This window comes from Chenopodium album, chromosome 26 (assembly GCF_948465745.1).
Source record: "Chenopodium album chromosome 26, dcCheAlbu1.1, whole genome shotgun sequence".
Taxonomy (NCBI): Eukaryota; Viridiplantae; Streptophyta; class Magnoliopsida; order Caryophyllales; family Amaranthaceae; genus Chenopodium; species Chenopodium album.
The window spans coordinates 8,912,065-8,965,563 of NC_137859.1; the positions used below are offsets into that span (position 1 = coordinate 8,912,065).

The 53,499-nt window shown below is 41.0% G+C and overlaps 4 protein-coding genes, 1 non-coding gene and 1 pseudogene across 6 annotated transcripts; 3 read left to right on the forward strand and 3 right to left on the reverse strand.

Moving 5' to 3' along the window:
- Positions 1 to 9,221: 9,221 nt before the first annotated feature.
- On the forward strand, positions 9,222 to 9,803 carry LOC145616759 (jasmonate-induced protein homolog pseudogene; annotated as a pseudogene).
- A 10,569-nt stretch (positions 9,804 to 20,372) lies between these two features.
- Positions 20,373 to 23,364, reverse strand: LOC145616760 (uncharacterized). The gene is made up of 3 exons (XM_081671491.1): positions 21,522 to 23,364; positions 20,841 to 21,377; positions 20,373 to 20,464 (listed from the first exon to the last, which is right to left on the reverse strand). Exons 1-3 carry the CDS (start codon positions 23,362 to 23,364, stop codon positions 20,373 to 20,375), a joined length of 2,472 nt encoding a protein of 823 aa, XP_081527617.1.
- Positions 22,643 to 22,749, forward strand: LOC145618712 (small nucleolar RNA R71). Its single transcript, XR_014107978.1, has one exon. It is a non-coding gene; the product is annotated as a small nucleolar RNA R71 (small nucleolar RNA).
- A 12,429-nt stretch (positions 23,365 to 35,793) lies between the features above and the next one.
- Positions 35,794 to 42,638, forward strand: LOC145616557 (putative xyloglucan glycosyltransferase 6). The gene is made up of 5 exons (XM_081671304.1): positions 35,794 to 36,792; positions 39,114 to 39,422; positions 39,705 to 39,995; positions 40,081 to 40,194; positions 41,342 to 42,638. The coding sequence occupies exons 1-5, from the start codon at positions 36,028 to 36,030 to the stop codon at positions 41,978 to 41,980; spliced, it is 2,118 nt and encodes a 705-aa protein (XP_081527430.1). The 5' UTR covers positions 35,794 to 36,027; the 3' UTR covers positions 41,981 to 42,638.
- Positions 42,639 to 43,639: 1,001 nt separating this feature from the next.
- LOC145616244 (peptidyl-prolyl cis-trans isomerase FKBP62-like) lies at positions 43,640 to 47,996 on the reverse strand. 2 transcript variants are annotated; one of them, XM_081670938.1, is made up of 13 exons: positions 47,665 to 47,996; positions 47,482 to 47,568; positions 46,270 to 46,530; positions 46,106 to 46,180; positions 45,941 to 46,021; positions 45,670 to 45,864; positions 45,494 to 45,586; positions 45,230 to 45,408; positions 45,022 to 45,144; positions 44,792 to 44,938; positions 44,581 to 44,708; positions 43,956 to 44,062; positions 43,640 to 43,868 (listed from the first exon to the last, which is right to left on the reverse strand). In XM_081670938.1, exons 1-12 carry the CDS (start codon positions 47,846 to 47,848, stop codon positions 43,963 to 43,965), a joined length of 1,653 nt encoding a protein of 550 aa, XP_081527064.1. In that variant the 5' UTR covers positions 47,849 to 47,996; the 3' UTR covers positions 43,640 to 43,868; positions 43,956 to 43,962. The 2 variants fall into 2 exon arrangements, with proteins under 2 accessions (XP_081527064.1, XP_081527065.1); XM_081670939.1 differs by having other exon boundaries at positions 45,230 to 45,405; positions 47,665 to 47,993.
- Positions 47,997 to 49,028: 1,032 nt separating this feature from the next.
- LOC145616437 (peptidyl-prolyl cis-trans isomerase FKBP15-1-like) lies at positions 49,029 to 52,574 on the reverse strand. Its single transcript, XM_081671151.1, has 6 exons — positions 52,433 to 52,574; positions 52,284 to 52,339; positions 51,359 to 51,421; positions 51,097 to 51,187; positions 49,698 to 49,802; positions 49,029 to 49,351 (listed from the first exon to the last, which is right to left on the reverse strand). The coding sequence occupies exons 1-6, from the start codon at positions 52,479 to 52,481 to the stop codon at positions 49,242 to 49,244; spliced, it is 474 nt and encodes a 157-aa protein (XP_081527277.1). The 5' UTR covers positions 52,482 to 52,574; the 3' UTR covers positions 49,029 to 49,241.
- Between the last annotated feature and the right edge of the window lie 925 nt (positions 52,575 to 53,499).

Genomic DNA, 53,499 nt, shown 5'->3' on the forward strand with positions numbered 1-53,499 from the left:
GGAGAGGACGTGAGGGAGGGAGAGGATGAGGAGGAGGAGGCGGACGGTGATGCCGCTCCGGTCGAAGACGCCAAGGTTGCGGAGGAGCCTGCCAAGGATGATACGGCTAAGTAGAGCTCAGGTCCTCCAGCAACCGTCTGCTCAGCTACCCAGCTTTTTCTTCTTTTTTCAGCTTTACTTTACTTAGCTTATTCTGTACTCTTTTTTTTGTTCTTATTTTGAGGCTGCCTATTTGAGCGGTTTTGTAAACATTTCGGCCGCCTTTTGCGTGGTCAGTTTAATGAAGATTTCGTCCGCCCGTTGAGCGGTTCTTTAATTCTGTTTTATACTTAGCAATTTTTTTGCAATGTTGTGCTTTTTGAATGTTTTTCGTACGTCTCAATATTATGCTTTTTTGTACGCTCCTAGGGGTATGCCCCTTTATTCGGTGTTCGCCTAGTCCATACTCTAAGATGTTTGATTAACTTGGTAGTTTTTATGCCTTAAAGGGTATGACGACTAGCAAGTTAATCAAATCATAGTAATGATTGCCCTTGGACTAGGTGAAGCACCGAATCAATTTAATTGGCCGTTCAGCTATCTTTGTACGAGTAGTCCGTTGAATCTATCGCTCGGACGTACCCTAGAAATCCCAAGTATTATCTCAACTTAGAGATTCCTGACTCGGCCGGGCTAAACGCCTAGGTATGCCCTTGCCCTATTTGTAGAGGACACTTGCTTTTTAAACAAGTTCAAAGTACCTTGCCTCAGCCGTCCGCCTTGAATTGGTGCGGACGCATTGTTCTCTGAATTGAATCAGTTTTTTTTTTTTTTTTTTCGTGGCCGAATTGCTCCATCGGAAGCAATCTTGCTTCCTTTTGGCTTCGGCCACTCAGTAAGACTGATAAGCCGTGTTGCTATATTGGAAGCAACTTAGTAAGTCATTTCACTCGGCCTTTAATTACAAATCATAATATGCAAATAAAGATAAGTAAAATAGCAAAATAGTTCAACAATGCTTGACTTTTCATTAATTTTGTCGAAAGTACATTTTACGGCCATATGACTTTGATTATATGGCTCAGTCAATAGACCTAGCTGTATACACAGCTTTTTGGCTAAGTACTTAGAGAAACTTAAACATGATATTTCTTCAGATTGTCAGTGTTCCATGTCCGTGGGATCTGACGGCCATCGATTGCTTCAAGGCGATATGTGCCGTCTCGGACTTCTTCCCTGATTCGGTACGGCCCCTCCTAGTTTGGGGTCAACTTGCCGTCCTCATTGGCACGGCCAACAGCTTCCATTTTCCTCAACACTAGATCCCCCATTTTGAGTGGCCGCTTAGACACTCGACGGTTATATGCCCTTGTCATCCTTAAGCGATAAATTTCATGTCTAAGCGCCGCATTGCCCCTAGCTTCTGGAAGAAAGTCTAGAGCGGTCTTCATGGCCTCCCAATTGGCCGATTCATCATAGAGCATTACCCGCAAAGTGGGCTCGTACATTTCAATTGGGAGTACAGCCTCAGCTCCATAGACCAAAAAGAATGGAGTCTCCCCTGTTGAGCTCTTTGTTGTTGTCCGTATGGACCATAGCACATTAACCAACTCATCTGCCCATAGGACGCCCGCCTTTTCAAGCTTGCGCTTGATCCCATTTGAAATCAACTTGTTATAGGCCTCAACTTGGCCATTGGCTTGTGGTCGGCCGACTGAGGCAAAACAATGAGTTATGCCCTGGTCCCCCAACCATTCCTTGAGTTGGCGCGTCTCAAACTGAGGTCCATTGTCGAACACCATTGACTGAGGTACCCCATACCGAGTGATTATGCTCTTCCAAATGAAGGCTGACACATCCGTCCATTTGATGCCCCGGACGACCTCAGCTTCAACCCATTTAGTAAAGTAGTCTACTGCCACTAGTACATATCGTCTCTGGTCGGATGCAGGAGTATACGGCCCCAAAATGTCCATGCCCCATTTAGCAAAAGGAAGCGGACTACTGATGGCTGATAGACTATTTGCTGGACGATGAATAAGGGTTGCAAACCTCTGGCACTTGTCACATTTTTTCACCATTTGCATGGCGTCCGTATTCAAGCTCGGCCAGTAATATCCCAAATGTGTCGCTTTTTCAGCTAAGGCTCGTCCTCCAATATGTGAGCCACAATGCCCCTGATGGAGGTTGTCCAACACATCATGCCCTCTTTCAGGAGTTATACATTTAAGATAAGGCTTCACAAAAGCTCTTTTGAATAGCTCCCCATCCTTCATCTCGAACCAGGCCGCTCTCCTCTTCATTAGCCAACTCTCTTTTAGGTCGTCCGGAAGTATTCCATCCCTTAGATAGGAAATAATTTCGTCCATCCAGGTTGAACTTCTATCTATTATCTGAACGGGCTCGGCATCAATACTCCTTTTCTCCTTTACCTCCCAAAACACTGATCTTGGAGTATCACATGATGCCGAGGAAGCCAATTTGGAGAGCGCGTCCGCTTGATGATTTTCTGATCGAGGAACTTGTCTGAGAGAGAAATGTTCTAGGCACTCGGCCTCATCCTTCACTAGCTGCATGTACTTCATCATGGCCGGCTCCCTAGCTTCGAAGCCACCATTGACTTGGTGGACTATTAGCCGGGAGTCCGAGCACACTTCAACTTTGGTTGCCCCGGCCGCTTTACACATCCTTAGGCCGGCCAACAATGCTTCGTACTCAGCTTCATTGTTTGACGCTTGGAACTGAAATCTCAACGCATACTCATATTTGTCTCCTTCAGGAGATTCACATATGACACCAGCACCACACCCGGTCGCTGTTGCACTACCATCCACAAACACTTTCCAGACTTGGTCCCCAGCCGGCTGAAGATCAGGCCGAGTCATTTTAGCCAAGAAATCCGCAAAAGCTTGCCCCTTGATTGCCTTCCTTGGTTCAAACACAAGGTCAAAGCCCCTGAGTTCCAAAGCCCACTTAAGCATGCGACCACTTGCTTCTAACGTTGAGAACGACCTCTTCAAAGGTTGGTCTGTGTAGACCACAATTGAATGTGCCAAAAAGTACGGCCGCAGCTTCTTTGATGCCATGTACAAGGCCAGGCCAAATTTTTCAATTGGGGGGGTACTTAAGCTCAGCATTGTGAAGTACATGGCTGATAAAATACACCGGGACCTGATGGCCGTCCCTCTCAGCAAGAAGGACGACACTTAGATAATGTTCAGAGATGGCAAGATAGATATATAGCTTCTCATTCTTGAGCGGACTGACGAGGCGAGGCAATGTATGCAAGTGACTTTTCAACTGTACGAATGCTTCCTCGACCTCCTCTGTCCACTCGAACATGGATTTCTTCTTAATGGTTTGAAAAAAGTAACGGCACTTATCCCCTGACCTTGACAAAAATCTTCCAAGGGCTGCTAAACAGCCGGTCAGTCTTTGCACCTCCCTAATTGTTCTTGGAGACTTCATATCAAGGACGGCTTGAATTTTTTCAGGGTTGGCCTCAATTCCACGTTGGTCAATCAAAAATCCGAGAAACTTGCCGGACTCAACACCAAATACACACTTCTTTGGATTTAACATCATCTTATGCCGCCTGAGTTCGGTGAACGTTTCTCGTAGATCCTTGAGATGGTCGGCCGACTCTTTTGACTTGACAATCATGTCATCAATGTACGCCTCCATGTTCCGGCCGAGCTGGTCTCTAAAGACTGTGTTAACAAGCCTCTGAAAGGTAGCAGGGGCCTTCTTGAGGCCGAATGGCATGACTTTGTAACAGTACAACCCCTGCTCAGTCACAAACGCTGTCTTTTCTTGATCTTCTTCCCACAAAGGAGTTTGGTGGAATCCGGAGTATGCGTCCATAAAACTCATTAGGGCGTGTCCGGCCGTAGAGTCAACCAAACGGTCAATCTTAGGCAAGGGGAAGCTATCCTTAGGACACGCCTTGTTCAAGTCCATGTAATCCACACACATCCTCCAAGTCCCATTCGGCTTTTTCACAAGAACTACATTGGCCACCCAATCTGGGTAGAAGCATTGCCGAATGAAACCGGCGTCCAGTAGCTTTTTCACCTCTACTGCGGCCGCCTGATTCCTCTCTTCTCCGTGATTCCTCTTCTTCTGGCGGACAGGTTTTATCAAAGGATTCACGGCCAACTTGTGCACGGCCAGGTCAGGACTTATCCCTGGCATTTCACCAACTTCAAATGCAAACACATCTTTGAATTCTCTTAAAAGCTGAACTAACTCATCCCCAAGCAATCCCAAAGCTATAGTGCCAACACTAACTGTCCGTTCTGGGTGGTTGGAGTCAAGCACTATATCCTGGTGGCTGCCGGCCGACTGGGGTCTCAACTCATCTGGCCGGCCGACAGTCATTAATTGCTAGGCTTCTTCTGCCCTGGCCGCCTTACGCTTCTGGCCGACCTGGTATGCTGGGAGTGAGGTTCCTTCTTCCTTTGGCTCGGACAGTTTTGGGCCGCGCGCTGTTGGCTTCACGGCCAGCTGATTACAATCCTTAGCCATTCTCTAACTTCCTTGAATTGTTCCAATTTTTCCGTCCGACCTTTCAAACTTCAACAACATTAAGTGAGGCACTATGACCGCCTTGGCTGCATTCAGAGTGGGGCGGCCAAGGATGACGTTGTAGCCGGTCAACTCTTTAACAACAAGGAAGCGGACGACCATGTCTCTCCCCTCTCCCTTCTGCCCGAAACGGATTGGGAAATCAATCCGTCCGACCGGATGAATGACATTCCCCCCAAATCCTACCAAGGGGTGAGTGATATCCTGGAGAGCATCTTCTGGGAAGCTTAAATTCCTTAGGGCAGACAGGCTGATGATATCGGCCGAACTGCCCGTATCAATCAATATTCGTCCCACCTTCAAATTTGCTATCTTCATGACAAAGATCATGGGATCATTGTGCAAAGCCCTGACCTCTCCACGGTCAGCCTCACTTATGATCACTTCAGGAAATGGCTCGGCCTTAACGGCGTCCGTTTGCATCACATTTGACAAATTTCGAGCATCCCGCTTGATTCCTTTCATGGTAGGGCCGCCTGAAACAAAGCCTCCTGATATCACGGCCACAAAACCTGAATCAGTGTTATTCCCATCATCTTCCTTGTCATTTTTCTTATCACTTTGTTGCTTTTTCTCGGACGTGTTGTCTGTCCGTTTGAAGGTGAATTTGGACTTGGTCACATAGGGTTTCAGCAGACCCTTATCGGCCAACTTATCCAACAGCCTCTTCAGATTGATACAATCGTTCGTGTCATGACCTACATCCTTGTGGTAATGACAATACTTGTTCTTGTTTCTGTACTGGGCCGAGCCTCTCAAAGGCTGAGGCTTCTCAAACTCAAACTTGTCCTTTATCTGCATCAAAATGGAGTAGCTATCCTTGTTGAACTCATACTGAGGCTCGTACGTCTTGCTTTTCTTTGACTTGGGTTGCTTGTCATCAGCTACCCAAATTTCTTTTCTTTTGCTTCCTTCTTTCTTTCGGCCGGCCGAGTCTTGCTGAGAAGATTGCTTCTTTTCAGCCCCCTTGGCCGGCTGTTCTGATTTGGTGAGCGAACAAAAGTCCGCGGCCTCAATATAGGCTTCGGCTTCCCGCAATACACCTGCGTATGACCGAATCTTTTTCCTTACCAAATCAAACTTAAAACCATTATGCCTTAATCCCCGGAGAAATTCTGAGTATGCCATTTCGTCCGAAAGATTATGAATTTGGGCTTTCTCTTGGTTAAATCTTTGGACGTATGAGCGTAGTCCTTCGTTCTTCCCTTGAACAATTGTTGCCAAGTTGAGACTTGTCTTTCTTGGTGGGATGTTGTATGAGAAATTTCCCACAAACAACAAACTGAGGGTAGTAAAGCAATTTATGCATCCGGACGGAAGGCTGTTAAACCAATCCTGGGCCACCCCCTTAAGAGTGGCCGGGAAGCATCTGCACCATGTAGCATCATCTACACTTTGCAAGTACATCAAATTCCTGTACGAGGTAATATGCTCCTCTGGGTTGCCCGTACCATCATAGGCACCCACTAATACACTCTTCACTTTTGCTGGTTGAGGGGACGCTAGTATGTCTTGCGAAAACGGAGGCGGCTTGTCTCCCAAATTCAACAAACGCATCTGCCAATCAATGGGCTAAGGCTGAGCGGACGTTCCAGTCAGGTAGGGAGCCTGGCCGAACACCTGGCCATACGGCCCATATTGCCCAAAGACCTGGGGAGTTGGTTGTATCAACCCATTGAATACTTGAGGGGGCTGATATTGTGATGGCTAAACTGGAATGGGAGTAATAGTGTGAGCGGCTTGACTTCTGCTGGAAACGGCCGTGTTGGTGTATTGTGAGAAAGATTGGTTGGAGGCTTCATCCGGCATGGTTGGAGTAGAGGCCGTGTCAGAATATGCGGCCCTCTCCCTTTGCCTGTGCCGAATGTAATTCCTTGCGTCTTTGAAATGCTGTGACGGCTCAGTTTCAACTCTTTTCGGCTGTCTGCCCCTCCCCCCAGCTGACTGTGTTTTCGTCAACAGGCTAGAGAAGTTGGTCCGTGGGACTCGGGGAGACCTTCCGTGCGGACGACGGAATGGGGTGTTACCAGCATCAGTTGCATTGGTCTTGTTGTTTGCTTTCTTGGAAGTACCTCCTCCCCCCTTTTGCTGGTTAGCGACCAACTCTTTGCGGAGCTTAGTCAGCTCGGCCATTAGGGTAGCTGGGGTAACAGGAGGTTGTTCGGCCTCTTCAAATGAGGCAGTCAAAGGATTGCTTGAATGTATGGTAGTACGTATGTCTTCTACATATCCGTCCTCGCCTGGACGAGGACCAGAATTAGGTGTCTGACCATCTATTGCCATAACGGACGAGTATCCCCACAGACGGCGCCAAATGTTTCGGGGTTTTTTGTGATCTCCTCGGATACTGGTCACGCTCTACTGACAATGAGACTCGGACACCTGCAAAACAACGAATATTCCGGTGATCGGAATATTCGCCTCCGACGATCAAGTTAGTGATCGGAAATCGGAAAAGCTAGAGAGAGAGAAAGTAGAGAGAAGTTGGAGCTCTTTAATGCTCTATGTTTATGTTATGTCACAATCCACCCCTCCCATCATAAATGATTGGGGTATTTATAGGGGTGGGAACGTGTGCCCCTCTAGGGTTTGTACCCTAGAATGTCGTGACGTGATTGGCTGCGCAATCAGGGGTCGCCACGTGTCATGGGGGGCGCCGTTTTATGGCTTTCAAGGGTTTCTCGGGATTTGGGCCTGATGTAACCAGGGCCTTTTTCTCTTTATGATGTTGTATTGTGTATTTAAAGATAGCTGACATGTGTCACCCTGTCAAGTGGACACGTGTCACACTCTTATAGTGCCACGTGTCGCCTTCTTATTGGGCCAAGTGTCACTATGAGATTGGGCCACGTACCTAGGGTATTTTTACCATAAACAACACGTATAAACTCCATTCATAATATTATTAGAGGTCACACAAGTTTTAAAAAGGTCACTATGTTAAAATTAGGGTCATTATGTTTAACTTCATGTTCGTTGTGCGCGTATAGACTTCACAATAATATTATTGTGAATCATGTCCCCTACAAATGTTTTTTAAAATAATAATACAGCAATAAACAAATGTGTTAGGTATATGGAACCCTTTTTTTGATTTAATATTAATAAAGGAAAGGAAGAGAATGGAAGAAAATTAAAAGGATTTTATTTGTAGATGTTTGGTAAATGTATGGAATTGAAGGGAAGAGAAAGTTTTTTTTTTTTTTTTTTTTTTTTTGATTTTTCTCTTTCCTCTCAAATTCCTTCAATGTTGGGAACAAGGAAAGTGAATTTTTTTTGTAAAGACTCTTTCCTTCCCCTTCCATTTCCTACTAATTCCCATATCATTTATTACATCAAACATGGGAAAATAATAAAACTCGCTCCATTTCTTTTCTTTTTTTGGCCAAATTCTTAACCAAACAAAGGCTAGGAGTCCGCAATTATAAAAATAACGATCTAAAAAACGAAGGAAGTAGTTAACAAACATGTGTCAGGGTTACATATTGAACTTTTATTTAGGGTGTGTTCTATTCACCTGATTTTCACTGATCTGAACTTATCTTAACTTACCTGAACTTATTTGAACTTACCTAAACTTAACTGAACTTATTAGACCTTATTAAAACTTATTTTAGATGTAATTTGTACTTGGTTAACCCTTATTAAAACTTATTAGACCTGATCTGAACTTATCTGAACTTAACAGAACTTATCTGAACTTATTACACCTGAAATAAGTGAAAATAAGGCGAACAGAACAGACCCTTATTTATTTTTTTAATTAGCAATAAGTATAAGAAATTTAGATATTTTCCATTAAAAAATATTTAGATTCAATTCTTTAATTTTGAATTTAGGTACCAAATGAATTTACACATTCATATGCATACTATTTTTTCATCTATTTTTTTTTTTGGTGAAAACTATTTTTTCATCTATCAATTGGCTTATATAATAGAGATTTATATATATCAACTATTTGATTTCCTTTTGTAATCTTTAATTTAGTTCCCTCTTGTCCAAAAAAAAAAAAAATAAATAAATAAATTTGGCTTATATCATAGAGATTTATATATATCAACAAAGTGTTGCCTCACTTAGTAAAACTTCTTATCTCAGAACTTAGAAGTGTGATGTTGAAATGAATCAAATCTTACCAAGTGAGGGTGCTTGGGGTAAGGATTCTTTTACTAATACCTCTACTCTCAAGTGCTTGGCACGTAAATATTGGACTAAAAAAATGGTGAGGGTTGATGTTGGGTCATAGTCTTTCTTACCAAAATAATATGATATGCGTAGAATGATAAAGTAGGAAATGATAAGACAGAATAAATGCAAAACAATTGTAACCTTTTATAGTGAAGCATATATGCAATTATGATCGGAAATTCTAAAGTATAGAATTTGATACTAATGTTACAATCGAAATCTACTAGTGATGATATAGGGTAAGAACCGTATATAAATAGGCGTGAATGGTGTTGCCCAAAATGGTGTAGTGTAAAGTTAAACAACAAAAAAACCTCTTTAGAGTATACATATCCGATCAAGGTAATGCCATATTAAGGGTTCTTAATTTTGATTTTTAAACAATATATATATATATATATATATATATTGTTTAATTATTGTAGGCACTTATTATATTGGTATGTGTTATGTAGGAGGGAAAAATGGCCTCAGCACAAGAAGCAATTGTTATGAACGACACGGAGAACGCGGTCGTGGAGAAGATGGTAGAGGTGGCTAAAAGCATTGGCACAACTGAAAAGGATATGGCCGCTGATGCTAAGAATATGAATCAATGTAGTGCGGTTGTTGCCATGAGAAACTCCACCTTTGCAAGTATTAATTTCTCAAAATTTCATAATTGGTTTGGGCAAATCTCGGGTAGTTATCCTACACTTATTACTAAAGGGTGTGAGGCAACCTTTATCCATAAGGCGGATGCTAAGAATGGCTCCAAGGGCGCGGTCGTGTATTTGGGCACTAACAAAGAAGGATTGCCTTGTGGATGGCTTTTGGCTTGGTGTGCACCCAATGATCCTTCTCCGTCGAAACGTAACAAGGTGTATGTTACTTGTGGCAAAGCTAGTGATTTTAACAATGTGAATTGGAATCAAGTCCAAACTAAGTTGGATGCGTCTGCTGATCTTGTTAATTACTATGACCCAACTACTAAGACCGCCATTCATGCCAATGTCCAACCAGGCGCCAAATTCGCAGCAGTTGGGGCTAGCTTTGGTGCTGTTTAAGCACCCCGAACAACTTCTATGGACTAGCTTTGGATGTGTTCTTCCTATATATGGACTAGGAATACTTCATCTTATATGATTATATTAAGTATGATGAGTACATATTTATGGGTCACTCATAATTATACATGCTTGCTAGCTAGCTAGTACGATCTTATTATGGCTTGCATGCTAAATATTGTAATATTGTAGTATTGTACTATAATAAAGGACCCAACTTGTATCCATCTGTATTACTCTATGTTATACATAGATAATAAAAACTATATATGATATATTATTATGTCCATGTTTATTTTACATATGTATATTTATCTTCAGCTCGTCTTGTGTGTGGCTGGCCACACCATATGACCACTTATGAAAAAACAAAGTAACTTCTAAAACATTGGTCGAGTAACCCTTATAATATTGACCGAGTAACCCCTAAAACACTGACCGAGTAACCCCTATAATATTGACCGAGTAACCCCTATTACACTAACAAATAGACCTTTTCAACACTGATCAAGTAACCCTTGTAATACTGACTAAGTAACCTTTATAATACTGACCGAGTAACCCCCACTACACTAACAAAGTAACCCCTTATACTGATCAAGTAACCCCTATTACACTAATGAAGTAACCCCTGTAATAGCTGGCCACACGGTGTGGCCAGCCACATATAAGACTTTGTGATTTGACTTATATGATACGAAGTACCTCTTTGTTGTAAGAACCATACTTAATGGCGGTGAACTGACGATAGTCCTCATGCTTGCTGGCTATTGATTAATTATTTAATTGATATTTTGGGCATTCATGTTTTGTATTCAATTCAAGTTTTCCCATCTTTAAGATGTTTTATTCTATTAGGCTTAATTTCTTTTTTTTGTTTGTTTATCGAAGATTGAAAATTCATGTAGAGTGAGTTTTGTGGTGGATGACCAAGAGGGGGTGGATTTCGTGGTGGAAGAGCTACCGGAGATGGTAAAGGAGGGCTGTCGGAGGTGGTGGGTAGGTGGTGCAAGGTTTTATCTGATTAATTAAGGTTTAAAAGGTATTAATTACAATTTAGACGAATAATGATGTCATTAAGAGTTTAAGCAGGATGATTAAGAAAAAAGGTAGTAGTTACTAGAATTAATCTGTTTTAGGGGTAGTAATTAACAACTTTTTTTTAGGGGTAGTAATTCACAAAGGCCTCCTTTTTGAGGTAGTAATTAACAAATTTTCCTAAATCTTTAAAAGTATTTAAAACACCATCTGAGTATTTTCAATCAAACAACTATTTATCAATGGATCTCAAGTCGAATTAATGCTATCTCACATATATTATATTACTTTGGATGAAGTTTTTTTTTTAAGGCGATCGTTGATCGAATCTACGATGTTACCAGTTCTAAAGTGATTTGTGTTTAGGGTAAAAATACCCCAGGTACGTGGCCCAATTTTATAGTGACACGTGGCCCAATAAACAGGCGACACGTGTCCCTATGAGATTGAGACACGTGTCCACTAGTCATGATGACACATGTCAGCCATCTCTAAATGCCCCAATGCTGAAATCAGAAAGAGAAAAGGGCCCTGATGACCTCAGGCCCAAATCCCGAGAAAACCTTGAAAGCCGTAAAACGGCGCCCCCTACGACACGTGGCGACTCCTGATTGCGCAGCCAATCATGTCACGAAATTCTAGGGCATAAACCCTAGAGGGGTACATGTTCCCACCCCTATAAATACCCCAATCATTTATGATGGGAGAAGGGGGGATTGTGACATAACATAAATATAGAGCATTAAAGAGCTCCAACTTCTCTCTACTTTCTCTCTCTAGCCTTTTCCGTTTCCGTTCACTAACTTGAGCGTCGGAGGCGAATATTCCGTACACCGGAATATTCGTTATTTTGCAGGTGTCCGAGTCTTTGTCAGCAGAGCGTGACCAGTATCCGAGGGAATCACAAAAAACCCCGAAACATTTGGCGCCGTCTGTGGGGATACTCGTCCGTTATGGCAATAGATGGTCAGACACCTAATCCTGGACCTCGTCCAGGCGAGGATGGATATGTAGAGGACATATGTACTACCATACACTCAAGCAATCCTTTGACTGCCTCATTTGAAGAGGCCGAACAACCTTCCCCAGCTGCCTTAATGGCCGAGCTGACTAAGCTTCGCAAGGAGTTAGCGGCTGTCCAGCAAAAAGGGGGAGGAAGCACCTCTAAGAAAGCCAACAACAAGACCAATGCAACCGATGCTGGTAATACCCCATTCCGTCGTCCGCACGGAAGGTCTCCCCGAGTCCCACGGACCAATTTCTCTGACCTGCTGGCGAAAACACAGTCGGCTGGGGGGAAGGGCAGACAGCCAAAAAGAGTAGAGGCTGAACCGTCCCAGCGTTTTAAGGATGCAAGGGACTACATTCGGCACAAACAAAGGGAGAGGGCCGCATACTCTGACACGGCCTCTACCCCAACCATGCCGGAGGGAGTCTCCAACCAATCTTTCTCTCAGTACACCAACACAGCTGCTTCCAGCAAGAGTCATACTATTACTCCCCGTCCAATTCAGCCATTGCCATATCAGCCCCCTCAAGTACTCAATGGGTTGATGCAACCAACTCCCCAAGTTTTTGGGCAATATGGGCCGTATGGTCAGATGTTCGGCCAGACTCCCTACCTGGCTGGAACGTCCGCTCAGCCTCAGCCCATTGATTGGCAGATGCGTTTGTTGAATTTGGGAGATAAGCCGCCTCCGTTTTCGCAAGACATATTAGCGTCTCCTCAACCAGCAAAAGTGAAGAGTGTACTAGTGGGTGCCTATGATGGTACGGGCAACCCAGAAGAGCATGTTACCTCGTACAGGAATCTGATGTACTTGCAAAGTGTAGATGATGCTACATGGTGTAGATGCTTCCCGGCCACTCTCAAAGGGGTAGCTCAGGATTGGTTTAACAGCCTTCCAGCCGGATGCATCAATTGCTTTACCACCCTCAGTTTGTTGTTTGTGGGAAACTTCTCATATAACATCCCACCAAGAAAAACAAGTCTCAACTTGGCTACAATTGTCCAAGAAAAGAATGAAGGACTACGCTCGTACGTCCAAAGGTTTAACCAAGAAAAAGCCCAAATTCATAATCTTCCGGATGAAATGGCTTACTCAGAATTTCTACGGGGATTAAGGCATAATGGTTTTAAGTTTGATTTGGTAAGAAAAAAGATTCGGTCATACGCAGGTGTATTGCGGGAAGCCGAAGCCTATATTGAGGCCGCGGATTTTTGTTCGCTCACCAAATCAGAACAGCCGGCCAAGGGGGCTGAGAAGAAACAATCTTCTCGGCAAGACTCGGCCGGCCGAAAGAAAGAAAGAATCAAAAGAAAAGAAATCTGGGTAGCTGATGACCAGCAACCCAAGTCAAAGAAAAGCAAGACATACGAGCCTCAGTATGAGTTCAACAAGGATGGGTACTCTATTTTGATGGAGATAAAAGACAAGTTTGAGTTTGAGAAGCCTCAGCCTTTGAGAGGCTCAGCCCAGTACAGAAACAAAAACAAGTATTGTCATTACCACAAGGATGTGGGTCATGACACGAATGAGTGTATCAACTTGAAGAGACTGTTGGATAAGTTGGCCGACAAGGGTCTGCTGAAACCCTATGTGACCAAGTCCAAATTCACCTTCAAGCGGACAGACAACACGTCCGAGAAAAAGCAACAAAGTGAAAAGAAGAATGACAAGGAAGATGATGGGAATAGCACTGATTCAGGTTTTGTGGCCGTCATATCAGGAGGCTTTGCTTCAGGCGGCCCGACCATGAAAGGAATCAAGCAGGACGCCCGAAACCTGTCAAATGTGATGCAAACGGACGTTGTTAAAGCCGAGCCATTTCCTGAAGTGATCATAAGTGAGGCTGACCGTGGTGAGGTCAGAGCTTTGCACAATGATCCCATGGTCTTTGTAATGAAAATAGCAAATTTGACGGTGGGACGGATATTGATTGATACGGGCAGTTCGGCCGATATCATAAGTCTCTCTGCCTTGAGGAATTTAAGCTTCCCAGAAGATGCCCTCCAAGATATAACTCACCCCTTAGTAGGATTTGGGGGGAATATCATTCATCCAGTCGGACGAATTGACCTTCCCATCCGTTTCGGGCAGAAGGGGGAAGGAAGAGACATGGTCGTCCGTTTCCTTGTGGTAAAAGAATTGACTGGGTACAACGTAATCCTTGGCCGCTCTACTCTCAATGCAGCCAAGGCGGTCATAGTGCCCCACTTGATGTTGCTAAAGTTTGAAAGGTCAGACGGAAAAATCGGAACAATTCAAGGAAGTCAGAAAATGGCCAAGGAATGTAATCAGCTGGCCGTGAAGCCAACAGCACGCGGCCCAAAGTTGTCCGAGGTAAAGGAGGAAGGAACCACACTCCCAGCATACCAGGTCGGCCAGAAGCGTAAGGCGACCAGGACAGAGGAAGCCTAGCAACTAATGACTGTCGGCCGGCCAGATGAGTTGAGGCCCCAGCCGGCCGGCAGCCACCAGGATATAGCGCTTGACTCCAACCACCCAGAACGGACGGTTAGTGTCGGCACTATAGCCTTGGAATTGCTTGGGGATGAGTTAGTGCGGCTGTTAAGAGAATTCAAAGATGTGTTTGCATTTGAAGTTGGTGAAATGCCAGGAATAAGTCCTGACCTGGCCGTGCACAAGTTGGCCGTGAATCCTTTGATAAAGCCTATCCGCCAGAAGAAGAGAAATCACGGAGAAGAGAGGAATCAGGCGGCCGCAGCAGAGGTAAAAAAGCTGCTGGACGCCGGTTTCATTCGGAAATGCTTTTACCCAGATTGGGTGGCCAATGTCGTTCTTGTGAAAAAGCCGAATGGGACTTGGAGGATGTGCGTGGATTACACGGACTTGAACAAGGCGTGTCCTAAGGATAGTTTCCCCTTGCCTAAGATCGACCGCTTGGTTGACTCTACGGCCGGACACGCCCTTATGAGCTTCATGGACGCATACTCCGGATTCCATCAAATTCCTTTGTGGGAAGAAGATCAAGAGAAAACAACGTTTGTGACCGAGCAGGGGTTGTACTGTTACAAGGTTATGCCATTCGGCCTCAAGAATGCTCCTGCTACATTTCAGAGGCTTGTTAATACAGTCTTCAGAGACCAGCTCGGCCGGAACATGGAGGCATATATTGACGACATGATTGTCAAGTCAAAAGAGCCGGCCGACCATCTCAAGGATCTACGAGAAACGTTCTCCGAACTCAGGCGGCATAAGATGATGTTAAATCCAAAGAAGTGTGTATTTGGTGTTGAGTCCGGCAAGTTTCTCGGATTTTTGATTGATCAACGTGGAATTGAGGCCAACCCTGAAAAAATTCAAGCCGTCCTTGACATGAAGTCTCCAAGAACAATCAAGGAAGTGCAAAGACTGACCGGCTGTTTAGCAGCCCTTGGAAGATTTTTGTCAAGGTCAGGGGATAAGTGCCGTTACTTTTTTCAAACCATAAAGAAGAAAGCCATGTTCGAGTGGACAGAGGAGGCCGAGGAAGCATTCGTACAGTTGAAGAGTCACTTGCATACATTGCCTCGCCTCGTCAGTCCGCTCAGGAATGAGAAGCTATACATCTATCTCGCCATCTCTGAACACTCTCTAAGTGCCGTCCTTCTTGCTGAAAGGGACGGCCATCAGGTCCCAGTGTATTTTATCAGCCATGTACTTCACAATGCTGAGCTGAAGTACCCCCCAATTGAAAAATTTGGCCTGGCCTTGTACATGGCATCAAAGAAGCTGCGGCCATACTTTTTAGCTCATTCAATCGTGGTCTATACAGACCAACCCTTGAAGAAGCCGTTCTCAACTTTGGAGGCAAGTGGCCGCATGCTCAAGTGGGCCTTAGAGCTCAGGGGTTTTGACCTTGTGTTTGAGCCAAGGAAGGCAATCAAGGGGCAAGCCTTTGCAGATTTTTTGGCTGAAATGACACGGCCTGATCTTCAGCCGGCCGGGGACCAAGTTTGGAAAGTGTTTGTGGATGGTAGTGCAACAGCGACCGGTTGTGGCGCTGGTATTATATGTGAATCTCCTGAGGGAGACAAGTATGAGTACGCGTTGAGGTTTCAGTTCCAAGCGTCAAACAATGAAGCTGAGTACGAAGCATTGTTGGCCGGCCTAAGGATGTGTAAAGCGGCCGGAGCAACCAAAATTGAAGTATGCTCGGACTCCCGGCTAATAGTCCATCAGGTCAATGGTGGCTTTGAGGCCAGGGAGCCGGCCATGATGAAGTACATGCAGCTAGTTAAAAATGAGGCCGAAGGCCTAAAGCTTTTCTCTCTCAAGCAAGTTCCCCGTTCAGAGAACCATCAAGCGGACGCCCTCTCCAAATTGGCTTCCTCGGCGTCATGTGATACTCCAAGATCAGTGTTTTGGGAAGTAAAGGAAAAAAGGAGCATTGATGCCGAGCCCGTTCATATAATAGATAGAAGTTCAACCTGGATGGACGGAATTATTTCCTACTTAAGGGATGGAATACTTCCGGACGATCCGAAAGAGAGTTGGCTATTGAAGAGAAAGGCGGCCTGGTTTGAGATGAAGGATGGGGAGCTATTCAAAAGAGCCTTTGTGAAGCCTTACCTTAAATGTATAACTCCTGAAAGAGGCCATCTCTTTAACAATCAATTATCAATCCAAAATGAACATGCAAGCACAAACATCAATCAACCCATGGCTTGGTTGGGTCTTCACCCAACCCCTAGCTAATTAACTACTCACTAAACATGGTGAGGGACATCAAAACAACAAGTTCTAATCCAAACATTAAGTTAACAAGTTAAGAGGAGTAGTAGGAAATAAGTAGATTGGACATGCAACAACAATTAAGCAAGATCAAGAGAGAAATTAACAATTCGAAGTAAATAAAAACTGAAATTAAAGAGTAAGAGATAGAGGAAAGAGATTACTTAAAATGCTTCAAAGTTGAGAAATTGTTGAATTCAAGAGGACAATCTTCAATTAATCTACTACAATGATTGAGTTGAGAAGTTCTAAGCTAATAAATGAGGGTTGAGAGAACTGAGGGCCTAAGAAAACTAAAAGGAAAAGAAGATCCAGAAAACTGAAGCCAAGGGTCGTATTTATATGCCCAAAAGTTACATCGTAAAATCCGTCAAAATCGAGCTTCAGAACAGAAGGAGCGCCCGCTCCTATAAGGAGGAGCGCCCGCTCCTGGGTGTGGAGCGCCATCTCCTGGGCTCTCTGCACGCCCTCTCCTCTTGCACCAGTTTGAGGCAGTTTGTAGGAAAACAGGGAGGAGCGCCCGCTCCTAAATAGGTGCACACCCGCTCCTAAAAGTGCAGGGGAGGCAGAATGTGGCAGTTCAGGCAGGAGCGCCCGCTCCTAAAAGGCTGCACGCCCGCTCCTGCTTTCCTTTGCTTCCAAAGAGTATTTCTTCATGCGTATGCTATTAGCCCATTTTTCATCGTACCTACAAGCACGAGCACACACATAAAAAGAAACGGGGAAGCCAAAAGATGCAAATTAGCACAAGAGGAGTTAGAAAAAGGGATTAAAGTAGGGGAAAGAGTACAAAATTGTGTTTTAAAAAGCCATGATAAGTGGACAAATAAAACACTTATCAAATTCCCCCAAGCTAGCCAATTGCTTGTCCCTAAGCAATTCACTTGGCGCAAAAGAAACCAATAGATTAGTCCGCTCAAAGAAAAGCACATGTAAAGATAAAAGAATCCTTAAGCTATAAAAACTCGAGTATGAGGTATATGCCTAAGATCAACCACGGTCATGACTAGCCAAGGCCTAGCTAACCTTCCCGAATGTACTCAACTTTGGTCCATTCAACCAATCTTACCGCGTCCCCAACACAAAGTTCAAATTCCCCTTAATGGTAGTGTCTCATGACTCCTCGAAGGAGCCGGAAGAAAAATAAACAAAAGAAGGCTTAGAACACTCGACATCTCAATGATAAGTACCCTCTCCATATGCTTGTGAACCAACTCCCTCCACCGACTATGGCTTCAACTACTCTACTAACATTACAAGACTCAAGGATTACGGCACAAAGTTAAGGCATAGAGAAAACTAGAAGTGCTTTGCAATTAAAGTCAAGCTAAGATATATAACACTAAGAGCAAACCTAAAGAGGCTTCTGACTTTGACCCGTTACAAACTATGAATAAACTTGAAACAAAAATGCACCCCCAAGCTTGTTTAATTGCTAGGGTGGTGGCTATTCATCACTTCTTTTTCTTTCTTTCTTTCTCTATTTTTTTTTCTTTTTTTTCCTTTTTTTTTTTTCTTTCTTTTTTTTTTTTTTTTTTTTCAAACTTGGCATTTACATCACAAACTATTATTTATAACAACTTAAAGATTGAACTAATGAAACAAGAATGACATGCCTTAACTTTGTGCGAATGAACAATACATAACAACCTTCATAATCACTAAGAGTAGTTTAGGCCGCGATCTTGGGAGTTAAGACTCAAGTTCTCGATCTAGGTACTAAATCAAAGAGGATCCTTGCCACTCATTCAAAATGTAGTAGGCTTGAAAAATATTACAACCTCACTTTTGGGAACAATGTGGGATCAACTACTACCTTTCGGGGTTCAAATTCCTTCGATATGGGCGACACCTTCTTACCACAATCCTAGACTTTTGGTTTCGTACATTCGGTAAGGTTATTCTCACACTAGCCTAAACTAGCCAATTCTATGTTCAACCAAGGGCATCTAAACCATACTCGAAATTTTATTACCAAAAGAAAGCAAATATCCATCACATGCAATCCAATATCATCATTGAGGACTATTCTAAAAGCAAAAATGTTTTTTTTTTTTTTTTTTTTTTTTTTTTTTTTTTTTTTTAAGGGGTAAAGGGACTAAAAGGAAAATATAAACAAGAAAAGAAGGGAAGGAGTTACCATTGATCTTGATGTAGTAGTGTCTCTTATATACAAGGTGATAAAAGAGTAGTGATTAGTAGCAAAGCAAACAAGGACTATTATGAGTGGATCATACACATACGAGTTAAACAATCATTCCACAATTCATAAATAAATCGTCATTTGCAAAACTAGGACAATTATATCACAAGCTCACTTGAATTCATTTTACCATCAAAGACACTAGTCGAATCATCAAGCCAAATGACTACAAGCAAAGATAATATATACAAAGTCTAAACTAATTAAAGGAAACACAATCTTTTTTCTCTCTTTTTTTTTTTTTTTTTTAGAGGAGGGGAAAGAGGTACTAGCTAAAGAATTTGGATTAAGGGAGGAGGAACTAGCTAAAGAAGATTAGGAGAGGGAAGGAGAAGAGGAAGGAAGGAGAAACTAACTAAAGAATTTGGATTAAGGGCTTTGGATTTTTGGGTTTTGGGTTTTCTCGTTGTGAAGGGGATGAGGATGTTTGAGGTTCACTTGTTTTTCTTTTCTTAATCCCTCCAATGAATTTCTTCATTTTTTTTTCTTTTAGTTTGGAAAAGGGGTAATTAGGAAAAACACTTAACAACAAACAACTCCACACACACCCTTAACTTCAAACCCCCTTTAAAAATCCAAAAGTACCTGTTCCACAACACAACCAACAATATATTCCAACACAAAAATTCCAACAACAATGCACTTCACTAATTTCACACAACCACATTCACAAAATCACAATGTTTATGTAATTTTCAATCACAATTTCAACTATTCTAAAAATCATTCACAATTTTCTCTAACAATTCTCCATAAACAACAATAATTGTTCAATTCCAACCAATCATGCAATCAACTACACAATTTGTATGAAATAAACAATAATTAAGAAAATTTGAAAAAGAAAGTTGAGTAGAGAAGTGGATTATACCAAATAGAGTATGAAAATACTCTAAAATCCTCCAAAACTACCCAAATTTGCTCCTCCTTCTTCAAGCTTTCACCTTCTTGCTCTTGTTCTTCAATGGAGATTTTGTGGGTTTTCGAATTTTTGACCAAATTTGTGAATTTTTGTGATTTTTAGAAAGAGAATTGGAAGGAGAGTAAGAATTTGTAAATTTTGAGTGAAAAAAAATGAAGGATTGATGATGATTTTGATGAGAGAAGGTAGAGAAGATGGGGTTTTTAGAGTGAGAAAGAGGTGGGTAAAGAGGAGAGAGAATATGAATGTGGTGAATGAGAGGTGGGAGATGAAAAGTGGGTAAAAAGGGATAAGAGGGAAATCCCTTTTTTTTTACACGGCAGGGGTGGAGCGCCCGCTCCTAAGAAGAGGAGCGCCCGCTCCTGCCTTTTGAAGAACCTTCTGGTTCCTTATCGTCAGTAGGAGCGGGCGTGCAGGGTGTTAGGAGCGCCCGCTCCTACAATTTCTGGAGTTTCTGCCAGTTTTTCCAAAACTCAATTTTTTTTTTTTTTTTTTTTTTTTTTTTTTTTTCTCGAGAGCTGAATATAGGAGCGGGCGTGCAGGTGGTAAGGAGCGCCCGCTCCCACATTTTCTAAAGTTTCTGCCCAGTTTTTGATATAGAAGAGCGGGCGTGCACTCCTTCAGGAGCGCCCGCTCCTCAATTTGCTGGAGTTCCTGCCTGTTTGCTGCTAGTAGGAGCGGGCGTGCACTCGGGTAGGAGCGCCCGCTCCTATCTGGAGTTTCCGAATCTGCCTCTTTTTCTTTTCTCCAAGCAAATTACCTATATCAAAACAAAACACTAAACAAAGCATTCAAAATGTTAAGTGTTAGTTTAAGCTCTTTCATCTCTCTCTCTCGTTTTTTTTTTTTTTTTTTTATAGTAAAAGCAAAAATACTCGGGTTGCCTCCCGGGAGCGCTTCTTTAACGTCACTAGCTTGACGCAAATTCGAAAAGTATCCTCAAGGTGGGATAAAGTTCGAAACCAAATTGTCACCATTGTTTTCATTGTTACAACTTGCCATCTTGGGCAAAACCAAATTGTTTTCTTGACTAATACCTACAACAAATTCATTTTCGTCATTTTTCTTTGAATCCTTCTTCTTCCTTTTTCTCTTTGACTTTCCCTTCCTCTTCTTCTTGGAAGCCTTGATGTCACCTCCTTCATCCTTATGAGCGTCGGACTCACCATCTTCAAGCATAGTCTTGAGGCAAGCAAGCATGGCAATCACCTCATCAAACCTATCCAAACCTTGCTTTGACTCATGAACATTGAAAAGTGGATTAGTAGCACAAAGAATTCTCAACATATGCAAATCATTATCACTAATAGCCTCTAAGGTCATGCAATTTTTCATGGGGGAAGGACATCCTCTCTTAGGGTCAATGGTAAGACAAAATTCATCATCACCCACATTTAATGTGAGTTTTCCTTCCCTAACATCAATGATTGCACCACCCGTTGCCAAGAAAGGCCAACCTAGGATAATAGGGGTGAGGGGATCTTCCGTCATTCCTAGCACAATAAAATCAACCGGAATGGTGAAATTACCTACCTTGAGAGGGACATCCTCAACCTTACCCTTAGGGAATTTGGTGGATCCATCGGCAAGTTGAAGAGTGACATTAGTGGGTACCAAACCACCTATACCAAGCTTCTCATAAACCGAAAAAGGCATCAAACTCACACTAGCTCCTAGATCACACAGGGCATTTTCAAAGGAAACGTTCTTGATAGAGCAAGGAATAGAGAAACTTCCGGGATCTTTTAGTTTAGTGGGAGAGTGGTTTTTGATAATTGCACTACAATTTTCGGTTAAGCTCACCGTGGTGGACTCACTCATGACAACCATCTCATCCTCACTTGACTTAGACTCCTCACATTGTTTTCCTTCTCTAACCTCCTCATTTTCACTCTCTTTTTGCAAGCTCATGGGTGGAGTTTCATCTATGCTAGTCCCACATCTAGTCATGATTGCCTTACAATGTTCTTCTTGACTAGGCGAAGAGGTGCTAGAATTGTTGCTTTTAAGTGCATTAACTAGTTGAGTTAATTGAGTTTCTAGCATCTTATTGTGAACTTGCACTTGCTTGATAGTCTCTTCTAAGTCATTGGTTTTCTTGGTTTGAGCATTAACAAATTTTTCCATTGTTGTTTCTAGACTTGACTTAGGAGGGGGAGCTTGAAGTTGGAGAGGAGGTTGAGGGATAGGAGCAAGGGTAGGTCTATTTCCTCCATTAAAACCGGGTGGGTTATGATTAGACGAAAATTGACCTCTTTGGTGATACCTATTGTCATTTTGTTGATTTACTTGGTTGTTTGACACATAGTTACCATTACCTTGGTTCCTATAGTTTCCTTGATTATTTTGAACATTCCTTTGGCCACTATATTGACCTTGACCATTTCCTTGGGTTTGGCCCCCTTTCCAACCAAAGTTTGGGTGATGTTTCCATCCCTCATTGTAGGTGTTGGAATAAGGGTCATACCTAGGATTGGTTTGACCATTGTTAATTGCATTTACTTGTTCCATGGAAGGGGAGGGGGAACATGCATCATTTAGCAAATAGCATTCCGAAGTCACATGATCATCACTTCCACAAGCATCACAAGACATCATTTGTATTGACATGTTTTCATTCAATGAACTAGACGCATGCGAATTTTGACGTGGGGAAGGGGATAGAGAAGAGGATTGCAATTGATCAAACTTAGAAGATAAAGCATCTAATTTTGAATTAATCATGTTTATAGCATTTACCTCATACTTTCCTCCTTTCTTGGAAGTTCTTCTCTCATCGGGGCTCCAATCGGTGTAGTTTTGAACTACATCCTCAATGATCTTTAGTGCCTCCGTGGGTGGCTTGTTCATGATAGGTCCTCCCGATGCTCCATCCAAGAGTATGCGGTCCGATCTCAAGAGTCCTCTATAAAACCCATGGAGCAAGAGCCAATTTTCCATGCCATGGTGGGGGCATTGTTGTTGGTAGCTCTTGAATCTCTCCCAAGCATCATAGAGGGATTCGTCGGGCTCTTGTTGGAAGTTAGATATCTTGGACCTCAACTCCGCCGTTTTCCCAAGAGGTATGAACCTCCCAAGGAATGCCGAAGTCACCTCATTCCAAGTATTCAATGAGTTTGAAGGCAATCTATCAAGCCAATCACTTGCCTTGCCCGTTAAAGAGAATTTGAACATGCTTAAGAGAATGTACTCCGGAGTCACCCCATTTGCCTTCACGGTGCTACAATACCGTGTGAATTTCTTGAGATGTGCAATGGGATCTTCATGCTTTGCCCCGGAGAATTGATGACCCTCAATCAAGGTGATAAGGGCGGGCCTTATCTCAAAGTTGTTTGCTTCAATAGCGGGAGTAGCAATCCCACTTGCTTCTTGATATGGAGGAGGAACACCAAACTCTCTTAAAGTCTTGTTCGGAGCGGCCATTTCAAATTGGTGAAGAGGTGGATAAGTTGGAGAATTTGTCCTTGGTGACTCTAATGGAATGGTGTCTCCACTAGACTCACTAGAACTAGAATGATCGGACTCAACTACCACTTGTGGCTCACTTGATGTAGCACCACTAGCTATCACCCTCTTTTCTCTTCGATTTGCCCTTACTACTTTTTCAAGCTCAAGATTCAACGACACTAGAGGAAGTGTCCTATTGCTGCGTTTGGGCATAAACAAAGAAGACTAGAAGAGAGATTAGTAGGTTAGTCAAAGAAAACAGAGAAAAATAAAACTATACAAATGAACTAGTCTCACATATCTCATAAGTAACTCAATGCTTAACGCCAGTCCCCGGCAACGGCGCCATTTTGGTAGAGGGGGGTATTCGGTCGTTGGACAATCACCCTCAAGCCAAACACTATTTCTACCTAAACTAACCTAAGACAAGTCTAGGGCAAGTAAAGGATCGTATCCACAGGGAATGGGTATGAGTACACCGAGAATATGAAACGGTTGTAATCTAGTTCGGTCACAAATGGGAGGTTTGATTAAATAACTACTATATGGAGACAAACACTAGGGGGAAATGGGAATCGACACCAACCAAACCAATGAATCAAAACAATAGGCAAGCATGTACACAAATTGGGTGATAGAAAGGGCACTCAACATTGTCTTCTTTCGAAGCCACCACACTAAGCATTCTTAAACCAAACTCAACTAGCAAGATAGGCCAACCAAGTCTTAACAATAGGAAGTAGACTACTAACTCGGGTTCGTCTTTCGATCGATTCGAGATAGTACTAAGGCACAAATAATTGGGATTTCTCACCTAATTATCGCAACTAAGACTACTACATCATCCAAACAAGGAACCGTAATCAAGATAGAAATTCGGTTTAATCATACAAGAAAAGGTTCACTTCTCTCGAAACTACAACACTAAGCATTCCTAAACTAAACTCGACTAACAAGATAGGCCAACCAAGTTTTAACGATGGGAAGTAGACTACTAACTCGGGTTTGTCTTTCGATCGGTTCGAGATAGTACTAAGGCACAAATAATTGGGATTTCTCTCCTAATTACCGCAACTAAGACTACTACATCATCCAAACAAGGAACCGTAATCAAGAGGAATTTAGCATAATCATACAAGAAATGGCTCACATCTAGACCTCATCTTTCAATGCAAGCATAGAAGTGAATACATGAGCAATAAGTGGCCATCCAATTACACATGCAATTAACCAATTCTTTAACAATCAATCATCAACCCAAAATGAACATGCAAACACAAACATCAATTAACCCATGGCTTGGTTGGGTCTCCACCCAACCCCTAGTTAAGAAACTACTCACTAAACATGGTGAAGAACATTCTAACAACAATATCTAAATTCAAAATTAATCTAACAAATTGAAGAGAGTAGTAAGAACAAAGTAGATTGAACATGCAACAACAATTAACCAAGATTAAGAGAGAAATCTACAATTCAAGGAATTAAAAACAGAAAATAATGAGTAAGGGATAGAGGAAAGAGATTACTAATGAAGCTTCAAGGTTGAGAAAATGTTGAAAGGAAGAATACAAACTTCAATTAATCTACTTCAATGATAGAGTTTGAGAGAAACTAAGCTAATTAATAAGAGTTTAGAGAGTTAAGGGCCTAAGAAGACTAAAGGGAAGAAGGTGATCTTCTCCAAGGAAGAAGATGCAGAAAACTGAAGCCAAGGGTCGTATTTATACACCCCGAAATAACATTGTAAAATCCGCCCAAAAAGTCGGGTCTGCATGTAGGAGCGCCCGCTCCTACATAGAGGAGCGCCCGCTCCTCAGGCTGGAGCGCCCTCTCCTGTCTCTTGCGCGCCCTCTCCTCCTGCAGCGATTTGAGGCAGTTTGTAGGAAAACAGGGAGGAGCGCCCGCTCCTAAATAGGTGCACGCCCGCTCCTAAAAGTGCAGGGGAGGCAGAATGTGGCAGTTCAGGCAGGAGCGCCCGCTCCTAAAAGGCTGCACGCCCGCTCCTGCTTTCCTTTGCTTCCAAAGAGTATTTCTTCATGCTTATGCTATTAGCCCATTTTTCATCGTACCTACAAGCACGAGCACACACATAAAAAGAAACGGGGAAGCCAAAAGATGCAAATTAGCACAAGAGGAGTTAGAAAAAGGGATTAAAGTAGGGGAAAGAGTACAAAATTGTGTTTTAAAAAGCCATGATAAGTGGACAAATAAAACACTTATCATACACCGAGAGTATGAAACGGTTGCAATCTAGTTCGGTCACAAATTGGGGGTTTTGATTAGATAACTACTATGGAGACAAACACTAGGGGGGAATAGGGATCGACTCCAACCAGACCAACGGATCAAATCAATAGGCAAGCACGAACACAAATTGGGTGATAGAGAGGGCACTCAACGTTACCTTCTTTCGAAGCCACAACACTAAGCATTCCTAAGCCAAACTCAACTAACAAGATAGGCCAACCAAGTCTTAACAATGAGAAGTAGACTACTAACTCGGGTTTGTCTTTCGATCGGTCCAAGAAAGCATTAAAGCACAAGCAATTGAGATTTCTCACCTAATTGTTGCAACTAAGACTACTACATCATTCAAACAAGGAACCATAATCAAGAGGAGATTAGCATAACCATATAAGAAAAGGCTCACAACTAGACTTCATCTCTCAATGCAAGCATAGAAGTGAATACATGAGCAATAAGTGGCCATCCAATTACACATGCAATTAACCATCTCTTTAACAATCAATTATCAATCCAAAATGAACATGCAAGCACAAACATCAATCAACCCATGGCTTGGTTGGGTCTTCACCCAACCCCTAGCTAATTAACTACTCACTAAACATGGTGAGGGACATCAAAACAACAAGTTCTAATCCAAACATTAAGTTAACAAGTTAAGAGGAGTAGTAGGAAATAAGTAGATTGGACATGCAACAACAATTAAGCAAGATCAAGAGAGAAATTAACAATTCGAAGTAAATAAAAACTGAAATTAAAGAGTAAGAGATAGAGGAAAGAGATTACTTAAAATGCTTCAAAGTTGAGAAATTGTTGAATTCAAGAGGACAATCTTCAATTAATCTACTACAATGATTGAGTTGAGAAGTTCTAAGCTAATAAATGAGGGTTGAGAGAACTGAGGGCCTAAGAAAACTAAAAGGAAAAGAAGATCCAGAAAACTGAAGCCAAGGGTCGTATTTATATGCCCAAAAGTTACATCGTAAAATCCGTCAAAATCGAGCTTCAGAACAGAAGGAGCGCCCGCTCCTATAAGGAGGAGCGCCCGCTCCTGGGTGTGGAGCGCCATCTCCTGGGCTCTCTGCACGCCCTCTCCTCTTGCACCAGTTTGAGGCAGTTTGTAGGAAAACAGGGAGGAGCGCCCGCTCCTAAATAGGTGCACACCCGCTCCTAAAAGTGCAGGGGAGGCAGAATGTGGCAGTTCAGGCAGGAGCGCCCGCTCCTAAAAGGCTGCACGCCCGCTCCTGCTTTCCTTTGCTTCCAAAGAGTATTTCTTCATGCGTATGCTATTAGCCCATTTTTCATCGTACCTACAAGCACGAGCACACACATAAAAAGAAACGGGGAAGCCAAAAGATGCAAATTAGCACAAGAGGAGTTAGAAAAAGGGATTAAAGTAGGGGAAAGAGTACAAAATTGTGTTTTAAAAAGCCATGATAAGTGGACAAATAAAACACTTATCAGGCATGATGTGTTGGATGACCTTCATCAGGGGCATTGTGGTTCGCATATAGGAGGCCGAGCCTTAGCTGAAAAGGCGACACAGTTGGGATATTACTGGCCGAGCCTAAAGACGGACGCCATGAAAATGGTGAAAAAATGTGACAAGTGCCAGAGATTTTCAACCCTTATTCATCGTCCAGCAAATAGTCTATCAGCCATCAGTAGTCCACTTCCCTTTGCCAAATGGGGCATGGACATTTTGGGACCGTATACTCCTGCATCCGGCTAGAGACGGTATGTATTAGTGGCAGTAGACTACTTCACTAAATGGGTTTAAGCTGAGGCCGTCCGGGGCATTAAATGGACGGATGTGTCAGCCTTCATTTGGAAAAGCATAATCACTCGGTATGGGGTGCCTCAGTCAATGGTGTTCGACAATGGACCCCAGTTTGAGACGCGTCAACTCAAAGAATGGTTGGGAGACCAAGGCATTATCCATTGCTTTGCCTCGGTCGGCCGACCACAAGCCAATGGTCAAGTTGAGGCCTATAACAAGTTGATTGCAAATGGGATCAAGCGCAAGCTTGAAAAGGCAGGCGGCCTATGGGCAGACGAGCTGGTCAATGTGCTATGGTCCATACGGACAACAGCAAAGAGTTCTACAGGGGAGACTCCATTCTTTTTGGTCTATGGAGCTGAGGCTGTACTCCCAATTGAAATGTACGAGCCCACTTTGCGGGTAATGCTTTATGATGAATTGGCCAATTGGGAGGCCATGAAGACCGCCCTAGATTTCCTTCCGGAAGCTAGGGGCAATGCGGCGCTTAGGCATGAGATTTATCGCTTAAGGATGACGAGGGCATATAACCGCCGAGTGTCTAAGCGGCCGCTCAAGATGGGGGATCTAGTGTTGAGAAAAATGGAAGCTGTTGGCCGTGCCAATGAGGACGGCAAGTTGACTCCAAACTGGGAGGGACCGTAAAGAATCAGGGAAGAAGTCCGAGACGGCACATATCGCCTTGAGGCAATTGATGGCCGTCAGATCCCACGGACATGGAACACTGATAACCTGAAAAAGTATCATGTTTGAGCTTAGTTTCTTCAAGTACTTAGCCAAAAAGCTGTTTATACAGCTAGGTCTACTGACCGAGCCTTGTAATTAAAGCCGTACGGCCACAACAATGTACTTTTGACAAAAATTAATGAAGTCAGGCATTGTTGAATTATTTGTTGTTTTTATAATTAATGGCCGAATGAAATGTTTCACTGAGTTGCTTCCAATATAGTAACACGGTCTACCATTCTTTTTGAATGGCCGAGTTAATAAGGAAGCAAGGTTGCTTCCAATATAGTAACACGGCTTATCATTCTTTTTGAATGGCCGAGTTAAAAAGGAAGCAAGGTTGCTCCCAATATAGCAACTCGGCCACACACAAAAAAAAAAAAAAAAAAAAAAAAAAAAAACTGATTTAATTCAGAGATCAATGCGTCCGCCCAATTCTAGGCGGACGATTAAGGCAAGGTATCCTGAACTTGTGCAGAGAACAAGTGTCCTTTACAAATAGGGCAAGGGCATACCTAGGCATTTAGCCCGGCCAATCAAGGAATCTCTGAGTTGAGATAATACTTGGGATTTCTAAGGTACGTCCGAGCGATAGATTCAACGGACTACTCGTACAATGATAGCCGAACGGCCAATTAAATTAATTCGGTGCTTCACCTAGCCCAAGGGCAATCATTACTATGATTTGATTAACTTGCTAGCCGTCATGCCCTTTTAAGGCATAAAAACTACCAAGTTAATCAAACCACTTAGAAAATGGACTAGGCGAACACCGAATAAAGGGGCATACCCCTAGGAACGTACGAAAAGGCATAATACTGAGACGTACGGAAAACTTGCAAAAAGCAGAAAATTTGCAAAAAACTGCTAAGTATGAAACAGAAGTAAGAACCGCCAACAAGGCGGACAAAATTCTCATTAATAAGACCGCACAAAGGCGGCCAAAATGTTTACATAACCGCTTATACAGGCGGCCTCAGAAGAAGAACAAAAAAAAAAGAGAGAGTAGTACAAAATAAACTAAGTACATAGTAAGCTGAAAGGAAAAGGAAAGCTGAGCAGACGGCTGCTGGAGGACCTGAGCTCTACTTAGCCGTATTATCTGTGGCAGGCTCCTTCGCTGTCTTCGCGTCCTTGGCCGGGACATCCTTTTCGTCCGCCTCCTCCTCCTCCTCATCCCCTTCCCCTCCAGACTCGGGGGAAGTAACTACTAGGTCTGGAGGAGGCATGCCGGCCTTCCTTGCCTCTTCTTTAAGGCAGACGTACTGAAGCCGCTTCTTGAAGCGTTCCTCGTAATAGGCGGCTTCACCTTCGTCCACCATCAAGTTGAAGGCATCAAAGAAGTATGCCTTAAGCCTGTCTTCAGCATTTTGCTCGATGCGGATGACTTCTTCAACGCTGATCGGCCGAGGAGTTTTAAGTTGCTCCTCATAGTCCGCAAGGGACTTCTTTAGGGTTTCCACCTCGGCCTTCAGCGCGTCCGCCTCATCTAGCGCAGACTTAAGGTTGGCTTGTGCCATCTTCAGCTCGCTCTTCAGGGCCTCGGACGCCTCGAAGCCCAACCTCCATTTTTCCTTTTCCAGGACGGCCTCGTCCCTTTCAACCCTCATGGCCTCCCTGGCCAAGGACTCCTGTTCGAGTGCCTGGCCCAGTTTGACCAGGTCCTCTGTTTGCCGCGCCGCTTTGTCAGACAGCGCGGTTATTTGGGTCTCAAAGTGTACCCTTTGGACGGCGGCCGTCCCAGTTACAGCGTCCTCGGCTTTCCTGATTTCAATCCAAGCGTTCTTCAACCGTTCGTTCTCCTTGTCCTTCCAATCTAGGAAGGCGTTCAAACGGAGGAAGAGCTGCGGACAGAAGGAAGAAACTTAGTCAAAAATATGGAAAAATTGGCTAAGTGTTGGAAAGCAAAAACATAAGGAGATAGAAGTATACCTCGGCGCTGCAGTTTAGCATGGGGCCGAGGAAGCCTTCGTTGATCCCCCGCAGCTTATCTCGCTGCGCTTGTGGGACCGCGCGAACCATGGCCTCGCGCATGGCCTTCCTGTCCGCGCCAGTCAGTGACTGGCCGGGTACCTTCAACTGCATCTCCTCTGATATATCTGCGGACGACCGTGTAAGAAAAGTTAGCTGAATTTTACAACAAGGACTTATAAAAAGTGAGAAAAAGATGGCTAACCAGTGGAGAAGGTTGGAGGAGAAAGATTGGCGGGAGGAGGCGGTAAAGGAGCTTCCTCCTCCTCCTCCAGACGGCTCCCTTCAGCGTCGCTGGACGGCGGGTTGACCAGCACCGTCCCGATCCAGCAACCGGTTATTTGTTCTGGGGTTAACCTATCCCCACCGTCCGAAGGGACGGACTCATCACGGACCTGACCAGCAACAGGTTCCATGGGCTTGGAGGCCCCGCTTTGTGTCAGCCGGGGTTGTTCTCCTTTAGACTGCGTTGTAGCAGTCTGCGACTTTGCCATTGCCGCTGCGTGAGAAGACGTCTTGGAAGCAACCGTCTTTCTCCTCTTGGATGCGTTCGCATCAGGAGTGGACGTGGCCGGCTGCTTCCGCCTGGCCTTCGGGGTGGAAGAGGAGGTCTGCAAAAACGCCAAGTTAGAAAAATTTGATGGCGTCCGTGCGATTTGGGAAAGGAGCTCCCTTCCAGCATGCGTGAACGGACATGAAGCGTCCGTGCGAACTCAGGAAGTAGGTTCCTTCCAATATAGCAGAACGGACGCATTAAGAGATGAGAAATTCAAAAAATAAGCTAAGTGTTTACCTCTTTGAGTTGCTCGTACATCTTGAAGCGAGCCTTGTATCTGGCCAAGTCCACTTCGGACATCTCAACCTCTGCTTTTTGGGCCGAGTCAAGCATAGCGTACGCCTCCGCTGCAAAAACAGAAAGCAAAAGTGTTAGAATATTTTTCTGAAGAATTCTATGTGCGTACAGAAAAGTTTATATATCTAGGTGCCCACCTTGGGGCATGTTCTGGTACAGGCCGTACGCAGACATGAAGATAGGGTCCCTAAGCCAATTGGCAAGTGGAACCCAATGGCTAGGGACCCGTTCAGTTTTGTTGCCCCGCCTGACTCGATTAACTTTGAAGTACTCGAGCTGGTGTTCGTGGCATGGGTGGATGGGCGGCTTGTCAGGCTTGAGGTCTCCGCGTCCGAGTTAAATAGGCTCTGGACGGCACCTGTTCATGCGGAGGTTGAACTCCGCGTCCTGAGTTTTGATACGGTAGAAGCGGTGCTTCCAGTCCCTCCACTTACTGACACGGTCGACCACGACCATGTAATCCCTGGTTGCACTCAAGACAAGCCAACCATCCACCTCCTTTTCCAGCCGGGTGAGTGAGTGCATCTCACAAAAGACCGCAAAGTCTGGTGTAAATTTCTTAGCGATGCACGTCACTAAGTACCCAAGATGTTCAACCAACTGTTTGGCGTCAGTTGGAAGAGGCCGATGTCGTACTCGTCCAGGACAGTCCGGACGAATGGGTGAAGAGGGAAGCGGAGCCCCACATCAAAGGCGGCCCTGTAAACGCAAAACGCTCGTTTGCGCGGCTTCTCCTCATCCCAGGTAGCCACAGCAATGGCCTTCCTGGGGACTTGGATTTCGAATCCCTCCCCCAAATGGAGGGACTCCTTATACTTCTCAAAATCCTTCTTTAAAAACTTTAGGGCTGTCTCCCCAACCGTACAGGCGTACGGGTCCCTAAAGTTATCAATGTTGGCGACGGTTTCTTCGGCCGCCTCCTCGCCCTCGGCCGTCTCACCCACGGCCTCTTTTTCAACTTCCTCCTCTTCCACTTGGTGAGAAGGGGCACTCCCAAACTCCGAAGACAGCACTCTATCCAAATCTGCTGCCTCGGCCGAGCTTCGGCCCCTTGAGCTTGGAACGCCCATTGAAGAAGGAACGTCCTCCTCGACCATTGGACGCTTGCCTTTATCCTCGGCAGGGTCCGCCCCATTTCCCGAAGGAGGGGCGTTGCGAATAGGCAGGGCGGACGGTTCGCGGATTGAGATTCCTGTTAAGGGTCTGTCCGCCCCACCCAGTTGAGGCCGAGGTTGAGAAGAAGAAGGGACGGACGAACCAGAAGCGTCCGCCCCAGGGTTGGAAGGGTTGTCCATACAGGCTACCAGTTCAGCCCCATCCATGACTGAATTGGCAAGTTGAGGGAACCTAAGTTCCGGAGCAAGTGCGGACGAGGCGCCTTCAGCTCGCAAGCGTGCCTCGAAGGAAGAAGTGACCTCCACGGTCAAGTGATGAGAGCCAGTGGAGGCGGTCGTTGTTTGGGTGGTGGAGTCAGTCTCCACCATTGTACTTGGATCACTAGGGTCATAAGGGACCCTAGGATGAACCAGACTTCCGTCTGGGTTCCTGGCCGCGTGAAGCTCACGCGTACGCATGGTTCTCGCCATTGCCTGTTGGGACAGAGAAGAATAAGTGGGGGTGAGTATGTACGCATCAGACATAGACTCACTCCAAGGAGGAGACAACTCTTCTCCGTCCACTCTAGATTCCTCAGTCCCAGGCGAACGGCCGGCCTCATGAGAAGAGTCGGACGAAGCCGAGTATGGATCCAGAATTGAAGTAAAACAAAAAGAAAACAAAAGAGAAAATGTAGACGGCCTACCTCTGTACGTTCTGAAAGTTCTGAAGGTGGTGGTGAAGTTCTTGAAGATTGCCCGGAAAACTCAAAAATTCCCGGAAAACTCAAACTCACGGCGGCGCTCTAGAAGATTAAGGGAAAAATAACTTTCTCTCACAAGAACGCTCTGACTTCTCTCTAGAATTCACAATTGGGTAAAGTGTGAAAATAAGAATTCACCTCCCATATTTATAGAGTGAATTCATGAGGGCAAAATGGTAAAACCGTCTTTACCGCCTAAACATTCAAACGGTAATTTCTTGAGAAATTACTCGAAGAAAGGGCCAGGACGACGTTAGGGTTCTGTTAACTTGTGAAAGAGACCAGACGAACAATTAACATCTTCAGCACTTAGTCTCCAAAAATTGAGAAAATCTAAGAGGAAAAGCGTCTGCCCAGTTCTCAGACGTACGAAGCATGATTAGAAAGCCAGGAAGTACGTCTGAAATCATGGAAGCACAGATTACCCCAAAGAAGATATGTGGCCGTTCTGGGCAGTTAGGAGATAGGCTCCTCCCAGAGTACCAGAACGTCCAGTCCCATTGATGTGGCCGTTCTGGGCAGTTAGGAGATAGGCTCCTCCCAGAGTACCAGAACGTCCAGTCCCATTGAAGTGGCCGTTCTGGTCAGTTAGGAGATCAACTCCTCCCAGAGTACCAGAACGTCCAGTCCCACTGAAGTGGCCGTTCTGGTCAGTTAGGAGATAAGCTCCTCCCAGAGTACCAGGACGTCCAGTCCCATTGAAGTGTCGTTCTGGGCAGTTAGGAGATAGGCTCCTCCCAGAGTACCAGAACGTCCAGTCCCATTGATGTGGCCGTTCTGGTCAGTTAGGAGATCAACTCCTCCCAGAGTACCAGAACGTCCAGTCCCACTGAAGTGGCCGTTCTGGTCAGTTAGGAGATAAGCTCCTCCCAGAGTACCAGGACGTCCAGTCCCATTGAAGTGGCCGTTCTGGGCAGTTAGGAGATAGGCTCCTCCCAGAGTACCAGAACGTCCAGTCCCATTGATGTGGCCGTTCTGGGCAGTTAGGAGATCAACTCCCAGAGTACCAGAACGTCCAGTCCCACTGAAGTGGTCGTTCTGGTCAGTTAGGAGATCAACTCCTTCCAGAGTACGAGAGCGTCCAGTACAAAATTTGGACCTCCAGATAAGCAAAAAGCCAAGCTCATTCCAGGCTACGAGAACGTCCAGGGCAAAATATATGGACGTCCACGTAGCAGAAAGAGCCTTGAATCACAAGTATATGGACGTCCAGGGCAGATGGGAAGCGAACCCAACCCGGAGTACCAGGACGTCCAGAGTGCAAGATCAGAGGAGGCGGCCAGTAAGTGTACGAGCCACCCCCTCTGAGGGGCAAATGTTTAGGGTAAAAATACCCCAGGTACGTGGCCCAATTTTATAGTGACACGTGGCCCAATAAACAGGCGACACGTGTCCCTATGAGATTGAGACACGTGTCCACTAGTCATGATGACACATGTCAGCCATCTCTAAATGCCCCAATGCTGAAATCAGAAAGAGAAAAGGGCCCTGATGACCTCAGGCCCAAATCCCGAGAAAACCTTGAAAGCCGTAAAACGGCGCCCCCTACGACACGTGGCGACTCCTGATTGCGCAGCCAATCATGTCACGAAATTCTAGGGCATAAACCCTAGAGGGGTACATGTTCCCACCCCTATAAATACCCCAATCATTTATGATGGGAGAAGGGGGGATTGTGACATAACATAAATATAGAGTATTAAAGAGCTCCAACTTCTCTCTACTTTCTCTCTCTAGCCTTTTCCGTTTCCGTTCACTAACTTGAGCGTCGGAGGCGAATATTCCGTACACCGGAATATTCGTTATTTTGCAGGTGTCCGAGTCTTTGTCAGCAGAGCGTGACCAGTATCCGAGGGAATCACAAAAAACCCCGAAACAATTTGTATTTATGTTGGAATTTTAAATTTCCTAGGAATTGTTTGTAAGTACCGTTTGACTATCTTTCATACTCCCTCCGTCCCTAAATTACATTCCTCTTTGGAAATTTACACGGGAATTAAGGAGGGAAGAATAAGACAAATAACAATAATTAGATAATGCAATGGGAAGTACAGAGATTGATTAGTTATTACTCATGACATGTCATCAATCCTTTGCAAAAAAAAAAGGACCAATCACATGCTCCTAATTAAAAAATTTTAACCAATCATATTCATTGTAATTTGACACAAGAATTATGAGTGAGATTAGGAAAGGATGAGTGAGAAAGCATTAAATATAAAACAGAAAAAGAGAGTTGATTTACTAAAAAAACTTTACCAAAAATAGAAAGGAGGAATGTAATTTTGGAATACCAAAAATAGAAAGGAGGAATGTAATTTTGGAATACCAAAAATAGAAAGGAGGAATGTAATTTTGGAATACCAAAAATAAAAAGGAGGAATGTAATTTAGGGACGGAGGGAGTAAATAAAATCTTTTTCTTCTTGTAAAAAAAAAGGTTCATTAAAAGGAAAAACAAGTTTATCTCCGTGATAAACTTGCAAATGTATCACATGGTTTTTTTACATTATTTCTCACACTAGAGAGTTATTTAAGTTGTTGTCAACAAAGAGAGTTAGAGGGAGATAAATAGAAAACAACAAATGTGGTTAATGGATGAAGAAATTTTATCCAGTAACTAGTTCAACAAGTAACATAAGTACATAACCAAGGTAAAATAAAAAACTAATTTTGGTTGTAATACACATAACACAACCGGCTATACAACATACGCACACATATACATCATAATTTAATTAATGAGCGCAACAACATTTCATGTCCTAGTCGTAACTAGAGGTATTCATAATCGACCTGACCAACCCGACTCAGAAAAAATAAAACCAAATTCGGATTTCAACTTATTTCAACACAATAATTCAAAATGAGTCAAATTTAAAATAGACCCAATCTAACTTCACTAAATCCAACCCGAACACCCAAATTAACACCTCCAGTCGTAACCCAATAACGTAACCAAGAGTCCAAGACCCAAAACCGACGATACATCCCCAAAACATTGAACCTTGCAATGTTGTTACAAAATCACATCAAACGTGCATACAAGTATACATCAACCATTGAACCATGTACTGAAAGTACAATAAAAAAAATTGTGTTTAGAGGTGTACAGCGTAAAACAATAATGAATTTACTAATTATAGCATTATTTAATTAATCCCCCCTTAAACTTCGGATCACTAAATCAGACAGAGGAGAGAGAAAATACAAAATACGAACACCCCTCCCACATCCTTCACACTCCCTTCCTCAACTTCTCATGACTGTAACATAAAAAAAATAAAAAAAAACAGATCTAATTTCACACAATTTAATTTTAATAAATAAAATTATTATTATCAAATATCTCAAAATCAAATCTCGATTTTCCGCCATTGAAGCTTACCTCAAGCTTTTTCGTCTTTCTCTCTCTTCTTCTCTTCTCTTCTCTTTCTTCTCCATGCCTCGACCTCCAAACACCGAGTTTCAAGAATGGTGGAACAAGCAGCAAAAGGAGATTCACAACAATCTGACAACTTCTGCTACTTCTGCTAGTACAATTTCTTCTTCTTCTTCATCTTCAACCTCGGAAAACCCTAATTTTCTCAAACTTGAGATCTCTGCTACTGAATCAATCTCATCGCCTGTCAATCACAAGGATCGTCGGAATCGGACTCGGAGTGTTCGTCAACTTTCGTTCTTCTGTTTATTGAAGGTTCAGCAATTTCTTCACTCTATTTCATCGATTTTCGCCTCTTTTCTCTCGTTAATTCGAACTGCGAATCGGCGAATTGCTGATTCGCCACCATTGCCGCATCGTCATTCGTCGAATTCTAGGTTTTATCGTTTGATTAAGGTGTTGTTAGGTGTGGTCTTGATTTTGCTGTGTTTTGAGTTGATTGCATACTTTAAAGGCTGGCATTTTAGTCCGCCATCGTTGCACAAGGCGGAGGTGCTAGGGTTTGTTGAATTGGTTTATGCTAGTTGGTTGAGAGTTAGGGCGGAGTATTTAGCTCCGCCATTGCAGAGTTTGTCGAATATCTGCATTGTGTTGTTTCTGGTGCAATCGGTGGACCGTGCCGTGTTGATGTTGGGTTGTTTTTGGATCAAATTGAGAGGGATTAAGCCGGTCGCGGTTATGGAGTATTCGTCGAAATCCGAGGATCATAGCTTGGAGGATTTTCCAATGGTTTTGGTGCAGATTCCTATGTGCAATGAAAGGGAGGTAAGATGATGTAGGTTTCATTTTCCCTGTTTTTTGTTTTGATTTTAAGTTTAGTGTTTTTATTGCTATCTTATTGTGTTGATTGTAGGTGAGATAGTTGATTTATGAATTAGGTGTAGAGGAATTAAAGTTGTAGAATTTGATTTAGTAGAATGTTGAATTGTAGAGTTAAGGGTAAATTTGATGATGGATTATGATTTGACAATATGAACATGCCTTAATTGTTGAAGATTCACATGATGTGGTTAGTAGCTTAAAAAATTTGCAATCTTTATCTTGAAATTGAAATCTTTTCATTCCGATTAGTGTTCGTGAAGGCATACTGGATTATTACTAACCATGATACCAAAACATTAAGGAGAGTAATTGAAGCTTTTCCCTGTAAAGTATAAAATATTCAGATTCTAGTATGTTTCAAGTTCCTAGCTTTATTACAAAGAATTACTCAAAGTAACATCTTTATCACACATATTGATGTTATAATCTGAATACCAGATGCCCCTTTAATTTGGCCTTTTGGTTTCTGACTGCCTGAATCTTTTGAAATATACTCAAAGTAGCTTTACTAATTCTGAGCTTCCCTTTCCCTCCAAATAGCACTCATTTTAAACATTATGGAACCCCAATCTTGGTTGGCAGTATTTACTGCCAATCCATATTAAAAAAGAGTAATTTTATAGATTAGAGCATAAAGAAGATTTTTTCTTCATGACTTTTGGACTTCCCATAGTTTAACCACATAAAAGGTGGTAAGAAGGAAATGTAAAACGTGTATTAGTGCCAAATTAAAGCAATCTATCTTGAGTGACCAATACTGTCAAATCTTTTTTGCCAGCCAACCAGAGACAAGAATTCTCTCTAAGTTTAACTAGCTAGGGGAGTTCATAGGACTGGTTTTGTCTAAAGACCTCGTGTGAGGATAGCTTCTTATACTTGTGAGGACTGTTTTCAAGTTTCAACATTATAGTATCTTGACAATACCATTGATAATATATTAATATCTTTTTTATTGATTGTCCTCATAGATTCATAGTGAGAAAAAGCGTCAAGGATGCTATAAGATGGATGTCTTGTAGCCTGACGAGGTTAAAATATAACTGTGCTAACAAAATTTGGGACTTCTTATATATATTACATCTGTTTATTTACTAACCAGCAGAAAGGTTCCATTAAGTGGCACTAAGTCGATAATGTAGCAAGATTTTTAGTGGTTCTTTATAGAGTTGAAATGAAAGTCAATAGTACAATTAGCTTATGCTTTTCATGCCATGAATATTACAATATTTAGACTTTTACGCTATTCAGTTTCATTATTTTGACTGTCTTCTATGATCTATACTTAGCGAAAAATACATCATATAGGGTCTTGTTAAGTCGTGTTGTTATGCACATACAAAGTATCAACTTTTTTTTTTTTTTTTTTTTTAATTTTTATTTTTATTTTTTTTTTATTTACTTGTATTCAATCAAAGATTTTAATGGTTTAAGTTGTGCGTTGGGAAGCATAAAACTCTACATGTTGCCATATACATGGAATGGAGGAAGTAGATCATTAAATGATGTTAAGGCCTAAAAATAATAGTAACTACTGTGTAATGAGACTTGATTGAACATCTATTTTTGTTTATATTTAGAAAGATTTTGAATTCCAAGTGTCCTTAGTTTCCATTGCTTACCTTCTTTTGTCACGAGAATAAACCTTTTTTTCTTTGCTGTTGTTGAAGCTTTTGTCAATTAAACTTAACATTATAACACGTTTTAACAATTTTTCTTCATAATCCAGCTTTTAAGTGTCTGTTTTAAACAAGCTTCGTAGGAAATTATTACGAGTAATTCTTTTATCCTTATGTGTTCATTTAATCCTTTTCTTTAATTTGTATCATAAATAGTGACACATGAGCATGAAGGACCATCCATTTCTGCAAATTTCAATTGCTATTCCTAAAAATTGGAGCTTTATTCTACCTTTATTCCCTAACTTGACCAAATCCTTTCTTTTTTCCGTATGCGTTTGCTGCCCAGATATTTGCATCTTAAAAATATTATAATTATATGCTTGCAAAACTGGGCTGGAATCGGAGATAGAACACTTAAGTTTGTTGCCTTTTGAATCAAGCAGTGAAGTTACTAACTAGATAAAATGAGTTTCTGTATGTTGATATGCTCTTGTCTTAGTCATGAGACCATGTACTGTGTAAGTGTGTAGTATCAACAGTCTGAGGCATTGGTGATTTAACATGCATGTCTTCTGATATAGTTGAAACATCTTTGATCATATTTGATCTTCTCCTGCTTAAATCTATGTGGTTTATGTTGAACAGGTCTATCAAAATTCCATTGGAGCAGCATGTGTCCAGGACTGGCCTAGGGAAAGAATGCTTGTGCAAGTTTTGGATGATTCTGATGATCATGAAGTCCAACAGCTGATAAAAGCAGAAGTTCAAAAGTGGCAACATAGGGGTGTACGCATCATATACAGGCACCGGCTTATCCGGACAGGTTATAAAGCTGGAAATCTAAAATCTGCAATGAGTTGTGACTATGTCCAAGATTACGAGTTTGTTGCAATCTTTGATGCTGATTTTCAACCAACACCAGATTTTCTGAAGAAAACTATCCCATATTTCAAGGTACTCTATTTTCTTTTTATGTACTTCCTACTGTTTAGGCTTGAGTAGATAAACTTTGGTTGAGCTGCTGATATTTTCCTTCATTTATGCAACTCTTACACTAGTCTTTCAAAGTTATGGGTTAACCTGGTTATCAGTGGCCTATTAGCCTATACTGTCAGAAATTTCAGATGAGTAAATTGGTGAACCATTGCATATTGTCCTGTACTGGTTCGTTTGAAAGATAATAAGCTATTTGCACTTCATCTAAATGCTCTCTTTTTTCTCCTATTTGTATTTAAGGGAAATGATGACCTTGCGTTAGTCCAAACAAGGTGGGCTTTCGTGAACAAGGATGAAAATTTACTGACAAGATTGCAATACATAAATCTGGCCTTTCACTTCGAGGTTGAGCAGCAAGTAAATGGAGTGTTCATCAACTTCTTTGGCTTTAACGGAACAGCTGGTGTTTGGAGAATCAAGGCTCTAGAGGATTGTGGTGGCTGGTCTGAAAGGACAACTGTTGAAGACATGGATGTTGCTGTCCGTGCTCATCTTTGTGGATGGAAATTCATCTTTCTCAATGATGTAGAGGTTGGCACATGCTGAAGTACCAATGATTTGAAATGTTGATGAAATAATGAAGTATGCTTGTTCTAAATTGAAATATTATTTGCAGTGCCTTTGTGAGCTTCCTGAGTCTTATGAAGCGTACAAGAAACAACAACATCGCTGGCATTCTGGTCCTATGCAATTATTTCGTATGTGCTTCATGGAAATAATTCGATCTAAGGTATGGACCTTGTTTTCTCAATATGTTTAATCCTCATTGGTTTGGGCTCGAAATTTACATCTCTTGTTTTCTACTTTTTTTTGCCTTTGTAATCTTGCTGCTTATTATTTAAGGTTGTGTTCGTTGTTGATTGGGCTAGGTCAATATGGGTTGGGGTTGGGGAACCTGGGAACTGTTATTATCAGGTTTTAGTGATTGTGCAGGAGAACTGTTATATGTGTTTAGTCATGTTATATTCAAAAGGAACCCATACTTGTTGATATAGTTTCCAATTCACTTGTCATTGAGGGTTGGACTGTAGAGAATACTGTTGGGGGTGGGGGTAACCATCACAATAGCCGAGACCCTTGAGAGGGGAGAGGGTGAGGGAATCAAAGTGCCCCTAGAATTTTTGTAATTACTCATTATTTATGGAGACTTTATAGAAATATAACTGAAGCTGTGAAGCGAGTTTATGTTGCTATAAGAGAAATTTTGAGCTGTAACATCTTTTCACAAAGAAAGGGAATCAAATTGAAACCCATCTTGTAGATAAAAAAGCATGGCCTTCAACAACTATGATGACTACTAAAGTACTAATTACTAGGGCAAGGCCTGTTGCTAGTGAGGCATCATACTGAGCTTGTTTTGGATTCTTGAAATTATACATATTGGCTATTTGCCTGCTTCAAGACCATATTTCTGCTGTTGTACAGATCTCCCCCAATTATAATTTGAATTTACAATTTAGTTGGGGCTTGACTTCTTGAGTAAGCCACATCTCTTATGGGCTTTTGTTTCTGAGTTGCTAATCAATTTGTAAGTTTTGTATAGTGAGTGGATTATACAATCAACTTTGGATTTTTCTTTGGGAAGAAATATTGATAGGTTTTTGTTGGTTCTAGCCTATATCTTTTTCTTAGTGATCCCATGCACTAGCAGTTGTAAGTGGCCATTACAAGCGCTCTCCTCAATAAAGTTAATCAACGTTCCCTGCTGGCTGCTATCTTCAATGTTGAAATTTATTTAAATTGATATTTTACTTGTTGGAGTAATTTAGCAATATAAAATGTTCTTTAATTCATCTGTAAAAGTAACAAAAATATGAGCCTTTTTGTTGTCTTGCTAATACACTTTTTTCTTTTCTGATGTTCTCTTTATGTTTCAGGTGAGTTGGACAAAGAAGTTCAACCTTATATTTCTTTTCTTTTTGCTTCGAAAGCTCATTCTACCCTTCTATTCCTTCACTCTCTTCTGCATCATTCTTCCATTGACTATGTTTCTCCCAGAAGCTCATTTACCAGCTTGGGTAGTCTGTTATGTCCCTGGTTTCATGTCTCTGCTAAATATTCTTCCAGCTCCACAATCATTCCCATTTATAGTCCCCTATTTACTATTTGAGAACACTATGTCAGTTACCAAGTTCAATGCCATGATTACTGGATTATTTCGATTTCAAGGTTCCTATGAGTGGGTAGTAACCAAGAAATCAGGAAGATCATCTGAAGCTGATCTACTCGGTTTATCTGAAAAGGAATCTGAAGTTTCGGTGAACACATCCATGTTACCAAGGTCCGCATCAGACTCGGGCCTTGAAGAGTTGAACAAGCTGAACATGAGCAAGAAAAATGGGAAAAGCAAAAGAAATCGGTTGTACAGAAAAGAACTTACCCTAGCATTTATTTTGTTGACTGCCTCAGTTAGAAGCTTGTTATCAGCCCAAGGAATTCACTTTTATTTCCTTTTATTCCAAGGAATAACTTTCCTGATTGTCGGTCTCGATTTGATCGGAGAGCAGATGAGTTGAAGCCTTCTGTTACAATGCCTGGGCAGTAACCAACCTGTTAAGGAAATCTTAGCCAAAGAGTCTGGTCCATGCAAAACAATGCCAAGATCTCTTTTACCAGGAGTGAGAATAATGAATGCTTCTGTGACCTCAAGTAATTTGGCAAACAGTTCAGCTATTTATTCAATTGGCGTTGCATTACAGCCTATATCTGTATCTATTCATTCGTGGAGACATTCATATTTACAGTTGCCAGATTACACAAATTTGGTCTTCGGCGCAGACCCTTGTAGTGGGGGAAAGCTCGGTGTGCTTTGGATTGTTTGTGGTGAACTTATACTTTTTCTGTGAATTACCGGTGTCAAAAAAATAGGTGACTCCTGGTGAATATGTTGATTTGTCAAACCATTCTTTTATAGTAGTCATATATTGTCCTAGATCAGTTATAATGTGCTCTTTATGTCTGTTTAGGCCGTGAGGACCTGTTGTATTCTTGCTCTTTTTTAGATACAGAATAGGAAGCCCGGATAAAGATATTTATCATAGCATTTTTGTTGTATTCTACCTCATAGAAGGTTTAAAACTAAATTATCACTTGTATCCTTAAATAGGATTTATTGTAAGAAACAATACATAATATGAGTGTACTCCCCGATTGATGTTGAGGGGTTAATTTTTATTTTTGGTGTGCTCTACCTTCCCTGCAATAGAAGTTGGATGTTTGTTTTAATTTTATTTAGATGTGTATTGTGGTGGTCCTTAACAACATCCTCTTAGGTCCAACCCAATCCAATCCGCATTAGATACTTTGCAGTTATGTTACTCGGATTCGGGTACCCATGTCTAACTCGGGTATATGTCCAAGTGTCCAACTTGGCCATTTTGTGAAAATATTCTACTATATTGAACTAAAATAAAGTGTCCAAGTGTCATACCCATGTCCGAGAGTCGAGGGTCCGATACGGGTACTTGAGGTAAAATAAAGAGTCCGAGTAACATAACTCTGCATGAATATTAACTACTATACTTGGAGCTTGTCCCTAATACAAATTGGTTAACGTTAAAATCCCAAAAACATGTGTTGGGTAGTTGAGTCGGATTTTTTAATCGTGTTAGCTTATTATGTATTCTTGCTATTAGATTCAAGTGATTTAAATAAACAATACTCCGAAAATCCTTTCAATTTAGAAAACTTTGTGTTTGTTCACGTTAAAATCCCAATCCGAAAATCCATTTTTCAGAACATTTCAATCGAATCCAATCTAATTTTGAATAAAAATAAATAAATAACCAACTGTTCTTGCTTATGCGGTTTTTATACGAATAACAGACTCCTCTACTTCCAACGTTTAAGATTTGCTTCTTTCACCATTTAGTAATTTTGGTCTGGCCTACTAGGGAGTACATTTCTACGAAATGCTTTACACCAATGTTACAAACTCATGACTTGTTCCCGCTGGGTAGCATGGTTGAGTGAAAGAGTTTACTAGCTGCAGCATATACAATGACATGCATACAGGTTTACAGATACACTTTATAGGCGACGACAAAAACATCATGGAGCATTGTATATACCATATTTCAAGTTCTCACCATAAGTTTAGACTTTTAGGATATACTTCATACTTCATAGTTTTTTTCCCAATATTAAGCAAGTTTTTTTTCCAATTAAACATAAAAGAGGCCAAATGAATCAGTTCTTATCAGGCAAAAGCCCACAAAATCATCTCAATTCAAAAGTTCTATCGTGTTTTACAACTAAAAAATGAAAAAAAAAAAAAAATAGTATTTGATAAACCACAAGTCCCTCAAATGTTATTTGAATAATTGCCACATTAGCTGTGCTCCTTATGCCTTGCAGTTCCCTCCTAGGCTCCTATCATCGATCCAGCCTCTATTAAGCATCTTCCTGCAGTTATTTAATAAATAAGGACTAATTCGCTAACAAAATTAACCGACTTACAAAGATAAGTCACTTGGCTTCAAACAAACTTACTTCGGAATCAAACAAACTTTGAGAACATTTTTCCATAAAGTTGGGCATCCTTCTTGTTGTATTCTCTGATCTTCTCCTTTAACTTCTTGTATTCTAGTTTCACCTCCCTGCATTGGTACAAACGCAACAAAAAATAGATTGATATATTGCTGTACGGTAGAAGCAACAGCCAAAAACAAATTCAGCTCCCTCGGCATAACTAAATTCAATACATTCCCTAAAATTAAACAGGACCCAAAAATATTGACCTTGCTACTACAAAATGACAATGCTGGAACTTACTAATGCAGTCAGAGTAATCAATAGGAAAAATTTACAGGACAGTTTACAAAAAATAGTCTTTTAATTAAGTTTTATTCTAATGCAAAAATGTAATTAAGTATTAAAATTGCCTTATATTTGTAAATCATATAAATTTACATGCATCAAACCTTAAAATGAACGAAACAGACAGCTACCACAAGAAAATCTAACACATTTATGTAATTTAAAAAAGAGACTAGAATTTAGACAGCTCATTGACTGGCCACTTTATAACATCTATTCATCTGTTCTTCAATAGTCATACTTGTAAATACTTTTCATAAGGTAAAGTCATCACATAAAATTCAGGATTTCAACATACCTGTTGTCAGGGTCAATTTCTAGCGCCTTCTTAACATCCAACTCTGCCAACTCAAGATCTGCTAATTGTATATATGCCTGAGCTCTTCTGTAGAGTGCTTTGACATTCATGCTTTCAACATCCAACACCTAAAATTTACACATAAGATAGTCAAGGTAAAGAGCCAGATCTCAAACAAGTTCAAAGTTAAACAATTGTATGGCAGGCATACCTTGGTGCAAAGTTTCTCTGCTTGCTTATAGTCTTTTAACTTCAGCTTACAGGCTGCATTATTCAAATTGCAAGATACCTTCAGGACCTTAGTCAGCTTCTTCTCATCATCACTGAAGCCATTGTCATACTCGATAAACTTGACAGCCTGGATAACACACAAAATGAAGATTTAGGTTTCTAGCACAAACGAGTAATAGTATATTAGCGTTCCCTGCTTTAGAAGCTTACCTTCTCATATCTCTTTGATGCCCTAACATATTTGCCAGCCTTGAATAATGCATTTCCTTCTTCCTTCTTCTTGCCTGCTGCCTCAATTTTCTCTTCATTATTCATGTCCCATGACTCCTTGTCCTGAAGTAACAATTTCATACGATTGGATAAATAGTTCAACATAGTCATGTTAACGTATAATTTGAGGGTAACAGAGCCAACCAACCTTTTCAAATGAAACCAATTCTACTTCATAAAACACTGTAGAGTTGGGAGGAACCACAGCCAAGTCCTGCTTTGATTCCACGGAGCCAAAGGCATATTCTGGGGCAATTGTTAGTAAAGCCACTTCTCCTTTCTTCATTGTCAATACGGCTTTATCAAGCCCCTCTATAACTTGTTCTGCTCAGACGTCAATCAGTCAAGTGTCAACATCTGTAGGTGTAAAATGTCAAGAACCAGAATATGAAAACTAAACAGCAAGATTTACCTTCATCTGTCTTAAATTCAAAAAGCTCGTCTCCATCTTCATGACCCTTTTTAACAAAAACTGTGCCATCTTGTAGCTTTCCAAGTAGTTTCACTGCAGAAATATAATATCAGGGTCAAACAATAGTATTCCAATTAACTACCTCTATTAGAAGAATAGAGTACCCCCAAACTTACATTTTACAACGGCTCCTTCATTAGGACGGTCATATCCTTCTCCTTCCTTCAGTATCTTTTTGACAACCTTCTTGTCATCAGTTACATTAGACACAGTCTTCCAAGAAACAAGCTCAAGGGCAATCTGAAGAGTGGAATTTGGAGGAACAGCAGCTTCATCACCAGAGGCTGGCTTGCCTTTCTCTCCAAATCCATCTGTAATAGAAGAAGACAGTCAGAAAAAAAGAACAAAAGTTCTGAGCAATAAACTTCTCATGGAGTAAAAGCTTACATTGCGGCATTACGGTTAGAAGCACCTTCTCCCCCTTCTTCATAGTCTTCACAGCTTTTGACAATGCAGGACAGAAATGACCTGTTGGGACAATACATTATCATTAACATCCAAATATTGAGGAATGTTTTTATTAATGTGGTACTAATTCAGAAATAGACACACCTTCACTGACAGTGAACTCCACACCGTCAGACTTCCCAACCAATGTTCCATCTTCAAGGCGAGCTTCAAATTTAACTGTTGAAGTAGGAACAGAGAGCAGAATTAGTAATCTAAGAGGTAACCCCAACATAAATTATAACAACCAGCTAGAATGAGTAGCATACCAAACACCTCATCAGCATCCTTTGGATTTTCCCACTTCTCTCCTTGAGCCAGGACCTTCTTAAAGATTCCACCATCCTTGCATATATCCTTCACACTAACCCATGACAACAACTCGACATCAAATTGCAGGGTAGCGTTTGGCGGGATGGTAGGAGGTGAACCACTTTCACCATAAGCCAGCGCAGGAGGAATAGTCCAAAGAGCATTTTCACCCTTCTTCATAGTTGAAATACCAACATCCCAACCCTTAATGACTTGACCTGTCACAATCGTTATACATAATAATGTCAAAAGGAGTGCTTACAAAAAAATTGCCTACTTTACAGGGCACACTATTGACAAGCATTTCCTATAAACAGCCTTATGCTCTTTTCATTTTGAGCAGAAAATGTTTTTCCATGGAAAACATTTATAAAGGAATAAACACAATTTTAAAAATAGTTTCCCTTCATTTGTTTCCTTGAGAGATAAATGGCAGTGGAAGGAGAAGAAAGGGATGATAGGAGTGAGAAGGGAAAAAGGGTATTTCTTCCTTTCAAAAGTAACATGTTTTCCACTCCTACAATAACTATTTGAACATTTACAACCAAACAAAAATTTTAAAAAACATATTATCCAGAAATAAATGTTTTCTGCCAAAAACAAACAGAGGTTTAAGCGTTCAATCTTTTCAATTTTTTCAACTAAAGTATCCTAAACTTACCTAAACTAAGTCGAACATATCCTCTACGGATGCATATATCCAATTGCACTAAAGCGCTGGTAAATTATACAAAGTACAAAACTTATGAGTATATTTTCTTTTTATGTTCTTCCTTCTACTAACAGCCAGTCATAAATTAGACACTAAAGCCTGGAAGGCAAAATGTATCTCCAATGTTACTCAGCTATAAATTCAACCACTAACAAGGTCACTACTACTAAGTAGTAACATAACAAAATCGTAAGAAAATTCAATTTCTGCTACAATAAAAAACCTTCCGAAACAATTGCATTGTCAATACACATAACAATATACAATTCCATTACAATTAACAACATAAGTTCAAGAATTTCATAATACATTGACAAATGAACATTGCAAAACAAGATCATTAAATAAACCTCTACTTACATTCAACTCAGATTTCAAGATCATCAAAGTAATAACAACAATTCAATTTTCACATCAATAATTACAAAATCAAACAGCTAAAAGGATAAAATCAAACCTTGGCCAAGAGTGAACTTGAAAGGAGTTCCTCGGTCACGACTCGAATCGAATTTCGTTCCATCCAACAATGTTCCAGTATAATGCACTGCAATTATTCAAAACTCAATCAAAAAATCTGGAAAAAAAACACAAAAATATCAAATCAATGGAAAAATCGAAGAAAATTGAGGATGAAATATACCTTCGACTTCATCGCCAGCATCAGGAGTATCCCAACCTTCACCTTCCTTAAGAAGCTTCTTCTTCAAACCTTCATTTCCGATCTTAATTTCTTCACCAACTTTCAAATTGGGAGATTCATCTTCGAAGTCCATTGGAGCGCCGTCCATCATCTCCTCCGTTTCAGGCATCTCGAACGTATCCATTGTTGCAGAGGAGAGAGAAAGCTTGATTAGAGCTGAGGAATGTAGAGAGAGAAAATCTGGAGGTTTTCGAAAATGGTGGATTCTAGAGATAGGTGAGATGAAGGAGGAGGAAGGGTTTATAAGTGAGAGTAGCTATTGAGGTTGTTCTAGATAGTTCTAATCACAAGAGAAACGCAAAAGGCGGAAATTAAAAAATGTGAAAATGAGGGCAAAAAAAAGAGAGAGAAAGAGGTTGAGTCACTTGAGTGGTTTTCGAGTTTCGAAGAATGGGCTAGGGTGTCCAAGATTGTTCTAGATAGGTTGAAGTTTTCTTGGAGGTGAGTTTTCAGGCTCACGTGTCAAAACCTGACCCGACTTGAATCTGATTCGAAAATAATCGATTAACATTTCAACTCGCATTAACACAATAATTAAGCATGATTCTAGTTTGAAATTAGACTATTTCAGAAGAAAAAAAGTTCGAAATTAGACCTGACTCGAACAATCGAGTTGACACCTCTATTTATAAGTACTCCTATTTATAAGTACTTGTGTCCCCTTGTTTATATTTAAGTGTTGCATGTTGACTTTTTGCACTATTTACATATGAAGAAATTTATTGTGATTAATTTGTGAAACTTGTGCATTGACATGTGTGTTAGTCAAAGTGTTGCAATTATTATGAAATGACGTATGTTCTAATTCATCGGTCATTCTAAGCTAGCTCAATTGATCTTTATCTTGCAATTATCATAATGATGGGTTTGTGTTACTCTTAAGTATCCCCAATTGGATTCAGGATGATAAAACATGTTTGATTTATTTTTTGTGATTGGATAACTCCATCACGAGCTTTGTGATTGCTTTACTCCATCACGAGCTTATGCAGTTATGCTTAGTCCAATGAAATTTACAGGGTAGAATTCAACATTTCGATATTTAAGGATAAGGTAATTGAGAGTTAGTATCATCATTATCGGATCAAAAACTGATATCGATCTGTGTAATTTGTGTGTCCATTTAGGGCATTTACCCAACCAATGCACATCCCTATCTCAAAGGGTATACTCACCCAAACCACCTTTTACTCCTTAAAGTAAGGGTGTTTATGTAATTCCTCCAAACCAGAAAAGATTAAATACTATAATTGAGCTTATCTAAACTTGAATGTATTAACTTGAATATTTAGCTAAGCAAAATATGTGGAAGACAAGGTTATTTTCCCATTTCTAATACTCAGCAAAAGAAATTTTTATGATCTTTCGTTTCAACAAGGTTTTACAAGATGGACCTCCTGATCAAATGATAAGAAAAGGATGTCAACAAAAAGCTACGAGTACTAACTATTCTGCGCAACTCAATACCGTTATATGTCTACTTTGCGCACAAAATTTAAGCTACTGCTCTTCCCAGTCTATAGTTCCTCATCATCGAAGTCTTCAATGTCATCAATGTCTTCAGCTCCACTAGATGGTGCCCCATTCACGGAAACAAGCTCGGTGTCGAAGATAAGAGTTGCTCCACCTGCAAATATAAAGGGAGTTAAGGAATTACAAAACAGAACATCACACGATAATTAAGAATCTTAAAAGCGATGAGATTTACGGATAGTATTTGGAAGTAATTTTCCATAACATTGACTAAAGAACTTTTTTAACATTCATAATACAACCCTAATTCTAAAGAGCACATAATCAGATGTAATATGGTGAATTCAGATGCAGACTTTAAGCAGTATTGGTCATCTGACGGAGCTAAAAAAACTAGAGAAACACTAGACAACATAAGTTTCGCCATGATTGAAAGTTATGGATGCATGTAATAGCCATACTTTTACTTTTCACACTAGAGATAAGTCAAAGAAGTGTACCTGGAATAGTTGGGGGAGATCCTTGTTCCCCATAACCGAGCTTTGCAGGTATTTTCAATTTCCTCTTCTCGCCCACACACATCCCCAGCAGTCCCTGATCCCAACCTGCATTAACATAATTGTTAATACCAACTTAATCTTTGCTTCATAAAGAGTCAATATAAAGAACGATAATTGAGTCAATCAAATCTTTGGTCACCTTCAAAGATTAAGATTTTACATCTTAGTTTGACTGAAATCAACAAAAATTTTAGCAACAAGTTTTACATCTTAATTAACATGTCTTGAAATCAACAAAATTTTAACAAGTTTTACATCTTACTTTAGATGTCCTCAACAAACCCAACTATTCATGAAACATACTAGTTGAAAGGATAATGATGAAATGCATATTTGTTCCAACGTCCAAGTGATACAATAATTAAAGTAGCAGCGTTAACAACAAATACATAGCACATGAACACAGAAATAGGCAAAAGGTTGACAATAATTTAAAAGTGATAATATTTTAGTTCAAAATTTCTACTGCCTCCTATTCCACAAGCTACAGTGACTGACCAATTTTACTTCTTACGAATAAGATTCAATTAAGCATTCATTCACCAAGAAAAAACAATAGCACGGAGACATAATATACGAAGGACAACCAACATAATATGACAGGAGTATCATGGTGTGGTAGTGTGGTACCATAAGGAATTTACTCCTTACCCATCCCTTTTTTCAAAAAACTGGTAGTGTGCAGACATGTGGATCATCATAACCAGAGAATGAAGAAACAATGAGGTACATGTTTTGACCTGATGCTATTAGCTTCTAGTGCATCTTCTTGTACGGAGTACATATTTCTAAGTGAATTGCAGACCAATGAAACAATCCACAAGAATTATAAGTAGCACCATATTGATTAGTGTGTGCAAGTGCGTTAAAAGCACACTTCCTTTCATGTTTTACCTTGAATTCCCATTTCAAATAATGGTCACTTGGACTCGTGATGTTTCAATTTAGACCACAAGAATACTTTTGAAAGTTGGCAGAAATTAATCTAAATTCTAAACAAACACCCAAGTTAATGCCTTGATGGTGTATTGACTGTATCAGTTTCATACTGATATTATCAACAATTGTATATTTGCTCGAACCACAAGATGTAAGAAGTGAATCTTTCATAGAAGATGTCAGGGGTATGAACAAAAACTCAGGCTATGTAAATTGTAGAGAGAAAGGCAGGTAGGTGAGCAGGAGCAATATTTTACATATAAATATAATTTAAAACTGTAAAATGGTTCTTTCAGTAATAATCATCACATATCTTGGATTACTACAAATCTACAATCACTTTTGTTGTACTAAACAGTTAGAAACAAAACTGACATAAAATTAGCAAGTTTCAGGGTACCTTTGATCACTTGGCCACTACCAAGTTGAAACTCAATGGGGTCACCCCTTTCAAAGCTGGAATCGAAAACAGTCCCGTCTGTCAGTTGTCCCTGCCAAATGAGGTAACAAACAATAGATAGTGTCAATACACCATTCTTGAAGTTGTTTGTAGCTATCTCTACACATGTTGTTGTAGTAATCTTCACAGGCTACTTTGAGCAGCAAATTTGATGAACTAATCAAAACTTTACAAATGTATAATAAGCAAGAAGAAGACTAACCCGATAGTGGACCTTGACTTTATCACCTTTGTGAGCCTTGGTCTCACAAGATGCTGGCTTGTACTGTAATAATCAAAGGAGACAGTAAGTTCCTACCCCATATATAAGAGCACATATGCAAGAATCAGAGTATTAGACCATATGGGGCACCAGATCACCAAGGGTTGGTGTATCCGATGCATATGTTGTTCGAGCCTATGAGCAAAAGTTAACAACAACCAATCTTAACAAAACAAAACACATTTGTACTACGACTACTACCTAGTTAAATCCAGCATCTCTAAACATAAATGCTCAAAACATCATCCGAAAACGGAAATAACAGATTAGTATACCAACAAAGCACATTGAACATAGCCTAACAGTCAAACTAGTATTCTACTGCAGTAAAATTGAATTTTTTGTTACTGAAAAGAGAGAGAGAAAGACAATGTATACTTTCTGAATCAAAGGTTCAAGACTTGAGCTATTATGATAAACAATATAAAAGGCCAAAACAGCAATAACCCACATCATATAAAAACTTTTAGAAAAAAGGTGCAAAATTTTTAATTAAGCATATGATATTAGTAATCTAAATTCCTAAATGCAGGGAAAAAAAAAACAACTTTGAGCTCCCCGCCTAATTGGCTAAGTTTCTTGCTCTTATCTCTTCTGAACTCCCAAGTAAATCATTCTTACACAATCAATTTTAATTATTTGTACTCAATAAAAATCAGTTTTATCAATAAAATCATTATTATCAACAAACATCAATTCATTTCAATCAATTAAATAAGAAGTAACAAACTCAGCATCATATTCCCAATAAAAATCGCAAACCCAACAACAAAATAATTACACCTTCAATTAAAGATCAGAAAATACTATGCATATGAGGATAATATTCGAACTCAAAATCAGAAAAACGAAAGAAAGATTATACCTTGACACCGATCTGTAATTCTTTGACATCATCAGACTTTTTAGCATAAGCTGTACCTGTACATTAATGGGGTTTATTCAGAATGTCAGATCCAAAAAACTGGGAGTTGGAATTAGAGATGAAGACAGGGGAAGAGCGAAAATAGTTACCTAATGCGATCAGCGCAAGAAAAAGTACGATCCCGATTGCTCTCTCCATTGTTTCTTGATTTACTGCAACTCTTTCCCACCTCACTTCCTGTATCGATTTATACCCGTTTGTCAATGTGTCAAGAACTCAAGATGTGAATTTTAAAGGTTGTATGGCCGTGGTCCAATGGCCGTATGGGTCATTGATTCCAGTTTTCGGGTTGGGTCAATACCTTCTTGGTTAACATAATCACATGGGTTGAACCACTTTCAAGTTTATCATTGATTTATTAGTCGTACAAGATATGGAATAATATTTAGTCATATATCATGATTAATTTTCTGTTGGGTTGCTTTTGTTCAAGTCATAGTTAGTTTTATCAGATCTATTTTTCATGGTTTTTTTTTTTTTTTTTTTTTCCTATTTCATTAGGTATAGGTAATTAGGTTGACAAGGCTACGAGTTTCTCACGTTTAACTCAAGTATCAAACCTGTCCATGTAGCAACATTCCAAGAGATCCACTCCGACCTATTCCCCTCGAAAGGAATTAAATACCTTCAAGAAGATTTTTTTTTTTTTTTTGGTAAGGAGAAAAATCCTGACCAGACCTCAACTCTCACGATTTTTTTTGGTTTAGTATTTGTGGATTAGGCACTTGAAAAGTTGAAAGTAAGGGGGAAAGGTAAAGGATCCTCACCCCTAAGTACCGCAATTGGGAGGATTCGTCTTTGTCACTGTAAGGTAAATTTCTTGCCAACTACACCAAGCCTTGCTTGATATATGTACCTTCAAGAAGTTGGTTATAGTAATAATGTAGGTATAACCTTTGTCAATTACTAGTACTCCTGATCCGTATAGACTATGCTAATATCAATATAAGAAGCTAACTTTCAACGATAGAATGAACAAGCTAAGTAACCCATGTACCAACAAGGCAACAATGTTGTGGTAACATTGGCTTTATAAGTTTTCTTCTTTTACTATAACTCATATGTTGAAAATAGTTATGGTGAATGAATTGAAGTGCAAATTATTGGCTATGGAACTATGGTGGCGAGAAACGTGTTGCTAGAGGAATAATAGTTA

What these genes read in the sequence shown, in the direction of transcription:
- LOC145616760 (XM_081671491.1), bottom strand. Translation starts at nt 23,364, where the DNA reads ATGCCCAAACGCAGCAATAGGACACTTCCTCTAGTGTCGTTGAATCTT. An exon ending in GGATGAGATGGTTGTCATGA is followed by an intron (nt 21,378 to 21,521) that starts GTGAGTCCACCA and finishes TGTGTGATCTAG; the next exon opens with GAGCTAGTGTGAGTTTGATG. An exon ending in CGCTCATAAGGATGAAGGAG is followed by an intron (nt 20,465 to 20,840) that starts GTGACATCAAGG and finishes GTTTTGATATAG; the next exon opens with GTAATTTGCTTGGAGAAAAG.
- LOC145616557 (XM_081671304.1), top strand. Translation starts at nt 36,028, where the DNA reads ATGCCTCGACCTCCAAACACCGAGTTTCAAGAATGGTGGAACAAGCAG. An exon ending in CTATGTGCAATGAAAGGGAG is followed by an intron (nt 36,793 to 39,113) that starts GTAAGATGATGT and finishes TATGTTGAACAG; the next exon opens with GTCTATCAAAATTCCATTGG. An exon ending in AAACTATCCCATATTTCAAG is followed by an intron (nt 39,423 to 39,704) that starts GTACTCTATTTT and finishes TTTGTATTTAAG; the next exon opens with GGAAATGATGACCTTGCGTT.
- LOC145616244 (XM_081670938.1), bottom strand. Translation starts at nt 47,848, where the DNA reads ATGGATACGTTCGAGATGCCTGAAACGGAGGAGATGATGGACGGCGCT. An exon ending in CAAGTTCACTCTTGGCCAAG is followed by an intron (nt 46,531 to 47,481) that starts GTTTGATTTTAT and finishes CGATTGTGACAG; the next exon opens with GTCAAGTCATTAAGGGTTGG. An exon ending in CATCAAAGAGATATGAGAAG is followed by an intron (nt 44,939 to 45,021) that starts GTAAGCTTCTAA and finishes TGTGTTATCCAG; the next exon opens with GCTGTCAAGTTTATCGAGTA.
- LOC145616437 (XM_081671151.1), bottom strand. Translation starts at nt 52,481, where the DNA reads ATGGAGAGAGCAATCGGGATCGTACTTTTTCTTGCGCTGATCGCATTA. An exon ending in AATTACAGATCGGTGTCAAG is followed by an intron (nt 51,422 to 52,283) that starts GTATAATCTTTC and finishes TGATTATTACAG; the next exon opens with TACAAGCCAGCATCTTGTGA. An exon ending in AAGTCAAGGTCCACTATCGG is followed by an intron (nt 51,188 to 51,358) that starts GTTAGTCTTCTT and finishes CTCATTTGGCAG; the next exon opens with GGACAACTGACAGACGGGAC.